Consider the following 72089-nt stretch of genomic DNA (forward strand, 5'->3'; position numbering starts at 1 on the left):
TTGTATATTTGCTGAACAAAATGATAATAAGGAATTACTAATACATTCCAGTATGCATTATGCAGCGTGTCTTAGTCGTGTTTTAGCATAGCTTCAGAGGTCGCATACACAGCACTCGTTCTCTTGAGTCAGAAAATAGTCAGTAAAAACCGATCTTAAATAGTGACTTAGGAAAATGTAGTGCGACAGAAAATATCGCAGTACAATAATGCATTTGTTTAAAGATGCCCTGTCACATGTATTTCATTACTTTTGTGGTAATGTCTGAAGTTTACCATGGACTCTGTAACCTTTTTTGTGGAAAAATGCCTTGGTTACCTTGTTTGTTTCAAGCCATTCTAGGCTGGTATAGAAAGACTGCAGGAAAACTCAGCTCGATTTGCGTCAGTTCTCATGAATATTCAATGAGCTATGCTGCTTGGCTCCGATTGGCTAACCGTTAGGATATGAGAGCATGACTATTCATTCACTCAGCGCAATAAGTATCCTAGGACAGAAGAACTTTGTTTACAATCTCCTGGAATTGTCAGGTATATTGACGTTCAGCCATCCTTGCTGTATAGGAAACTCACTGAGCTACGAATTCTGGGGGCGTGGTCTCAAGTGGGAGAGCTCATGAATAGTAATGAGCTCGATCATTTCTACGTCACACTGAGCAGCTTTTCTAACTGACCTGATTTCTCCGCGTATTTCTTTTAAGTGGCTAGAGCTGACCAGGGAGGTAGCAGTTCATTTTCACATTCCCGACACAACACAAACATATATGGACCTAACACATATCAAAAAATACAAGTAAAAACGGTTTTGTGTGGAAGGGCACCTTTAAGCATTCGGTAGGTGGATTTGCTGTACACTAGGGCAGGTTAGAGTTTAATTGGAAAATGTATAAATATAAAATAGAGTTAAAATATTAATAAAAGTAGTCAATACTGAAATATATCAAAACACACTCTTTATTTTCACCAAAGTGGAGAATCTCTCAGGCAATTGTGTGAAAGCAAACTCACACACACACACACACACACACACAACATAACATATGTATATATCATGTGTTTAACATGAACGTCAATGTTTATACACTACAACCATAACATTGTTTTTTTTACCTAATGTTTATCAGGGGCGTAGTGGTTAGGACGTTCGCCTCACACCTCCAGGGTTGGGGGTTCGATTCCCGCCTCCGCCTTGTGTGCGTGGAGTTTGCATGTTCTCCCCGTGCCTTGGGAGTACAAAGACATGCATGGTAGGTGCATGTGAGTGAATAAGAGTGTGTGTGTGCCCTGCGATGGGTTGGCACTTCGTCCAGGGTGTATCCTGCCTTGATGCCCGATGGCGCCTGAGATAGGCACAGGCTCCCCGTGCTCTCGTATGTGGATATATTTTAAGTCCTGGTTTGAATAAACATTATTCAGTACAGGTGTATTCCATTAACATTTAAGCAACTGTCATTTAATACATGTGCTAACCTACTGTGTTAACATTATTAAGAATTTATTATATGTTTGTGTAAAAGAATGTAGTAAATAATGTTAGTTGTTAGGGAACCTTAATGTATAGTGTTAATTAATACAGTCATTCATTCCTAATGCATGGAAAGGGAAAATCTATACTAGTTTCCAGTTTATAAAGGAGGAGCTGTCTTTGCACCTAACCTTAGTGGTTACTTTGCCACAGAATTCTATCACATAGGTGAGTTTGTACATAAAACATCTGAGTGTAGAAATTCCGGCTGAATTTAACCCGTTCATAAGCGAAAAGGAAGCACTATAGTACTACCAATGACCCAAATGTACCTTGTGGTGAATAATACTGAGCACAAAAGTGAGGTATTATTATAGGTATAAATATTTTTGTGTGTATTTCATGTGAGTCACTGCTGAGTTGAGAAACATTCCACCAAACAAAGTTCCTCATCCAGCCAAATTGTACGTGGAAAAAAAAGACGAGCAACAGTCTGCAACTACATCTACAAGGTGGACCAACAAGTCTTAAAAGTGGCCATTAAAATGATCCAGGGTGCCAAGTAGGGTTTAGTCGAGGAGGAGGCTTGACATGACTCATGTGTCGGTCTCTGACGAGACAGCTGGAGGTGTGTCTAATTTCTGAACAACAGAGCTGCTCTCTGCACTCAGGGTCAGAGTTTCAGCATCTCTGCTGGAAGGCCGAGCGCTCTTCTGCCGGGATATTTTACGCAGCAGTGGACGCAGTGAATGGCTGGATGCATGAGGAGCTTTGCTCTTCTCCACTGTTCTCTTGTTAACATGCTCGATAGAGAGACGGCAGCACAAAGCCTGCAGGAAAGCTGTGCGAAACTGGCGTGATGAGAGATTGTAGAGCATGGGGTTTAGCACAGAGCTCAGGTAGAAGAAGGTGTCAGCTATAGGGTGCAATTTCACATATGACAGCAAGTAAGTCTTATTCCATGATTTCTTGGGTATGGATGCCGTCATCATGCGCCGCACCTGGTTTGGCATCCAGCATACGAACAGCGCACACATGATCAGCACTAAGGGAAACCAACACAAAACACACAAGTAAATACACTTAAGGACATATTAAGAAAAGCACATGGAAGCACATATGAATATTCAGTACATATTTAAATAAAGCAAAAAAGACAGAAGGAGAGAGAAACATCATGCAAGATACACTAAATATATTGTACAGGACATTCTGATGGACATTATTTGATCTGTTCTCCTTGTTTCCAGGAAATTTGATGTTGATTGAATAAGTTGAATGAATGAATAAGTTTGAATAGCCTCATTATTTCTGGGTGAATAAAGGGTCCTCAGTTTGGTCACTTCCCATATCCCACCAGCAGCCAGCTCTCTACTACAGTACAACAACTCAGGGAGAATGAAGCCTAACACATCCCTCACGTAAGATGCACGAAGCCAGACAAATGCATCTTTTTTTTGCTGCTTGTGCTGTATCACAGTTACACACTCAAAGGAAAGCTCTGTCTTCTCTCTTGCACATACGTATATCACATACACAAAGATGTCTTGTTTTTGGTTTTAATCATCAACTGATTTGAAGAAGGCAGGTCATGACCAGGATTAGGAAATGTCCAGATAATGTTTGAAAAGGAAAATAAAATCTTTTTTTTCAGTGTTGATAACTTACCATATAGAATTCAAATTAGAATTCAAATGTAGTATTTTTCACATACAAAACTATATTATGAAAGATTTCTATCTTATTTATATTATATTTTCATTTGGAATAATTATAGACCATCTGTGAAAGACAAGACAACCCTAAGGGGGTGTGCAAACTTTTGCCCTCAACTGCAATAGTCTGTCCATTGTCTCTGTCAAATATATATATATATGGGAAAAGTGCTAAAGTTTCTCTACTGAACTCTCTGTACTGATTTAGATAATTAAATGCAGTTAATTGTGCAGTTTATTTCATGTAAAATCAGCAAACATTCACATTGTACATTTTTACAATGTGATAATAGCTTGTATTTCACCATAATTCCTTTAGCACCAGCAAGCTAGCTAACTGAGAAATATGTGTTATGGTGTCAAAAGAAAAGAAAAGAAAAGAATAATACATATGTACGAGTGAGCCTGGTGTCGTCTGGGTTTCCGATAGCAAAGCGTGTAAACATGACAAACTCGTAATTACTCGTGATTAAAATCTTCAGAAGAAGCCTCATATACACACACACACACACACACACACACACACACACACACACACACACACACACACACACACAAAATCTTCTACTCTTAATTTTTCATTTAACTCACGTTAGCCTTCACTATAAGACATTGAGCATAGTTACATATAGACTAAATGAGGTTTATAAACAGTAAATGCTTACTTTTATGTAACTAATGTGAATAATTGAACCAGGATGAATAATTGTATGTCATGTCAGTTTAAAATGTTATGATTGCTTATGAAACTAAATGCTTACTACATTTCTACTTCAGTCTTTTTATACTGTATTCAATTAAACTGTGTAAATGCAGTGAGTTACCTAAAAAAATGATGGTCTGCTTGCGTGAGGCTTTGACTCTGGCACTCTCATGTTTAGGCACGGTAGTGCCTGACGTGTCTGTAGTAATCATGGGGGCTTTGAGGACTACAATCATGCTCCTGCACATGAAAGCCACGCTGCCAAGGACCAGCAGGTAGAGGATGAAAGCGACAAAAACACTGGCACGATACATTCCCCAGTACTCATGCAGGTTGGTGCAGAAGGTCAGGTTCTGTGCCGGCGCTCCTCCTGGCTCCACTACATGACCTTGAGTTCCAGTTGTAATTAGCAGAGGCACAGCAATGAGGATGGAGGTAAGCCATGCAGCGAGGATGAGGTGAGCAGTGCGGGCATTTGCTAACGCTTTGTAGCGAAATGGGTGGCATATAGCCATGTAGCGTTCAAAGCTTAGCGTGGTCACATTGAGTATGGTGGCATAGCTGCACGCTTCGAACAGGAAGTTATAGATCTTGCAGGCAGCATTTCCAGAAGCAGAGCTAAAGGGGAACCAGATGGCACTATAGAGTTCCACGGGCATACCAATCAGCAATACCAGCAAATCAGAGCAGGCCAGGCTCACCATGTGATCAGTGACACACTTCTGCAAGTACCCTTTTCTCTGAAGCACCTGTGTGACGTGAATAGTGATACTGTTCCCTAGAATTCCTAGGATGAGAATGAAGCTGTAGAGTACTGTGAGGAAGACCTTCACTCCAAACTTCATCTCCAGGTTTCCCCAGTTCTGATCTTTTTCCTGTTCCATGTTCTCCTGCTCTGGCTCTCTGCTCTGATCCACCCTGTTGACTTTAGCCCAGATAGTCTTATCTTTCCAGGAACACTGCACCGATATCAGCACTATTAATCATCAAACTGCTGGAACCATGATAATGTTCCTATAAACAATAAAAAGCCAATTTTGAGTTTTATACCTTAAGGTGTATTAGCTTCTACCTTCTACATGAAGTCTAGTATAGTGTTCTCTTACCTGACTAGTCCAGCTCTCCTGAATCAGCTGAGCCAACTCACTGTGCAACTCACTCACTTATGGAGATAAGCCAGCTGATTTGTGGTGTCCTCCTTTTCTGGCTGGAATCTCTTCCTGGATATTTGTACGCAGGTTCAGCTTGGTTTTAAGCAGTGCTTCTCTTTTTTTCCCTTTGAAGCCAACTGAGTTAATGATTACAGTTAACGTCGAGGCTGAGGGAGTGTACATATATGTGTGTAGGGTGTGTGGGTGTGTGCTAATCAGCATGAGCTACGTAGATTGGCCCTCGCTTTACCACCTTTGGAAATTTGTGTGATGAGTCACATGTTTACCTTAGAATAACATCCGAAACATTTTGATCAGATAAGAAATTCTAGCAGATACGAAGTTCTTAAGAAGTTAAGGAAATTCTGACTTTCATATTACATATACTTTTTCCCATTTAGACTAAACATTGATTTCTCAAGTAACCATTTCAGTTGTGTAACAACAGATAGTAAAGCTCTCGTTAATCATGTAAAGTTTCCCAAACATGTCTTAAAGGCTCAGTGAAGCAGAATCTCATAGACCCTCCCACTTCAGGACAAACCTGATTTTTTTCAGCTCCACCACTCGCTCAAAAGTAAACAGGAGGAAAGCAGCTATGTGTCGAATAAGTTTAACCAAACTAAACTGGAATCAGGAAACACTTCGCTGTTTGTTTCAGAAAAACAAACCTTATTGACCTTTTGTTCATTTCTGAAGTGTAAGAAGAAATAAAAATAGTGCACATTGTCCACTTTCTTTCTTCAGTTTAAATCTTGACTCAAATTTACAGCCATCAGATTCAGAACATCTGCCTACAACAGGGATAAAGATCTCACACCTCATGTCTGAGAAGTCAGGTTCACAATCAGCCTTTTCTCTAAGTCATTCTTGTCGAGACATGTCAGTCAAGAATACGATCTGGGAAATGTAGCTTAAATCTAGAGCACCAAAGGGTTCCATCTACCCAAAGCTTGGAGAAGGGAGTGTCATGGCCATGGTGATTTTATTTTCAGATTTGTGGCGAGCTAGTTTCACCTACATGCACCAAATGTGGTAGGAACATGGGTCTCCTAAAGACACACAAATTTTCACATCACATCCATTATATATGCAGGAAGTTTAGGATCCTGTGAGTTTCAACTGATGCCAGACTTTTAAATACATCTCATACTTGCACAATCAGATTCAAACCATATTCAGTCAGGTTAATGGCAATATATTCAGGATGCTAAATGGTGATGTTGATATTTTGAATAGTGTTGCTACTGTAAAGGCGGTATTCACATTGCACAATTGATTAGCCTGAATAAATCCCCTGTTTCATACAATTTCTCAATTCACATGTTTGATCACGGAGGCATTATCCCATTCACATGCCAAAAGTGAATCATTGTAATAGTCATTGACTTTTTTTTTTTTTGTAACACTCAGTGGTAAAGTAGATAGTCTTCAGGATATAGGTCTTTGCTCATAGAGGTATTGTTGTTTTATGAACTGTAAAAAAAGACGGGCTGGTGAGGGAATCGCTGTTTAAACAGTGAGAACAGGAACTAAATTGTTGACCGACATTCCTCAATATTGTAAATGTTGTAAATGTTGTCAAATTGCTGTGGTACAAAATGAATAAAACACTGTGGATTTAGTTTTTGATTATTTTCCCATAACAGCACCAACATTTATAATGCACCTCTGAGATATCCACATGCCGGTACTGGCTGATAATACAGACACTGATGAATGCTCGGTGCTTGGCCCAGCCTATTGCTCCATGCAGCTATCTTTTTTGGAGTGTCATTTTTGGCATAGAGAATCTGTTCTTCAAAACAAAACAAAATTAACTAAACTAAACTAAACAAAAAAAAAAAAAATAAAGAAAAGAAATCTATGTCCACCAACCAGGGGTATCATTTTGTATTTTTGTATTTGTATGTCCATGTACAGTATATATCATTAGGCCATTCTTAAACATCCTTTGCAGTAACAGTTAAAAAAAAAGGTCGGTAGATAGGTCTATATATATATATTTTTTCGAGTTTCAATGTAAGAAAAAGTACAATTTTGGTGATGGTGATTACGTAGGTATGACTTTAAACAAATTAGCATATCGTGATGTCACTGACTGGGTCTTCAACCCGTGCCTTCGGGCGCATCATTGCAAACCTTATTTTGATGCTGGACACAGTTTTTCCCAGAACTTTGTGCCAAGTTAAAGCGGTGTCGAGCTGTTTTAATGATTTTTTTTAGATGTATTATGATGCCCGAACCCGTTAATATTATTTTATTGCTTTTGTATTAGTTGTTGAAAAATTGAGTCGGTCCTAAATTGACAGGGTAGGTCGGGTTACGGCAAACAAGAATATTTTTAAGGATGGCCTTAGCCTATGCTAATATATTACAGATATAATACAGTTTCTGAAAGGTTATTGTTTGGTTATGGGGGTGTATGCCCTATAGTACTATATATTGCAATGCCGTAACATGTATACCACATGTACAGATAATATATTGTTTAAACACAAACATGTCAAGCATCTAGCATGTTTCTGTGCTGTGTATAAAATATGAGCTTTCAGAACACCAATGATGAGTTCATCCAGTAAATGGACAGGGAAAGAAAAGATCCTGGAACCTATAGAAACAGAATGCTCAGGGCTAATAGTCAAGGTATAACCATCATTCCATGAATGAGCAAAGATGTGCCTTCAACCAAACATTTAGCTCACAATACTGGTCTTAGAAAAGCACATGATGTCCATTAGATAACAAACCATGAAGAAAACAACATGAATACTCTTATCAACAATAAATCCAAACATAATGGCTTGTCTAATCATTCAAATGGCTTTACATTAGAAACCTAAAAACACACAGGGTTGAAGTTTTTGACTGATCGTCCTGAATATTTGAAGGGTAATAAATGAAGGGTAATAAATGAATAAAAGTACCTGCCATACTGTTATAAACAACTCAGTAAGTAAACAGCTCTGAAAGCCATCTACAATTAATGTCTGCTAGAATGAGGGCTCAGTGTTCAACACTAAGTCATGTATATAAAAGTGCTATAAAAGCAGAGATAAGCCACTGCACAGGATGTACTGAAACACTGTGGGCCAGTGTCTGTCAGAATCCGTAGCAAAGCGATGAAGCTTCGTCTCAGTCTTCGATTTGTTCCCTGCATTAAAGGCTTCCCGGACCACCTCCCAGAAGCCGTGTCAGCAGTAGGATCCAGGATTTCTGTTATTTTTCCTCCCTAAAGAACCATTTTTTAATGAGATTTATTCAATTCTGTACAATCCCTTCTAAGCCCTTCTACAGGGCATATCCCATTTTATTTGTTGTCAGTGATTTAGTACATGTTAAGACCAATAAATTAGCATACAAGTTGACAGGATAATTCATTTAAATAACTCATTTGTCACTGATTTCCATTATTTTCAGTGCCAGACTATTTTTTCAGTTCTATTATTGTGCAACTCCTACAAATTATTTGATAAATACAGTACAGCTGTTAGGAAAAGGTATGTGGTCATAGGCCAGGAAATATAAGGGTTTAATAATTCAATAAAATCCATTTTTTCATGTCTTTTCTTCTGAAATGTGATTCTTGATATCTTACATGGTTTATTGGTTTTCACTCTACATTCCTGAATGTGAACTCTACTGATTTTCAACCTAATCTCCATCTATCACATGTCTATTATATACATTTCAAGAATGTTAAGGTCTTTCCCTCCAATGGGAGAAAAAAGTTTAAAGGCAGTGGCTGGGGTTACATTAAATATTTAATGTTCACCAAATATTTTTATACAATGCTTTCATTTTTTTTTACTTAAATTAAATGTACATATTTATAAATTAATCTTTAATTTTGTACAATTTGTCTTTTTGTGGATGGATCCTCCAACTATGCATGGTTAACACAAATATTTGGAGAACGTGTAAATACAAGAATTACTTTTTAACTGCAGCACTCAAGCACTGGAAAGCTATAAATTAGAGGAATTGTGAAGAGCTTTAAGGTCTGTTTCATTTTTTAAGAGCATCACTGTTAGTGTAATGTCTATATCTTTGAATTTGTTTTGTATTTTTACTATTTCTGGCTGCTGGCTATAGACTTTCATTATAAATGCTTTTCAATTATATGTATTTACTGTGCTTTCTTTGCTTCTGGCTACAGTCACATTACAAGTTCTCCATTAAAAGAAACAGTTCAGATCTGTTTCTTTTAATGGATCATATTTCTAACTGCAAGTATCCCATATCAGTCTTTAATGTGATTGCACCTGTCTCCTGAAATGCCCCATATCGGCACAAAGTCTTCTTGGCAACAGTACAGATAACTGATTGCACAAATATTAGCTTAATAACCAATATCCCCATCATTCCACTGGATCTAGACTGTGGGACATGATTGTCATTCCTGTCCTCCATTTTTCTGCACTGGCTACAAATATATTTACATGCTTATTATAGCCACATGAATTAATAAAATAATTAATAAATGTGGCTCAGGACTGACTTTAAAAAAAGATCAGCATTATGTGTCCACATTTTGAAAAAAGCTGAAGTTTTCCTTTAAAATGGAGACCTGGTGAGTTAATAGCAGACCAATACCTACACCACTTACCAGTGAGCCAATCTGAAATTGGCTAAAGTACTGAAGCTGTGTTGTATCATGATCTATGTGGGCTGTATAGATTTACAACACAACATGTTCTCATAGAGAAGGAATGAGATATGTTTTATACTTGTGCCAAAGAAAAAAAAAAATCAGGAGAAAACACAGGACATATGTGCTCAATAGTGTTTACTTGGATGTAGATGGGATTGAATTTGGTAATTCATACCAAACACACACAAACTTTTAATTACATGGTAATGGCAATACATACACAAAATATTAATTACCATGTTACATGATTTTAGTGTCTTGTTTCAATGGTGAAATACATCATGCAAGATTGACTAGACCGTGACACTATAGACACTATCTACATTACAAAGATTAAAAAGATAATAGGCTACTTGTAATTTATGGGAAAAATGGTGATTTGAATCCAGCAAATCTGCATGTACACACACACACACACACACACACACACACACACACACACACACACACACACACAAACACACACAGAACATGTATTACACCTGTTTGTGTATTGCAATATACGAAAGTCCTTGTAGGCACATTTGTTAATGCAAGATCTCAGACTCCGCTGATCGCAATTCCATTTTGCGTGGCAAAGGCTCGGTTTTGATACTCTGATTGGAAAGTCAGTCAGTGTGCCTGGATCATCCATCATGACCAGTGAAAGCTGCTTGCCTGGATTCTGGCCCTGAGATATCACAGCCAACAAAATGAGGATTAAAAATGGTCAATCACAGGGTCTTCAGAACATGTGAGGAGGAGGAGTAGGAGTAGGAGGAAGAAGTAATACAAGGCACAAAGGCAGGTTTCGGATTGTCATTTGCACTCCTTGGTTCCTGTATGAAGAGGTTTTAACTTTAGTTATATTTCTTGGATAAACAATCAAAGTGAAGCAATGACATTAAAACGCTGGTTCAAATATTACTAGCTGCACATTGAGAAGAGCAGGATGATATCACTGTGCGTACATGTGTCTAGGTGGGTGGTAATACAGGCTGAGGCATGTTTCTCATATTTTCTTTCTGAGACTTTAGTATACAAATGCACACACATGCCTGAAAACGTTACCCCACACATACACACTGACACACACACTGACACACACAGAATATATGCGGTTTGCCTCACTCATCTGGTTATTGCGGTTGATTTGTTTTTAAAATAAAATGAACATGGGGTGGGTTTATTCAGGAGTACTGTGCTACCAAAGCCACACAATTGCACTGGATTCCTTGGGAATTACATAAAGCCAAACTAAACAGTCTCCAGCCCTCCGACATCTGTGTTCAGCAAAGTCTTCCTTAGCTCTTGTTTATGCATGTGTCTTAGGATGTATAGCAGATGGCAAGGAGACATCCTCCAACCCAAAGAATGAATTTCATAAAATCGCTTCAAAAGCAATACAGTCCCATCTGCACACTTGTTATATCATTATTAAGGAAAACAACACATTTGAAAATCTGATCATGAAATGTTAGCATTGTTTATTGAGTCCAATAAGCCTTTATGTTGTCATCTTGAATAATAATTCTTTTCTTGGGTATTGTTTCTGGGGCAATCGAGGCAAACATCGTCTACATAAAGTGAAACGCAATGAATCGCTTGGACTCTTCGTAGCGCATGTCTGTACAAAAGGTTGTAGCTTACCTTTTAAAATGTTAATCAAGAGCAAAAATCTCTGTTTTCGGGGGCAGAGCTCTGTAAGGGAATGAGACTCTCACACTGCTCACTGTCCTCTGCTAATCTACAAAACACCCACACAGTACAACACACATTACACATATATAAACTTTACTGAACACAGTGTCGAAAATTCCACCATGTTTAGGCTCAGTGTTCTAGATTTATAAGACACACGGGTCACTTATCTTTAAATACACCTGAATTTAAATGTGTAATGTTAATCTGGATGTTAAACATGTTTGTAAGGTTAATCGAACAACTAACATTTTATGAAATGTACAAAATTAAAATATAAACTCATTTTATTAAGATTAACATCACCATAAAATAATGACTCACTGTAATGAATTATAGTTGTTCATCACAAAACGGTTTTCAGATTCAGAAATAGTTAGGCTCAGTTATTCCCTCCAGTGGTGTAAGGATACTACTTCACCACACTACTTCACCTTCCATCAAGCACAACTGGTGCACCTTTACCTTGCTTATAGTAATTCATTTACAGTAAATAATTAGAAATTACACACAAAAAAAACCCCACATCTTAGCAAGTTAAAATATCTTGATTCAAATGTATCTATTGTTTCTTATTACAATAAACCAAATAAAAGCTTATTAAGCCTATTTCTAAACATATATGACTACTTTTAACCTTTAACTTTCATTGTTCTTGTTTCCATGTTATTATGCTATTTTTATTATGCTGTAAAAATTTAATGTCTAGAAAGAAGCAAAAGTATCTGCCAACATTTAAAGCTTACGTACGTACGGACAGATAGATACTTCTTTAAAAATAATCTGCCTAGATTTGCTTAAAAATTGGTTATATTTGGTTTATTTAAATCTTATAATGAGAAACAGCAGATAAATTTTATTAGATTGAAGATATTTCAACTTACTAAGATGTCAAGTGGTGGTTTGGGCGCTTAAGGCTCTGGATTGTTGATTGGAGGATCAGGGCTCAAGCGCCTGCACTGTCAAGCCACCACTTTGGGTCCTTAAACAAGGCCCTTAACCCTCTCTGCTCCAGGAGTGCTGTAATATGGCTGACTATTGGGGTCTGTCACAAACTTTCAAAGTTGCGATATGTAAAGAAAAGATTTTCACTGTGCTGTAAAGTATATGTGACAAAATAAAGGATTCTATTCTATTTTTTGTAGAGTATAGAAGATCAGTGGCTTGCAAACCCTTTTCCCCCTTACAAAAGCATTCAATGCTAAGAATACAACAACTTCCGGCTATATACCAGAAAATACCAACATTGCACAGCAACACGAGTAATAAATCAAGGCATACCTTTTAGTTACAATCAGTTTAAATGAGATTTATTAGTAATATGGTGAGACACAGCAAGGCCTGCATTCCAAGGCTTTTAAACAGTCTCTGCCATAATCAGTCTCTTACTCCTAATCCTGCTGTCACCTTGGGTTATATTCTGATTCAACATACTGTATTCAGTTTCACTCTCATAGTACAAACACACTGGAGCTATGTAGGATTGTAAAGAAAAGAGAAGGGAATATGCCACTCAAACACAATATATGTCTGAAAGGTAGGTAGGAGCTGTCAAAGCATGATGACTAGGAGAAAACATGAACAAACAAAATACAACAAAGCCTGAAAACAAAATCCTCCAAAAGCACAATGGACCAGGATTTTTTGAAATAAGATGCTGTCATGTTTAGACTGACTGTGAAATAAACAAGCTTGAACGTGAACTTAATTAGCCATGTAAAGGTCTTCGACTAGAATACAGTCTTCTGTTAAAATATACATGATCGATTATTTAGTCAGTTTGCTACAGTAGTATGCAAAGGTTTGGCCATCTCTGTCCAAATTACCCCTATCCAAAATCTACTTAAAGAAACGCAAACTGAAGTTTTTGGAATGGTCCTTATAGACCACCAACTTAAGCATCATGGACAATCAGTTGGTGTGTCTTAAACATGCTGTGCATAGCCCAAGGATACTTCAAAACTAGGAACATGCTAGAAACAGTGGTTGACATTGCTGGCTACAAAAAGCTGTGCAATCTGTCCAATTTTATGTAGACAGATGTGCAGCAATTATGTATTGTTTTTTTTTAGATATTAAGTTTTAAGTTTTTTGATATTAACTTTGCGTTAACAAAATAAGTGTTCATTTTTTAGAAAGTTTGCTGCAGAGGTTGTATCCCCCCCCCCCTTCTAAAAATGTTTTGTGACAACCTCCATTGTTAAACAGAGAAGCAGAAGTTACACCAAATAGTATTTTAAAAGTCAAGGTCTAGTAATTAAACAAGTGGAATAAGTTGTGGCTTCTGCCTAATTAGGATAAATACCAGCAGCCACCCAAGTTTTGGTGCCCCAATCTATAAATAAAACCTTTATGTTTACTTCTTCATAGAAATAGATCTAAACCTTTAAACTTTCAGTGAGGTTTCCCCACCTGTGAATCCTGTGCTTGCGGCAGATAAAGGAGAAAACTCTCCGCAGTGCCACCATTGCCGGGTCCCAGTTATTGTAGTGGCTCAGGAGTGCTGTCAGGAAGAAGGAGAGAAAAACTGGAACTGCCCCGACAAAGAATAACCAGGAGAAACTCGTCTGGGAATACACACACACAGACAGACACACACACAGACACACACACAGACACACACACAGACACACACACAGACAGACACACACAGACAGACACACACACAGACAGACACACACACAGACAGACACACACACAGACACACACACAGGCAGACACACAGACAGACACACAGGCAGACACACAGACAGACACACACACAGACACACAGACACACACACAGACACACACAGAGACACAAGGTTACACTGTATGTTGAGAATATATGGTGCAGTCAGCAATTTTTGTTTTTGAACTCTAGTCATTGAAATAAAAATAGCCACAATTCCTATACAGATTTCCCAATATAAATGCAAATGCCCTCAAATTAAAGCTGACACCCTGCATTTTAACCTCTTTGCATGCTGTTTCATTTTAAATCCAATTTTCTGCAAAACAAAGCTAACATAAAATCCCAACAACTACATAACTATTTACGGATGAAACTGGACCTGCATTTGCACATCATACATACAAACTTTAGAGCATTTTATAAAAACATCTCACCTTCTGCAAGCACATATCAGTCAGGATGGACAGTGGAATTGTCAAACTTAGAGCCAGTGTCCCAATTAGAGATGAAGTGAGAAAACAGCCCCTGATAAACACACAAACGTACATTCAGTATGCTCGTTTAATGTTGCTATTCAAGACCTATATTTTTATATAAGCTCTGGTTTGCATCTGATATTTCTTTATGTAAACACAAATTGATAATCATATGAATATATACATATATACATGCCAGTGCCCTTTTCTATTCTTTGTTGTGCTGGGGAGGAAGCTGAAAAAAGAGAGATGCGGCACAGACAGGTGAGGAGGGCAGGCTCTGTGGTTAGAACAGACCTGGACTCACTGGTGACAGTAGCAGAAAGAAGCATCTTAGACAGACTGCTTTCCATCTTGGACAACACCCACCACCTTCTGTACAGCATATTCACCAGGCAGAGGAGTGTGTTCAGTGGCAGACTGCTGTCTTTGTCATGCTCCACTACAAGACTAAGGAACTCTTTTGCTCCCCTGGCCATTAGACTGTAAAACACCTCTTAGGTATTGCAGAGTGGAAACATACAAACTGAAGAGTGACAGGATTTTCATCTGTATTTACTTATCTGCGTGCTGCCACTGGACATTTTACATCATATATATTTTAAAAACTGTACCTCATTTACACACTGACTGAGTAATTGGACCTCGATGCCCGATGACGCCTGAGATAGGGCACAGGCTCCCCGTGACCCATGAAGTTCGGATAAGCGGTAGAAAATGAATGAATGAATGAGTAATTGTGGAGGTGTTTTGAATGATTATCAGTATTTAATCAAATTATCTTATTTCTCTATATATTGCTACTGGATGCTTTAATTTCCTCCGGAATCAATCAATTATGTATGTATGTATGTACGTATGTATGGTCAGATACATACGTACATACATACATACATACGTACGGTCAGATACATACATACATACGTACGTACGTACGTACTAATACTGCAGTGTTTCACGTACGTACGTATCTGACCAGAACTTTTTGTGCACCTGATAACAAAATCCAAATGTGGATCCAAAACAGTTTCCACAAACACACAAATGTCTAGGACTGAGGTTTCAACACATCGCTCACGAGCTACCCACTTCTGAGTAGATCGCCTATAAAGTACAATCCTAAACCTTGGTTTAACTTTCTTATTTGTATTTTGCAACAACTATGATTGGATAAACATTGTAAGTGACGTTTAAATATTGACCTCTCTCAAACGTTTGCATCAGTGAGAAAAAACTTTGGCACATAAACCATCCAATTTTGTTATTTTGCTAAGCAACTAGCCACAGCATTCTAATACTGCAGTGTTTCACACTTACACATTTGGTACTGCAACACAGGGTTAACACCACTAATGCAGCCCTGACCCTGCTTCTGAGCAGGGTTTTATACCCCTGGATTAAACACAGTATAAAAAGCTCCATTGTGTTTCATGAACAGTTATATACAAGCAAGAACGCTGAATAATGGCTGTGCTGATATTCAGTACAGCAGCATGATTATTACAACAAAGTGATATTCATTTTCTATAAACATGATATCAAGAATCTGACATTTCAGACACAATTTGTACAAATACAGTATGTTTGGAAAACTGTTCCCAGTGAAATGGACCCGTACGTTTGTACTACATATCTTTGTACAGATCAGTGTCTCTTTTGACACTCTATGAATGAAACTCCAATGAAATTAGTGGACCAAAACTACGTAACTGTTGTACAATATTTCCATGTGTGCAACTCGTCATTGCTCTAGGCTTTTTTTCATATCTGTAAAAAGGATTTATTCCACAGTTCCCCAAAAATTGTTCCTTCAGCATTAGTGCCTCCCTTCATATGTGACGACATGTAATCCGTTTGACTTGTACATATTCCTCCACACCTTCTTAAGACAAGTGCAGCCACTATAAAACCACTGTAAAATACACTCACTTACAAATGCCACATTACGTACCATAACCAGAGGAACTCTGAGAGCACAGTCCCGATCAGGCCGTTGATGAGGATGTAGCTGATTACAATGCGATTGGGCATCTCGAACAGCTCCAACCTAGAGTAGTGCAGCAGCACAAAGCCAGGCCATAACAGCAGCAGGCTAAACAACCCCACAAAGCCTACACACACACACACACACACACACACACACACACCATAGACGTTATGAATACTAAGAGTGTGAGCTAAGAGTGTGAGTCTGTGTTAGAGTTTTCTAATCTACTCACCAAAGAACATTGGGATATCCAACTTCTCCTCTCGATCAACTTTTCTTTTTAGCATAACGATGTAGACAGCGTATAACATCGCACCCAGCAGTGACCAGAGAGAACCTACACAAAAACAACAGCGTCACAAAAACTGTCAGCTTCTGATCTACCAGGTTTTGACATTTAAAATTCTCAAGTTTGTCAAAATTTGATTCAAATTCTGTAATAACATCTCTGATAGTAGTATTTTTAAAGTAGGCTTTAATGCAGATCATGGGTTTATATTACTGCACAATTCGCAATGGCTCTCCGTCTGATCCAATAATAAATGGCTAATAAACAATTATAAATGTGTAATTGATATCGAGAACCTTATTGTAAGGAGACATCTAGTCAACATTTCTAGGTTGAACTTTGGAAAAATTTTATCTCCGAGAGAGAGAAAAGGCTGGCAAGGGTATAGTTATATTTTGTTAAGTGATAACATGAACTAACTTCACAGAGGGTCCGCAACATTAAACGTAACTACAGAATGATAAAAAAGTATTTGTTGTTCTTTGATTAATGAAACTGTGATATAAGAAGACATCATGTTTAAAAAGTGATATGCTTAAACATTTCAATATGTCTGGTTATAGAAAAATATCAGCTTTGGGATAGCTTTGCATTCCACCATCTTGTCACAAAAATAACTTTATGCATTCTTATTTATTAATAATAGGCCAAATGTTTTTATGCATAAAGTTCAGAAATGTACGTTATTTTGTGAGATTATTTATTTGGTGCTTCACATATTACAAAATATATAAAAAGGAGTATTAACATCATCATAAACATTTATGCAACAATATACAGCCTTTATGTTAGGAATATAAAAAAATATCATTATTAAATCATTAGAGGAAATACTGCTGCAAGCTGCACTTCAAAGCCTAAATGTTTTATTGTGGTTTAGCCAAACTTTTCACAGTCTCAAACATCATGCATCATGGATTGATCTATCAATAATATATTTTTACCAGGGAGATCTTTAATCCCTTAAAGCTTTGTACTCTTTTAAACCACTTTGCAAGTAATCAGAGCTGGTTTAATGGTTACCAATAATGCCTTTTCCACCAGAACTGTCCATCCCCGAAAAACTGACCACAGCCACTCCCACCATACTTACAAAAGAAGGAAAAAAAACCACAAATTATCCCATTAATAAAGATACAAATAAAGTAATTCACATTAATGTTAATTGAGTAATTCAGATTAATATTGAACTGACCTGAGAATAACAGCAAGCAGTTTGGAAAGTGTGAAGCGATCGCTGCTATTGCTTGGAAAGATGGAGGCCAAGATTAAAGTGAAAAGGCCTGAAAACAACAAATACCACATCATGCATGTGTTCCAGTGATTTCAATGGACTTCAGCAGTCATTCTCGGTTCTTCAAAAAGCACTATTTACAATTACATTTACAAATAAATTATTACATGCTGTGGAAGCTCAGAGTCACCTCTAGGCATTTAGACTTTCTAGCGTTTAGTTCTTTTAGTGTAAATTGCTCACCTGAGGTGGAGGACACAATGTTTACGATTGCCACCTGTGTGTCTGTTAGAGCCTCCTGATAGGCCAGATTTGCCAGAAACCACTGAGAGAGAGAGAAAGAGAGAGAGCAATATATTGAAAGAGAGAGAGAGAGAAAGAGAGAGAGAGTGAGAGAGAGATAGAGAGAGAGAGTGAGATAGAGAGAGAGTGAGATAGAGAGAGAGATATTTGTCTGAATGTACCACTCAGCTTTCACACAATTATAAAAACATAAAATCAAGCATAAAATCAATCTGCCGTTACTTTCTCCTTTACTTTCGCCGTTACTTTCTCCTTTAATTATTGAAATGATTTTCAAATGTCAAACTGTACAAATGTTTCTGCTCATGTTTTTCTCTATTATTACATTCTGTATGAGGATCTGAAACCACATTGTATGACAAACATACAAATCAGCATCAGTGTAAAAACTCTGTAGATGTAATATAGTAAGAAAAGCACACAGAAAAGTTTAGAAAAGCTATGCAATAAAGCATGTGTGTGTGTGTGGGGGGGAAATAGAGAGAAAGAGAGAGAGAAGACAAAGAAAATGCACATTGTAGTGTGTGTGTGGTGTGTGTGTGTGTGCGAGAGAGAGATCTCACCACAAAACAGAAGAAGAAGCTGATTTTTGCCACAGCACTGACACTACGTTTTCCCATAATCCTGAGTGAGGTGGCAGCATGAGACATGCGAGACAGTTTGGCTTCCAACGCCTGTGAGTGAGGAAGTTCACGTACTTCCATCACATTACTGAACCTCACACGCTGCTTCCTCACAGCTACACACACCACCATAACACCACATACAGGTGGAAAATGAGAAAGAAAGATGACACACACAATGAGAAAATTAATATCAGTTTTAAGACCCATCATAAGTCATCATATACTTACATATATAATCATAATGTATACAACACACACATATAAATCAATTACATAACCAGGTTACATGTTTGTGAACAGCTGACCATTACACTTTTTAAAGTGTACTTTTTAAAACACCCCATTTCTGTTGCTGTTATAAAAACCTATTTCCTGGGAAAGTTTCCCCACTACATTTTGGAGCATGGATGTGGGGATTTGCCCATTCAGCCACAAGAACATTGTGAGGTCAGACACCAGTGTTGATCTTAAGGGTGTTCTGTGGAGTTGAGGTCAGGACTCACTCCAGTTCACTCCAGTTTTTCCACTCCAACCTTGGCAAACCTCGCAGGAGCATTGTCATGCTGGAACCCTTTATTCTACTGAAAGGAATTTGTAATGCTACAGTGTAAAAAAAACAACAAAAAAAAAACATCTGGGACAATTGTGTGCTTCCAACTTTGCAGCAACAGTTTGGGAAAGAACAACATGTAATGGTCAGCTGTCGAGATACTTTAAGGCATATATTGAACTGATAAGGTTGAACATAAACGTCAATATTCTAAATATTAAAAATATATATGAAATATATTTAATACAAAAGGTTGAATACACTATATTTATCAACAATATTTAATTGACTTCACTGTAGAGGTCTTCTCGAGTCTAAAGAAATGTACCCGAACCGAAGTGACCCGAATCACTTTTTACCCGAACCCGACAAGCATAATTTATTATTATTTTTTTTTTATAAGAAAGACCAAACCAGAGACAAACCCGAAAAAAATTGACCCAAGTCCGACCCAACCCGATTGACTGACAAGTCAGTTTCAGCGAAAATTAGCTTACCGCCAGCAACACGATGTTGCAAGCGGTCTTGGCAAACAGAGGAGAGGCCTCAAGAAAAGGACTCAAGTAAATGCACACACGCGAGATACAGTGGTTTGGGTCTTCTCGGGTCCGTCTCGGTAAAAAAATTACCCGAGACCCGATGCCACTTTTATTATACCCGACCCGTGTCCGAGGCACACGTGAAACTTTTAGACCCGAACCCGCTCGGGTCTCGGGTCGGACCTTGGGTTTTCAAATCTAAGTGGACCCGTAAAGACCTCTACTTCACTGTATGAAGTGTTTCTAAAAATTTTGCATAAATACTTACGAGTCTTAGACTCTCGACTGACACCGTTATCAGCAACATCCTGAAACTTCACCGGCACATACAGAGGTTCACTCTAGAAAGCAGTGCCACACTGTTACTGCACTGACTACACAACAAAAACACTTTCTTTCTGTGTGAAGGGTTTGATTCTCTCTGTACAATGAACTAGATACATTCTAACAGTGGACAAGATTCATTAAAGAGTATAAAAGGCAGGGACTAAAGGATATAGAAGGCTACATAAGAATAAAGTCTTACTACTGCTTTTAAAAATGTAGCTGCTATGGAGAATCAAAAATTGTTTTAAAATAGAACATGTTTATACGGCAAAAATATTCTCATTTACACCTATGGTCAATTCCTAAATTCCTCATAAATACTTCTTACCCAAACCAGTGCTAATATAAAAGCAGGTTCTCTCAGTAAACAGGGGGCTGGCAGAGTGAGAGCCCAGAGATACAACAGTGTAGGGCTCAGAGTGTGTTATAAGGTATCTGAATAATAAACATTGTGGGTGTGTATTGTTCTGAGGGTATATACTCACTAGGCAATTATTGTAGCCGTTTTCAGTGCCACCAGCAGTTACATGTGAATCAGTATCAGAAATCTAAAAATGACATTAAACACAATCAGTCTAGCAAATTCATTCACATTTACATACATTGTCATGATGTGCTACGAATTTCAAGACTCGTAAGGATGGACAAGCAAGCCTTGTGGTGACCATGTTATATGCTGCTGAGCAGTTGAGGAGGATGAGGACTGATGACAGTTTGACTAGCAGCATGGAGATTTTAAGTAATGGCTTTAAAAGCTGTTTCTGTGGAATGTGTCACTCTGAAGCCAGACTCCTGGAGGTGAGATTGAGGGACAGTTGATTGTAGACATTTGAGGATTTCAGAAGGAAAAGAGAGTTGGAGTTTGCTGAGGTCTGAGGGAACAGAGTGGGTTTCAGAAAGGAAATAACCCTTGAATACAGTTGGTACATGACCAGAATTTAAGATGTCACCAATGCTACTGGTGATGTAAAGGAGAAGCTCTTGGTAGAGAGTCTGGAGCTTTGTGGAACGGATGGATCCCAGTGGGCAAGTGTGAGGATTGCAGAGCAAGAGGACTTGCAGGAGCTCTTTTGTTAATATAGGAGGAAAATCTGTAGTTTTAGTAACTCAGTAGTTAAGATGTTGGACTTCTACTAAGAAGGTTGTGAGCTAAAAATCTCCAAAGCAGCAAACTACCACTGCTGGGACAATAAGCCATAAATGCTCAGCTGGAAAAACGAGCTAAATGTAAGTCACTCTGGATAAAGGAATCTGCCAAATGCTGTAATGGAGTGAAAGTCTGGCAAATTTTATTAATCTATCCATCAAAACAGGTATTAAATTCATCAGCAGTCAGGGAGAATAGAGAAGAAGGAGCTGGGAGGTTAAGAAGTGATGAATAGAGGCTTTTCCTTGAAGAAAGTGCTCCTAGCAGAATTCACATCAGATAAGAATTTGAACATGTGGGCGTGGATGGAGACGAGAGCCTTTTCAAGTGATTTCCTCTACTTTCTCTCTGCTGCACTTAATTGTCTCAGATTGTTGAATGACACATCCAAGAGCCAAGCGGCAGGGCAAGAAAGCTTCCTGGGGTTAGAAGACAGAGGGCAGACGAAGTCCATGGATGAGGAAAGTGAAGAGAGGAGTGTTGGTGACGGAGAGAAATGTTGGTGACAAATATTATTTCATGAACTAACAGTGCATTAAAATGTGCAATAAGTTGTACCAATTCATTTGGATTCATACATATGTAATTCACTGATAATCCCAAAAAGAATGCGGCTTAGTGTTGGATATAAATGTGAGGACTGTTGAACCTTAACCCTTAACCGCTCAGCACTGTGCTTGAATTTGGTTGATTCCATTTTAGTCACTGTGAACCCACACAAGATTCTAAAAATCGTGAACCTACTTCTTTATTAAAATAATGTTACTATCTAAGACACCACTTACGTACACCACTCACGTTTTAAAATGGCCCTTATTGACTTTTAGTCTATCGGGTTCCATCATAGAGCTGTTAGCTGTTGAAAGCTAATTTAGATTAGAGAGTTTGCCACTATGTGACTAAATGTAATCTTTTTAGAAATTCATAGCCACCTTATTTACAGGACATGCAAAGCTTAGAGTTTTTGGTTAATGTGTTAACATCTGCTAACTGAAAGGCAAACTGTAACTAGATATTGCCTCGCTGTAAGATGCCCAGATAAGCGGTAGAAGATGGATGGATGGATGGATGTAAGATGTAAAGCTGTTGAAAGCCACATGGAGATGTAAAACTCACGGATATGCCATGTTGCTGCTGGGCTGCACACTGTTGTCTCCATGGTTTCCAGAACAGGAAGCCCAGCAGGTACAGTATGAACATGGAGGTCTTCACAAACGTGCTAAAAAAGGGCTTGCTGTACTGCTGCTGCACAAACACATACTGACATACACACACAAACATCTCAGTGACTCTGAAATACATTTACCATACTGTATTATTACACAAAACTGTAAAGACTGAGAGTGGCAACTAAAGAAATAAAACTTGACATGCTGTTATAGGAAAATAACCAAACAGGGTGATGTGATCCCGAAGTTGATTATTTTCCTATAACAGCATGCTGTGTCATTTTTTTTGGTGAAAAGTCCTCCAATACAGATGAACAGATAACATAGTAGAACTCTGCACATATCAGTGTCCACAATGCAAGTAAGTTACTATATAAACAATGACATATTAGACCGAGCTGATAATAAATGAATCAATCGCTTCAGACCCATGCAATACAGTGCTGTGGGATTATATTACGGAAAAGTCTAGTTAAATATCAATAGTGTGTTACATTGCAGATATGCCTGTGAAACAGTATTACAATCTAAATCAAGTTTATGTCTGTGTGTGCTGTACTTACTACAGTGAGTTCTGATGAAGCGACCCAGATTACATCCACAATCAAGAGGACAACGACACCCAGCACCAGCCTCCTCTTCTGGGCACAGCATAGTCCCCAACTCATCCTAGACACTCACAAACATGATGCAGCCTTACCATATGGATAACTTGTCTATACCTTATGGTGAACATGAGATACACAGTCTAACTGTTACACAAACTGGTGGTGTAAAGGAGCTTACCGTGCTGGGCGCATTAGTAATGGACACGCCTGTCTCTGCCAGCCTCTCTCTCCACGATGCAACACCAAGGCACATCACACGGTCGCTACATGCAGTCTATGCAGACGATTAGATGATGCAAATGCATACAGAAATCAGGGTGGGTTAAGAATGGTACTAAATAATGAATTAAGGTTCTGAAATTCATGGAATACCCTTGAAAGATGTGAATCTCAAGTTAATATGTTCCAGTTGTACAGTATGTACAGTTGTTCCACTGTTACTGCCATTTTTTTAAAACAATTTGGGAAGCATTGCATCATCACAAATGAACAGCAAATAACTAAATAAACAAACAAAACTCCTCTAGGTTCAGCTATACTTTCTGCACTGGTGCATATAATGCATGTCCAGTTGCTAATCAATTAATAAGCATAACCAGAGCTAAGCATAACCAGATGATCCACAATTATTTTGAGATTAGAGTAGAGGATATCCTGAACAACCATGACTGAAGTTGCTATAGCTATAAATTCATACAGTTCCAGACATCCATTAACATTTGGGCAAAGTGTGTGTCTCAAGCAGCTCCCTAGTACAGGGCACAGATTCAAAGAAGTCAGACATTTAGGCATTGATCAGGAAGTCAGGCTGTCTCGCTCACAAAATCCGTCCAGTAGAACATTTGACTTCTTTGGTCTGAAGTTACTTTAAAAGAAAGCACCAGGTCATCATCCATCTGCACTGAGAAGTCCTTCTGCTTTTGTCTGCGGTCACATCATTAATAGATGGGAACAGATCCTTTTAGCAGTGACGCACACCCACAAAACACCATAAGACAAATGAATATGATTCAGATCACGAGCAATTCTGTCATTTCTCCATATATTTCACTCCAACAAGGTCTTCCTCTTTTAAGGCTTATCAGTGGTTTACATATTGTAGTAAACCCTCTGTATTTACTCTGGTGAAGACTTCTCTTAATTCTCGAGCCTACTTTGAATTCACCATAATTGTTTTCTGATTGTGTTCTTCCAAGCATTGTGGTTTTCCTGAGCTCACCTGTGCTTTATTTCTATTTAACAATGTACCAAATATTTGATTTGGCCATATTAATAGTTAAAAGCAAACAAACTCCATACGCAAATGCCACACCTGACCTTTCATCTGCTTACATGTAAGTGGAATAATGAAGGCATTGAAATCATGGAAAGCTAAGCTGCAAATGTCCAATAACTTCTGTCCCCTCAAAAGGTGGATTTTAAGGACCACAAAAAGTACTGTAATTCCTTCAATGATAACTTAAACTGGATGTATATACCATCAAAATAAAGCTATTTTGTTCATTTCATTATACTCCATTACATGGACAAAGGTAACATAACTTTGTCAATGTCCAGATATTTATAAATATGACTGTATAACATATTAATGTTCCCATACAAAGGGGTAACATTTTTAGTGCAAAATGTCTTCCACAGTGGTTCAAGTGGTTAAAATGTCTTTGTTTTCAGATTAAATTAGATTAGAAAAAACTTTATTGTCATTGTGCAAGGTACATGTACAGAGCCAATGAAATGCAGTTAGCATCTAACCAGAAGTGCATAGATGGCTTATTTACAAGTGGCAGTGCAATAAATAAGGGTATGAGGTTACACAGAAGGTGTAGTAATATGTACATGTAACTGAATAAGGGTACATGATGCCTTTAACAAAGCAAGAAACGTATAGAAATAACATGCAACTACTTCTGCAATGCCAGATGTGTTAAGACAAAATCATCATTTGTTGATAAAGAAATTGCAATCATGTAGAGGATCGATATATTTATAAAAAAGTTACAATTGGCTGAAAAGTGTTAATTTCCCCATATGTTTGGAGACTTTCGGGACACACTGTACTTTATTATCCTCTGAATAGATTCAATCTAAAACTCTGAACTTAATAAAAAAACAACAAAAAATATCTCATTGAATCTAACTGCAATGTTTAGTAAAAATAAAAATATATATATATGAATTTATTATGAATACACTGCTTTGTATCCCAGGTGGAAAGTTCAAGAATAAAATCTTTTGCCTCAAACAAATCACACATCTGCTTATATACAATAATCACAACAGCAATGTAGCTTAATATTTCACTAATAATATGGTTGAGTTCCTGGTATCTGTCTGAAAAGCGTCTTTAAACAAAGCAGCAAAGTAAAGAATGTTAGCATTATTAAACACCTTGCATAGTGAACATAATTAGCAGGAACATTGCATAGTTTAGTGTGTAATTAAAGCTCTTTTTGAAAGGTGAAATAAAAAAAAAACCCTTAATAAAACTAGAGACAATCTGGTTTCATGTCACTACTTTGTAATATGAACATATGTCGATTTAACAGGCGCAGTTAAGTTTGTTTTTAGCTGATTGTGCTAACACATGGCTATACTGCTATTTAGCTCTCGCTAAAAACATTATCATGCTTTAAAAAGCGACTAAACCTGCAGGCAACACAGTACCCTCTCCTGAGCAAAGCTAATTTCACTACTTATAAACACGACAGTTCTGGCCATATTACCTGGTCCTGAATTCTTCATAAAATGAAGAAGAATAAATATGTGTTGTCAGTAAGAAAAGAGGATAACAGCTCAACTAGTGCTGTAAATATTTACATGACTTTTGGGTAGTCTTCTGCTGCTGCTGCTGCTGCTGATGACGTCAGTTATCAAATATTATGGGATGTGTAGTTTCAATACTGGTAGACCAATCACTATGTGTTAACGGTAGATATAGAAAACTACATTTCCCAGAATGCATCTAAACGAAGCCTTTTTTGTTGTTGTTATTTTTAGTCTATTTTTTTTATTTCCTTAAATACCGATTTAGTATAAAACATTTCCTGTTATCAGTTTTCTTGTTAATAAAGAACTAGATGAATTAAATCACTGATCTCCAGTTAAGTGTTTTCGCATGTTTACATGACGTGTAGATTATATTGGTCCTGCAAAAAAGTCTTTAAACGCAAAATGCAGTTGTCTCATTACACATACAGACAGGGTGTAGATGGTCATAAATGTTGTCAAATAAGGATCCCGAACCAGAACAGCTACTGTCTCCAAAAGACTATATGTACATATACTATAGTAAAGCTCTTATGTTTTCAGCGATTAAATAAACAAACAAACAAGCAAACAAACAAATAAATACTTAAAACTGTAAAGGTTTACCCAAACTTTTTAATCAAATATTTCTTCACCTGCTTTTCTCGATTTTTCTTTTCATTTCTTTTATTTTTTCTCTAGTATTTATTAACTTCTTGACCTACCTAAATATTAGTTTCTTTCTATAACAACAACAACAACAATAATATTAATAAAAATAACAATAACAACAATACTACTACTATTAATAATAATAATAATAAAAACAATAATAATAGTGATAACAACAACAATAATAATAATAATACAAATAATAACAATAATAATAAAACAATTGTAATAATAATAATAATAATAATATCTTTTGCATTTATTTTAAAAAAAAAAACCTTTGACACTTTTTCATTGTAACTTTGAACAAATGTTTTAAACTCATGGTACCTTAAGTATGTAACCTAGTGAGCCAGCATTAATGTATCTAATGTTAGAGATTTAAGCACTTATGTACGTCGCTCTGGATAAGGGCTTCTACAAAGCCAACATAATAATAATAATAATAATAATAATAATAATAATAATAATAATAATAATAATAATAATAATAATAATAATACCTCCCCTCTTCTCCTCCCACTCACCCCATCCTCCTCCCTCCCTGTGACCGGCGGCGGCCATTTTATCCCCGCCGTGCGCCTCTCAGCGAGTGCGGAAGTGACTGTAAACTTCACAGTGCGGGTGAAAGGGTTCCGCCTTACATTCATCCTGAATCCGACACTTCTATCATTGTTGGTTGTTTAGTAAGGTATCTTCGGTCGGTCTACAGGAGGAATGGCAGGGAGATTACCGGCGTGTGTTGTGGACTGCGGTACAGGGTAAAGTCTTTTATATTCCTGTGTGATGCCAATAGCAACAGCAGCTCTGTCAGCTCTGGGGTGTGTAGCGCTAGCGAGCTAAATCCTATCGCATTCAGCACATAACTAGGTTTAAAATCATCCTGTGTTCCTACACCTCTCGTCATGTAACTCTGAGCTTGATGAGCGTTCACATTACGGTGAGGTTTGTAAACAATACGAGTGATAATAGCGTTTGTGTGGACATTATGTGTTTAGCTAACTAGCTAGCTACAATGTATTTTGCCTTCATTTCTTGCTAGCTGGAAAAATATGTATCTGAACGACGAGACACACGTCTCAAAATATTCTACGTGTAACTACAGGGTGCACGCTTAGAAACACTGTTATCATTGGCACGTTTTAAAAATAAAAGTTAATCCGTAGTAAATTCTGCAAAAGTCATTCTAATGCTCGACGATCTGAGCATGCGCAGTAGGAACTTCCTAATTTTATTGACAGCGCTCGCCGCTTCCTGCTTCTCGTCTTTAAGTCCATATATGGTTGTGTTCGGCATTTCACACTGCATATAGTAGCGTTTATGTGTTATTACTCTGTATCTGATCCACTGTGTGTTAAATGGACTTTTTGTTTTTGTAGTCAGCTTGTGATGTTCGCTGGGAAACTGCAGCTGGGTCTCAGAACCAGAGGAAGAACGAACAGAGCGTTATACATTTACATGTTACATTTAGCAGACACAATTATCCAGTGTGTCACTTACATTTTTATACATCAAGGGCCCCTGAGCAAGGCCCTTAATAAAACCAGGGGCTCAGCAGTGACGGCTTGGTGGACCTGGGATTCGAGCTCGTAACCTTCTGATCAGTAATCCAACACCTTAACCGCTATTCTACTGCATCCCTTCTTTATATCCACCTTAACGCAGACAAATTGAAGTCTTTGTTTTATTTTTTCCTAGCACAGCAGTTTTGAAATGCTCGATGATAACGGGAAGTATTAGAGCTTTTTTTTCTGCCGTCAATTCCATTTATAGCTTTAATGCCATCCTTTTTTTTCCTTTTCTTTCTAGCATTCATAGCATTCACCTGCTTTCACACATTTCATCCAGTCTGACTTGGGCTGTCAGATTTCTTTTTAGTATGACACTGATCATTAGGTGTCCAATAATTATCTGATTATCTCAAACCCTATGTAAGGACTGAGATCATTCTTGTATCGTGTGCCTCTTTTACACCAGAAAGAACAGTGGTTCCACTGGCGAGCCTTTGAAATGGTTTGCCTTTCCATGGGCCATCACAGAGCCCGGTCTTGCGTCACTGTACAACGTTATACAGCAACGTTAGCGCAGCAGCAGCAAACACAGCATCAACAATGGCGGATGTTGTTTTACTGTTAATGCTTATGGTTTGCAAACCTACATTGGCATCTAAACGTGGCGAGCCCTGATTTAAAATGATTTCAAAAATGGCACTGACGACGTTCTCTTTTGTCTTGTTGTTCACAGTAACCGCAGCCCCTGACACAAGCGGTTCTTAAGTCAAGACCGGCAATGTTTTGGTGCTACGTAAGAACCACTTTTCCTGGTTCAGAGCCGGTGTCGAAAAAGAAAAAACTGATTTTAAATTAGGCTCTGGCTCTGAAAAGGGTGGAAAAGGGGCAATGGTAGTATACAGGTTCCAGACCCTGGCCCTGGACTATATCATGTCTCTGTTACATGTTGCCAACAAACGAACCAATTAATCAGATCCTTCCTTAGTTGAGTTGAGGTGGGTGTGTTTGAGCAGGAAAAGCACTAAAATGTTTTCCAGGGCCAGGGATGTGACAACCTGTCTCATAAAACAGTAGACAGAGTATTATGACAGTCAGCCATAAACAAAATAAATCATTCAGTGGACTGTATTAAGAAACAAAAGGTTAAATTAAGCGGTGATGCAGATACAAATACATACCAAAAAGTGACTCGTACCCGACGGTAATTTTTGTCATTGTATTAAAACAAATTTCATGGCATGCAAGAAAAGATATAGAATTTGAAAATGTTGCTTATGAGCTGTAGTAAAGGTTGGCTGGTTGTGTGCTACCTCAGTCAAATCATGTCTTTCTGTCAAAGCAGCCCATTCTTATCTGTGCTTCCTGACTCTATAGCCAAATCTGGAAGTTTGACAAAGGGCAAGATAGCTTTGTTTGTCTGGTAATATGCATAAATATTCTAATAATGCTATTTTGCATGACTTACACTATCCCTGTTCATCAGTGACACTGATTCAGTGTCTATCTAAAACTGATATCTAAATAAAACCTTCTGTATTATTGTGCCTTCCATCAAAGATTCACATGATGTGCTGGAAATATAGACGTATAATAAAGATGTTGCTGTGTGTGCTGGACCTGTGCTGGGTCTGTTTAAATCACAGTGGTTACGTGTTAACATGTAGAAACTTGAACATTCCATGGTGCATACCTTTCCCTCCTCCCCCTCTTCACTTTGAGCAAAGCAAAAGCATCTGTGTGGATGAGGAAGAGTGGGTCATTTCATAGCTTCAGATGTGCACAAGTGTGTGTGTGTGTGAGATGTGTGAAAGCCTCACATCCTCTTGCTTGCTGACCTGCACTTCTCCTCGGGTTTATTCTGCAAAACTGCTTTTTATAACTCTCGCCCCTAACGTAATGAAGTACGCTAACCCACATCATGTTGAAGCAAACTTCACTTCCCTTTACACCTCCTGTCCAAATGCTCTCCGAAGCAAAGTTTCTTTCTCTCTTTCTTTCTGTCTCTCTCTTTCTGTCTCTCTCTCTCCTTCTCTCTTAAAAACTCACCAACTTTAATAAACAAATCTGTTTTAATAACTCGCACCCAAACAGTGCTGTTCAAAGCACAGTCTAAGACCAGTCGTAAATCTCAGACCTGCATGAGTCATCTTGGGTTTGTTTTTTGTTTTTTTACCTCATCAGAAACCTGTTGATTTTTCATGAGCGTACGTCTGAATGGGACAACAGAAAAATGAATTTTCCTTGTCATTTGCATAGTGATACTTTTTTCAGTCAGTGTGGTGTTGTCAGTTTGGCAAGTGTGGTTGGCTATTTTAAGAATAACACACCGTTTTGTTATCCACAATTAGACACACCATTAAAATATAGTTTTTAACGGTAACTCTAACCAAATATGTTATTGCAAATATGTTATAGAGCTGTCGAGGATTTATGTATTTATACATTTTATTTTTATTTAGTTTTGTTTGTGTGTGTGTGTGTGTGTGGGGGGTGGCTTTCATTCATCAGTAGCTGTTGGTTTGTGTTGAACTTTTGTCAACTTGCATGGACTACAGCATCATCCTGTGGTCAGGGCATTTCTTTGCCAAAGTAGATGTGGCATTATGGTGAACTGATTTACATGCAAATTCACTTGCATGCTTTATTAAGCCCATCTCTTCTAGCCAAGATGTAGTTTTGTATGCTCACTTGTTTTGGGGAAGTTCATTTTGATGGTTATGGCTGAGCATTTTACTGAGGCTTTACGATGATATAAACTTGATATAGTGATTAATTATGTCACACATTTGCATATTAGATATTTTTTTCTAACAATTGCAAACTTGGTGAGATGATGTATTGAATCTTTTTTGTAATTGTAGAGTTTTCTGTGTTTAGTGAACCTATTCAGTACAGTTTTAATCAAAACTATCATTTAGGTTCTCATTTAGACTTTGCATAAGTACATTTATTTGTTTGGAAATCTAGGCTGCATGTATTGTGTATCATATGAATGTCTTCACATGTCATGATGTGATGATTTTTTTGTAACAGATGCACTGGAGACTGTCATCTGAAGCTCATAAACATATTCGCTCAGTGGAATTTACAAAGACAACACCCTTTGTGCATTTGTCAGATGCAGCAATGACACAACAACTCGATGCTGTTGCTCTGTGTCAAACATCATGACGGAAGATGTTGTAGTCTTGAAATTATGGCCTCGTGCATTGCCAGCTAGGTGTAAAGCAGCAGGGATGAGTGATGTAGACCACAAGGATAAGTAGATTCAGAAATGAATTTGAATGGATAGAAAATGAATTATGCCCCGTAAAAGGTTATAAATTAAATTAATTTATGCCGCTTATAATGGGCTTTCGGAATTAAATGAAACCTAGTCCATTTTACATCTCGTGTATGTACGTGTATGTGCGTACAGGCGAGCACTGTTCAACTCAATGCCTTTTGTCTCTCTGTTTCAGATATACTAAACTGGGATATGCAGGAAACACAGAACCTCAGTTCATCGTACCATCATGTGAGTACAACTGTATCACTTGCACTTAATACACATTAAAATGCTTGGGGTCATGATTTAATTTGAAATCTTTTAGAGTAGACATGAAATTAGCTCTTTCCTTAGTTAAGATCCCTGCAGCCATGTTTTCTTCCATCTATAATGGGTAAATGTGTCATTTTGGGAAGTCTGTAGTAGAACCCATTAACCAAACTAAATGAGTTTGCTATGACTCAGGTGATTAAACACAACTTGGGGCCGTTTTTAATGAGTAACACGACCGTAATCTAAATCTCGTACCAGTGAGAAACTACCGTGTCCAATATGTAGACACTTTTTCATTGATCTCGCGTAATTAGTGTTTGTTTCTACTAGCTTAACAGTAAACATTGTGTGACACCTAGACAAAGTTTCTTCAAATAGCAACAATTTATCACTAGGTGAACCTGAAATATTACTGCGTACGTAACCAGCATTACTGTGAAAGCTTATAAGATGACTTATTGAAGTGAGGAAGCAAGAAGTCGAGTAGTGGATCCTTGTGGAATTGCAAACCATCACAATATATGAAATATTATAGATAAGGTGTCTCTTGATTTTATGGCCACTTTAAAGTCCAGTTTCATTCTTTGACACCTTATATGTTCACAGCATGGGTTTTTATGTTACATAAATTTATTTGCAGATATTAAAACAGAAAAGAAATGAAATTGTTTGGCATTTACAGACTGTATTTAAAAGTTGTTGACATACAAGTCCTGGTATGTTTGATGATGAAACATTTCCCGGTCCCAGATAAAGACTGCTATCGAAAAGAAGTTGCTGGTAATATATCCCAATAACATGTTACTATATATTCATTCACAGGTAGAGGTTGAAGCAAAATCAGACTCTGTATTGATGTGAATAAATTAATGTTGTATGTTGTTCGTGTCGAATGCAGCCGTTTCATTATATCCCATCATCCTCTGCTGTCGCTTAGGCATTGCCATCAAAGAGTCGGCAAAGGTGGGTGACCAGGCCCAGAGAAGGATGATGAAAGGTGTCGATGACCTTGACTTCTTCATCGGAGACGAGGCAATCGACAAGCCCACTTACGCAACCAAGGTGATTAGCCGTAATTCTACACAAATCCACATTTCTGGATAATGTTAAGCATGACTGTTGTGCTGCTCTAGAAACAGACGCGCACTGTGAAGAAAATGTAAACAAATGTTTTAGCTTACATTCTACTCTGTCTTTACATTCAGTGGCCCATCAGACATGGTATCGTAGAGGATTGGGATCTAATGGAGAGATTCATGGAGCAGGTCATCTTTAAATATCTGAGGGCGGAGCCTGAGGACCACTACTTCCTGCTGGTTAGTTATGTACCACTGCTACAAAGAAGGAGGGATTGTTCCTGTTCTGTGTTGGTCGTTGTGTTTTATTTATTTGTTTGTTTATTCAAATAAATATGTAAATACATATTATAAACACTGACTTTGCCTTTGCTAACATAAAAGATATATAGTATATTTAGTAGTTGTGTGTGTGTGTGTGTGTGTGTGTGTGTGTGTGTGTGTGTGTGTGTATATATATATACACACACACACACCATATTTTCCTTTTCCTAATGGGTCATCTGCCAGACTTTACCCTAGACTTCATGATCTGAGATGATAGTGCAGAGAGCAAGGTTTTTGTTATTGCACTATGTTTTAGTAAATTCTTCTTCTTGCAGTAACAACTTGCACAGAGATATATGTGGCTTATGCTCCACACACACACACACACACACACACACACACACACACACACAAAGAGACAGAGAGAGAGCGAGAGAGTTTGTTTAGCTTTTATGGAAGAAGTCTCCAGTATCATCACTTTGTAGAAGTCAAAATGTACCAGCATGGGTATGCTGTTGTTTGGACACGCGTGCGCGCGCACACACACACACACACACATGCGCACGCACACAAACACACACACATGGATCTTGTAAAGTAATCAGTTTCCAAGAACAGTTAACACTCAAGTTTAATTCTTCACTTTACTTTGGGCCGCATCACATCAATGATTCTTATAACAGCTAATACAGTTGTGTTTATATTAAATAAATGTAGTTATGAATAATAATACTTTACATTTGACTTCTTACATTACACTGCATCAGTATAAAACAGTTTTTTTTATTAGTTATTTTTTGCTAGTTTAAAACCAGATAGTTGGTCCATTAGCTAGCAAGCTGATGATTTAAGAAAGTGATTTGACTATATGTAGTGTGATATTGGTGATATCTGAGTATTGCATGTGCAGACGTGTATATGTGAATGTGTGTGCATTGATGATTAATCTGTTACAGACTGAACCTCCTCTAAACACACCTGAGAACCGAGAATACACCGCAGAGATCATGTTCGAATCCTTCAATGTGCCGGGACTTTATATCGCTGTGCAGGTGCGAACAAACAGCTGCTGCTACTGTTGTTGTGGTTGTTATTAACATCATCATTATTTTGGTCTAGTTCTGTTTGGCAGAACACTCTGAAGTGAATCTATTGTACATTATACTGTCTTTCATTTTGTTGCACAGTGTTGGAGCAACATTTTCTTCCATCGTATACTTGTATATGGATGATATGGAGTTTCTGTGATCATGTTGTGTTTACATTTGAAAGTTGTGTTTTTGTTTCGTTATTTGTGTTTTCAGGCAGTCTTGGCTCTAGCGGCATCCTGGACCTCTCGGCAGGTTGGAGAGAGGACTCTAACCGGTACAGTGATTGACAGTGGAGATGGAGTCACTCACGTCATCCCTGTGGTCAGTCTCACACATCAACCCCCATTCATAATACTGTACATACTGTGCAAATCTACAAACATTGTATTACCTGTTCAGTCTTATTCACAGTACAGATTAGAAGGACTAACATGCCAGTTGTGGTACTGTAATTTCAAGCACTAGGGCCAGTTATTGCAAGCTAAGCATAAAATCTGTTGGAAAAGAATGTGGTGGGGGTTTTGTAGCTGATTTTGCTTTGTTTTTCTGTATTTTAGGCAGAAGGCTATGTGATCGGCAGCTGCATAAAGCACATCCCCATTGCAGGTCGTGACATTACCTACTTCACACAGCAACTGTTGAGGGAGAGAGAGGTGGGAATTCCACCTGAGCAGTCCCTCGAGACTGCTAAAGCCGTAAAGGTAAGCATCTGCTTGTGTGAGTGAGTCACAAATCAAGACTTGATTCATTACATTGTATTTTTTAAAGGCTCATTGGACTATCAAGAGCGCCACTCGATTGTCCAACTGAAACCTTCATTTTAATTTGATGTTAAAAATGAATTTTCAGTCTCTTCTGATTTGGTTTAGAGAGTGTGGGACAGACTGAAAGTCCTATAACCTCATTAAGAATGCTGTGGAAGATTTTCAAAAAGAACTCTCCATGTAAATCTCTAAAATGCTTTAGGGCAACTCCAACGTTATGCAGGTCACAGTGGAACTCGTATTGACTTGCAAAGTGGCTCATTGCCTGCACAGAGCTTAGCACCAGTAAGAACGTTTGCATATCGTCTCATGTACCATTTCAGAGAGAACATCGAGCAGTATTCAAAACTTTATTTACATATCACAGATTTTTATAGCAGGTTTGTCAGCATTGCACATTTGACATTACATTACACATACTGTTTGGACTCGAACTCTTCAGCAAACACTGTGGATTTTACAGAGCTATGCTAAATAACACAGAACATATAGAAGAAAGCAGGCTTATATATTATAACATTGTTTTGCATTAATTAGTATGAAATGACTAGAAATCCATTGGCTGCCTACATAAGAAACCCTTGTATGTGAACATTTAAATAGCTTCTTATAGACCTTTTTTATTAAAACCTTTAAGTCTAGCTTTACTATTTGAATTAAATTTTAATGTGCCATTCTCTCAAGACAGCGCATTTAGCTACTAAAAGCAATATGCCTTGTGTGAGAGCATCTCTAAAGGTTTAGAGTTCAGTGATGCAATTACCTTAAAAAAACAGCATTAGGAAATTAACTATAGACCTAAATGGGCAGTTTGTGGTTTTCCTTCTATATTCACAAAGCTATTAACATCAACATATGCTTTGAATTACGGTTGAGTTTAAATGTTTGATATTTTTCAGGCTGAAGTGTTGATTTGTTATTTATTCTGTACTGAATTGCAGGGTGTTTTATTTTCCTTCTGTGCATGCAGTTAGAAGATTGTGTGGGAGCTTAACTTGGATGAGCTTCGCTTAGTTTCGTATAATGAAGCTGTTCCCCCAGGCATCCAGTCATTACTCTGACATGAGCCATTAGTTCTGACGCGGCCTTTCACTGGCGAACAGCGGGAAAATATATTTCAGGAGTTACACCCAAAATACTAAACAATACAAACGTGTGTGTGTTCTTTCTGTAGGAGCGCTTCAGTTACGTGTGTCCTGACCTGGTGAAGGAGTTTAATAAGTACGACACAGACGGCTCTAAATGGATAAAGCAGTACACCGGCATTAATGCCATCAGCAAGAAAGAGTTTACTATTGATGTGGGATATGAGCGCTTCCTTGGCCCAGAGATCTTCTTCCACCCTGAGGTCTGTACAACGCACACATACACACACACACACACACACACACGCGGGGTGCTACTCATTTCTTAAATTGCATTTCCATGTTTCCTCGCCTTGCTTCTTATCTTCTCTTCTGAGGACGTGAGGAAGGACAGGAATAATCGAGGGCAAATATATCTACCAAAAATGACCTCCTTGCACATGTTACTCTAAAATGATTTTACGTATTGATTATATGATTCACAGAGCGTTTGCATACACCAAACATTTTCATTACATAATGAATACATGCCAGTCAAACTATTACATCAAACAACAAAATCTATACGCTTTTCAGAATATATAAATTCATTGAAATGTAGGAACATTTATACCGTACACTTCCCATAGGAAGTACCTGTGTACCCATGATCTACATAAGATGAATCTCCTCGCTCCTTTAATCCCTCTGAGTGCATTTAAGGAATTGATACATGTTTAAATATGGCTGTAATTGATTTCTGGTCACAGACTAAAGAATGTAGGAATCAAGGACACATCAATTAGATTACTGAGGTGTATCCAGAGAGTGCTCAGTGTAAAAAAAAAAAGAAAAATGCATGTGTTGAAAACAGCACTACATTATAGACCTCACTATTCTACTCTTGTGTTTGACAGTTTGCCAATCCGGATTTTACTCAGCCAATCTCAGAAGTGGTTGATGAGGTTATCCAGAACTGTCCCATTGATGTGCGTCGTCCCCTCTATAAAGTAAGTGTAGATGAGAAGCAGTTGTTTGCTGCAATGCATTTACATTCATTATCCTGTATTCCACTGAGGTGCCATTAATTTCTTCAGGAACTAGAACCAATCTTTCCTGGATTTTTTTTTCTGCTTCATATTTTGGCTACATTTGCAACAGTCTGTGGGTGTCTCCAGTATTTTATTTCTTTAATATTTTTTTTATTTACTTAATTACCACCCTGTTATTACAGTAGTGGAAATCACACTGCACTGTTGTCAAAGCTATTATCAGTGTATGTGTTGCTATTAGCCTGCTTCTTAACTGGGTAATTGGATTGTTTTATGGTTTTAATCTAAACCTCTAACGAGCAGGACTATAAATATTATCAAATTTAAACCGCTATGTTCTATTGAGGTAAAGTTCAGGAATAGAATGGCTCCATGACCCCAATATCAGGCCAGAACATTACTGTATACATTTAACTAGCCTCATATTTGAATAGGTTATAATGGTCATAAAATAAATCTGTGAATCTGATGTTTTGGGGGTTTGAGAACCTTCTTGAGAACCAGCCCTCATTCCACAAGTCCAGTTTCACTAACGGTTGTTTTTCGGTCTGTCTTCTCTGTAGAACATTGTTCTGTCAGGAGGCTCTACTATGTTCCGTGATTTTGGTCGGCGCCTGCAGAGGGACCTGAAGAGAACCGTGGATGCTCGTCTCAAAATGAGTGAAGAACTCAGCGGTGGCAAATTGAAGGTCTGACAGCAATCCAGTATTAGAATAAAGACAATAAGTTGTGAAGAAATGTTGCACTTTGATCATGATGTGTGTGTTTCTCTTGCAGCCCAAACCTATCGATGTGCAGGTCATCACTCACCACATGCAGCGCTATGCTGTGTGGTTTGGAGGATCCATGCTGGCCTCAACAGTGAGTTACACACACCGATTAACCCAAACCGACTACACAATAGGAATGTATTACTTAGAATGAAGTGATATTCAACACTGATACAAACACGGGTAGAACTGGAGGTTGTAATACTGGAGCTCCAAGCTTTACACTGTCCTTAGTAACTGCCTGTCCCAGGCTGTGGTGGTTCATATTTTAGAAATGAACTAAATTCATTCGAGCTTCTGGTAGACTGCTGCAGCATTTCTACCTGTGGGCTTTTTATTCCAGGGTTTAACCTTGCACTTTAGGCCAAGCCCATTATAGATACGACTATCTAGAACAGTAAATAGCTACAGATTTTTTTTGTTCATTGCATGGCACTACTACTACTGTAAAGTCTTTTAACCTGCCTTTATAACATATTCTTTGTTTGTGTGTGTTTTTCCTGTCATCTAGCCTGAGTTCTACCAGGTGTGTCACACCAAGAAGGATTATGAGGAAATTGGCCCCAGCATCTGTCGCCACAACCCTGTGTTTGGTGTCATGTCCTAAAGAGTCCATAGATCTACACACACGCGCATACACATATACACAAAGGGATTGGGGTTGGGGTGGTCAGGGCTGGGGAGAACAAAGAGCAGGCCACTGGAGAGAGAGCTCATTTCGGTTAACACCAAACCTGTCTGCTGGATCCAGATGATGAATGTTGTGTGTATTTGTTTGTTCGTTTGTTCATGTTATTCCCAGTACAAGGGGAAAAATACGATTACTAGACCAAAATGACTCCAGCTCTTCTCTGCCTCTGCTCAGTAATCTATGGGTGTCTAATAAACAAAAAATATCCCCCGTCGAGTAAAATATGAGTTAACATTAATATTGACATTCATTATTGTAGTGATGCAGAAGACAGCTGGTGTTATTAATGTTTAAAGCAAAAAGCGATTTATTCCTAAAAAAGTTGGCCATGCCAGTCTTCTTCCCCCGTTCCCAAACTGCATCATACTCAAGGTGCTTCATCTTCTTTAGCAGGCAAAGCAGGGGGGAAACTCCAGACCAGATTAAAAAAAAAAAGAGAGACTTTGATCCACCGCTTTGATTCTTCTTGCGCTTTCATCAATTTAAAAAAAAAAAAATTTCTTTTTTCTTGCATTTTCATCAAATTAGTTTTAAATACGTGACTGCTTTTACCTCCAATCATATCATATATATTTACATTTTCTTCCCTAACCGGACGGAAATGCGTTTATCAATAACGATAGGATTATAATGAGCTTGAACAGGAATGACTATCGGACCAGTATTGCTAACTTCGTGGACTTTTATATTTCATTGAACACCAAATTACAGCAGGTTTGGATTTGTAAATGCAAATGCCTAAAACATTCCAATAAAGGCTTAAAAATGTTTCTACAAAATTGTTCTCGTGGTTTTTTTTTCTTTGGTCTTCAGGATCCAAACATTCATTTCAAGTTATTATAGGATGCAAATTGTTCTATGAAAATATTATTGGTGACTATTCGATGTTTATATTATTAATGGCAGATTATAAAAATGGCGGATGTGTTTAAGGGTAAGGAACTTTGTATGCTTTCTGCCTGACCTTGCAGAGACCTGTAAGAGCAAGCTCAATATCGATGAAACAAGCTTTATCCTGGAAACACTTGTGGGCAATTTTCCATCATTATCTGGTATTTCTACTTTGCTAGCTTTCATGAACTTAGCAACACATCCCAGTGTGTGTATCAATCACAACATTTTACATTTCATATTAGTTAAACAGTTAACCAAGTAAAAAATATTTTCTATTGGTTAAAATAGAACCATTAGAAACATTATATACTTTACAAAGCATTCTTATAGATTTTTATTCAGCCATGTCTTTTGATCAAACCATTTTTGAGAATATTTTTTTTTAAAAATAATTAAGTTTGCATGCCATTGTTTGAAGTAAAAAATAATCATTGCATTGCATACATGAAAATCCAGGCTAATAAGTGGGCATTTTATATTTCTGCACTGCTTAAGCTGTCAACAAGAGGGCACTCTTATACTGTACACCCTAATAAATGTCTTTGAACAAATGATTGCAGGCATTATTCACCCGCAGTGTGGTGAAAACCTACTGGACCATGACTCATATCCTTTTATTTACAATAAATAAATAAATAAATAAAAAATTACACAGTGCCTATGAAAAGTATATGCTTCATTATTCTCTTTTGACACATAATCTTAGTCTTGGCTTCTGTAGGCTACTTCATCCATCTGCAGTGGAATTAGGTTTGTGTGTGGATGATCCACCACATGGCATTACAGCTCTTGATTTGATCCATGCACCATGCTGACATGAGGAAATAGTTAGAATTCTAATGAATTAATAGAGACTGCTTCAAATGCTGTTTTAAACATCCAACTCATACTCCACCGTTAAAAAAAAGCTATATAAGGTTTCTAACAAATAAAATCATCCAGAAATAGGTTTAATGAGCACATATTTGGTTTATAGTAATCTTTAAAAGGAAATGGTAGATATGTCTTAAAACCTAGATATGTTCAGTAGCTAAGATAAAAAATTTTTGCTGTGACATTTGCATTATGTAAAAATAAGACACAATTGGGGTGTGATGCTGTTACCACCCTTGTGTTATGCAGATTATTTTCCTATGAATGTACCTCTTTTTTTTTGTTTCTATTTGGGGACAACACATTAATTAATTGATGCACATATTTATGAATTGGCACCGGTATTAAACTGGATATCCTTCCTGACACAATTCACCAGCACTGAGAGTGCACTGGCTTGGCCAGGGTTAGTTCCCTGCTTCCTGGACTTGAATCCAGGTCACAGCAGTGAATACGTGGAATCCTAGACCACCAGGGGACTGTATTATTCCTCTTACGCTGTAGCAATTTGCTGTAACAGTTGCATTAAAAATAAAATAAAAAATAAAGCATTAAACACATGTTCAATGATTTTCAAGTTGCATTTTGTGTTGTGGAAAGTCATCAGAAAATTATAACATCTATGATTTCAACACCCCATCCAACTGTTGCTATGACATAAGTGTATATATGTTTGCAAGAACCCTTTGGTTTACAACCCTCTATTTTTGCACAATGTCTAAAACCACAATGTGCACAATGTCATGTACAATATACAGTATGCACAATGATCAGCGCTATTTTCTGTATCTGTCCTGTAGTGTTGTGTATTGTCTGTTTGCACTGTCTGTTGTCTCATACTGTTTGCACTAGGTTGCACATGATGCACATTATATGGCTAGGACAACTTACTTTACTCCATATCTCTGTGTTTTATGTAGCGCAATGGTCCTGGAGAAACACTGTTTTATTTTACTGAATCATCTACTGTACATATGGTTGAAATTACAATAAAAGCTTTTTGACTTTACTTGATTTGAATTTGCAATTTCTTCAAATTCCTGTCTTTATTCCTTATTAATAAAAAAAAAATAGAATGATGTAAAAGTGGAATGATGTATGTCTCTTTGTGTTCATGTAGAATTCTGAACTGTTTGTATAGTGCAGTGTATGGTACACAAAATTTCGTCACTAAGTGTGCGCAACCTATTTACTAATCTGCAAATATTTTTTTCATAGTACAACAATAACATAATGAAACCATACTAAACCTAATCCTTCACAGATTTGTTCATTTTCATTTTTATATCATTTAAAGAGTGTCAATACAGACTTACAGGCCAATAAACATTATCAACACATCTGTTATAGTTGTAAATACCATTAAACTAAACGTAATTTTTCAGAATAGTTTTATGATTATGTTTATGGTTTACTTTAAAATCCAATATGCTACAATATTTACCATATACCATATATACTGTATTTGGTATTGAAACATTGAGAATTCTCTCAAATCCTGCACTGCATGTGTTCCACTTGCCCCAACTTTTCAGTTCTGCACCGGCTTTGTGGTGATGGCATTAATATTCACACCATTACCTGTTGTAAAACTGCATCAGGCTGTCTGTCATTTAAACAAGTGCTGAACGATGGATTCAATTAAGCCGTAAGGACTGCGGCTGCTAAAAGATTGATGAGACGCTGCATAAAGTGTGGGTGTAATAGATGCTACTGAGCTAACTAAGAAATCTTGTTTGTTACAGACATGGGTGGTGTTTTTAAGTAAATAAAGGAACGGGAGAAACGCTTGAATAAAAGGCGTGAAAGTAGAAGACACTCAATCAACCATTACAATGACACCGTTGGGATTTTACTGCTCTCTATATATTCATATTAGAGTTATCATTGTTTGAATGCAACACTTCTGATGGAGTGTGTTCGGATTAATTATTCTTAATCCAAAGACCTTCTGTTATTACTATTAATACCACAACTATGATAATGACTGCTTCTACTACTACTACTACTACTACTACTACTACTACTACTACTACTACTATTACTACTACATTTTTTATAGAGAATTATACTTATACACTACTTTCCCCAAGAATATTTCATGGAATTACCTAAGACCAAGTGAAGCAAGAATGCTCTAAGTTTATTCTGGATATGGTGACATTGTATGAATTGTGACTTGTGAATGTTCTCAAGCCCATCATCAATACTGATGCAAAATTTGGAAACCTTGGAATTTACTGTACCTACAAATTTCAAGTTATCATTGGTATTTACACAGGCCACCAAACAAGAAATCTATAATATTGAGCTGCCTAAAAAATTTGTAGATAAAGTACCATATCTGATTTCCACCAGCATATAAATACTCCAAATATAAGTATTGTCCAAGGGGTGCAAAATAATTATTTTGTCATAGCAAATTAATGACCTGATCTGTTGGATCCTCCATCAGTAAGACAGTTTCACAGTAGGTAAAAATAAATAAATAAATAAATACAGTTTAAATAATCAAGTCAAATCAAGACTGCATTCTTTTTTCTCTCAGTGTGGACAGCTGGGGTGGTATTCGTGTGTTAATTCATCTATTATTTGTTGCATGTGTCTACAAGTTCACATGCAACAAATAATGCTGATTATTATAATAATCTAGCTGATATTTGATTAATTAATCATCAATCAAATCAAAGCAGGTACAACCTTCTTAGTTATCAAAAACCTTTTTTGGTCCACATTTATTCATAAGGTGTATATTCAATGGAATGTAAACAATACTGTATACTGGTTATATTAATTAATTCTGCCACATAGGAATTCTAACATCTCAGTCTGTTCATTTGCAGTGTGCAGTTTTTACAACATCTGTTAGCCATGTGACTACATCACTTGCATAATCACTATGTATAATCTGTAAATATAAAAGACATATACATTATTATGCAACGGTTGATTGCCTTGAATCATTTCCTATCTTGGAAAATGTTGGTGGTGAGTGAATAGGGCCAGGAATGATTTTGCATGCTTGTCTTCTGATCCCAAACAGCTACAGGTTTTGGAGGGCATGCAGTTCACGGTTAATTATGTACTTTGCTGATTGGATGATGTGCTGTAGCCTGGCCTTGTCCTGTGTTGTGGATGAGCTGAACCAGACTGTTATGGAGGAGGTGAGAATGTACTCAGTGAAGGCCGTGAAGCACTGAACCAACACGGACTGAGGAAGATTGCACATTTTTAAATCTGCTGCTGAACGGTATTGGCAATGGAGTTGATCTTAGACTGCCCTTTAAGGACCTGGGAGATTGCAACAGGGTAACAGGACTGGAATTCCAAAAACATTAAGAAAAACCTAAAAACTTTAAGAAAACTCATTGTGTATCAGTCCAATTACTGCTGTGTCATCTATCAACTTTAGTTGATTAAACTGAGTTCATTGAGTTGTAGTAGCTTCACTTAACATAATAATTGATGACAAATAGTGAGCCAACTGAGGAACTGCAACAAGACCAATTACATTTACACCCTGCTGCAGCTAAAATGATTCAAGCAGATCTAAGGCTTCTTAATCCTAAGATCTAAGACCCAAGATCCAACCAACCTACTGTAGCCTCTACCTGATTAAGCACAATCCATCTTGAATGAATTCAATCTTGAATGTGTTAAAATGTCACACTGCCGAAGAACTAAACTACCAATTATTTCATTCATTCAAATTCAAAATCTCTCTTATGAATGTGCATACTTTTGGACATAATTCAGATGCAATCGTTAAATGTTTATTTGCATTTTATTTTGCACAGCAATGTATAATGTTTAAAAAAATGTAAAGGCAAATCCACTTGTAACTGTATTTTTAATGTCGACACTGGTCTGATTTTTCTGTGTTAAAAAGTGACAGCAATCCTTCCATTTGCGAATGCACTTCATCATCCTTACACTACACAGCTAAATATAAAATGCCTTTGCAATTCGGTTTGCATTTGCATTTTTACTTTTAACAAGGTAGGCTTGTCAATCAAACACTGTGGTTGGGGGTTTGGGTGGGACATTTTTGCTGCACAGTGCATTTCAGAGGAAGTGATGAAATATGTGTATTTTTGTGGTTGGGACAGATTTTTTTGTAATACTAAAATAGGGCGAGGATATTCTAATGTTTATTGCTTCGTTTTCTTCTCCTTCTTATCTGAAAATTTGAAAGAATTTCAATTTGTTTCTATTGTTTGTTTCTATAGTCCAGAAAACACTGCTATGGATGACTTTTTTTTATTATCTAACATCATAATAATTTCATGTTGATGAAGAGCTCTTGAGCTTTTTTAAACACTTGAAGTGAATTGTGTATCCTAAGGCTAATTTATCATAGAGAGGACTGATAAAATCTTACAAAAGTATAAACTAAAAAGCTTTTGGCTGCCTGTATGATAAATTATTTCATCTTAGTTTATTTAATCTAAGAGCTTTTTCATTTGAGTTACTGTATTTGGAACGTCCCTAAAGCTGTCTGCCTCTGGTGTGTTTTATGTGTTTTAAGTGTCGGTTGGGAAATCATTCAGGAGCATATAAAAAAAATATATAACATTCAGCTTTTGGTAAACAATCCTGCCTTTGCACATAGCCTTTGCATGGTGGTGTTACTTAAAAGATTGTAAGATTTTTAACTGTTTTTTTTGCATTTGGGTTTTATTTTTATTTGTTGGTGTTGCATTATGAATTTTTGTTTAGGTTGTTTTTGATTTATAGTAGTAATATGCTCCTGTGTGTGGGGGTGTAATTGAGAAGACTTGCTTTATGAATTAAGGCCTAAGTTAAGCTCTGAGCTTTAGCTGTTTAAAAGGTCTTCTACCTGCCATAATATTGTGTTTTGTTATAGTTTTTTCTTTTTTCTTTCTTCCAATTTGCAATTTCTATGTTTTGCAATTTCCTGTGAGATTTAGATTCTGTGTTTCCTCTCTAAGTTCTCTGATAGCCAGAGGGATACATCTAAAATATGTAAAAAGCCTAACAGAGAAAGCACAGATTCCATTAATATACTGAAACCAGAACTGCTGGATAAATTTAATTGATTTATTCTGACATGCTTCTTGGTCTAGAGAAAAGTGTGGACAAGGTTGGAAAACAATTTGACTTATTGTAGTAACTGGCATAAAGGAGGATAGGGTTTATAAGATATTGCATGTATTTGTAAAATAAGGATACTGTTACCAAATGCATTTGTCTACAGCAAGTAAAATTCTACTATGAACTCCGTGAGGGTTGGTGAGAATCAGCAGGAAAGCTTCAATTGTGTATGCACACACGCCAAGGCCTTCAAACAAAGTCAACAAGTGATGTACTATGATGCTATATTTGTAATGAGTGCAAATAAAATACTGCTGTCATACAGCCCTCTTTTCTTCTGCATTAAGGCGTGCTTATTGGGTTGGATGAGGATTCATTGTGATTATCCAGGATTCTTTAAACCACAGTTACATATGTAAACTGTTTTATATCTCACACCTCTTAACCACCAGGTCTGACAAGAATTTCCTTTATAACATAAGCCACAATAATACAAAGAACCAGACATACCTTAGATCTAACTGAATTAAAAGGATTCTGGAGATGACTGCCTCTGTCACTCTACTGGGAAGGGTGATGATAATCATGTAGCTGGAGAAGGAGAATGATGATGAACAGGTAGTAGCACATACAGCATTGGTGTCCAATCTTATCTGGAAGTGACCAGTGTGGGTGCAGGTTTATATGGCAAATATACTGAAAAGCAAAATCAACTGATTAAACAAGCTGATGTGAATCCTGCTTGGTTAGAATGAAAACCTGCACCTATGCCAGCCCTTTGCAGATAAAATTGGACACCCTTGTCATACAGCATATATGCTTAGGGATTAAGCCACCAGGATAATCCAAAAGGCATTGGAAACCAAGGTAATGATGGCTATCTTGGGACCAAAATTAGGACTGTTGCCAAATTCTGTGTAGGGTGCATGGTGAAGCCATTCATGGTCCAGTGCATTCTGTCCAAGCTGGCTGTCTAGACTCACCAGGGAGTGCCACATCCATTAGTTGTTGACTTGGCTAACATATGGGAGGTCCTCCTGCAGCTTGCCCAATATCTCCTTTTACACAGCATAGTAGAGACACCAATATTCCAGGGGTATGTCCTGTTTCGACCACAATGCTTATAAACCAGTAAGGGACTAGTTTGCAATCCTATTGTCTACACTCTGGGAAAACACTCCATATCCAGCAAAACATAGCCTCTGACCCATGACAAGGACACAATACCGCACATTATGGCATCCTGCCTGAAACTCACTGGCAAGCATTATAATGTGTGCCACTTCATGGCATGACAGGGAGGCATTTCTGTAAATCAATCTTCATGTAGATGTATTGTACTGTCTATTTAGAAGTAGAGTTTCTACTTTTTTTTACTTTACTCGGAAACAATCTTCACTACAATTAGTGCAAGGATGCTGCAAGTGCAGGAACCAGTCATCCAAGTCTCAAAAGTATCCTGATGCCTCTGGCTATTAACACAAGGCCATTTACATACTGTACATTTTGATTGTTGCCTAAGGATAGAAATTTCAACTGGAATACCTCGTCTACATAACCTTACCAAAATAAGTGTTGCATGAGCACCAGTATGAAAAAGTCAAGGATGATGCCATCTTTCTTCTAAGCATAGTGTTTTGAACCTTAGGGTCTACCTTTTCCTAGGGAGAAGAAACATCTTGGGTCAGAGCCAACTTTAGAAAACAGGTTACCTGTATCTCTGACAGTAATCACAAACTACAAAGCACTTAGCTCTATATGGTGTACATTGTGACAGACATGTGTACAGGGCAAGTAATATTAAGAGAAAATATAGCTGTATGAAAGCAGTATTTATTGCAAATACTGTTCCCTATGTCACTTTGTGATGTTAGTGGAATGTCTAGGCATGTACTGTATGAACACATACACAAGAAGGTATCAAAGTGATTCTTATTGCCCCTTGTGGTTTGGAGGAGTGAAACACAAACAGAATTCATCATCAGTATAGTTCAAGAGGGCCAAGGTAAAATATTTATTTATTTATTTATTTATTTATTTATTATATGGGTTTGATGGCACCAAGTGTACTGTTTATAAAATGGACCATAACAGTTAAAGGAAGAGTCTGAGTCTGAGATGAGTCTGCTGCTAAATAAACATGTGCAATATAACTTATATATAACATAGCCATGAACCTTGAAAGACACAAAATCACAAAGAGGCCAAAGGTAAACTATTAACTACTTGGTTGAAAAATATATTACTTTAAAATTGCAAAATTGGGATCACCCACATGAGATATGGGATTGAGAAGCATCACTGTGCTAAATCATGATGGACAGCAGTATTTTCAGTACACTATAAATGAAAGACACTGATTCCAACAAAGAAACATGTTTCACAGCATCACTGTGTAATAAAGAGAGACAGATGCTTAACAACCAAATACACATGAAAGATTTTTGAGTGTGCATTGGGAACAAATTCGAAAACCTAAAGCACACACTCTAAGAAAAACTACAAATGTGCTTTTACTTTGTTCGTCTATATAAAACCCTACATGCTTAGGACTCCACATGTTAGATCACCAGTGCAATTAAGATCAACAACATCTATTTATCGTTCTATTTGTCATGTGAAAGGAGGGTCTCTGGTTTTACTATGGACTCAACAGGCAGTCCAAAGATCTTCAGGAATGTGCCAGCTAAAATTAATCCTAACTTTATACTAATGTGTAAAAAGAAATCTGTTGTTTCTACCTACATAATGTATATGAATAAGATAGAAGCTATACAAATTGCATGACTTTCAATTTAAAAGTAAAAAAGTTACAAAAAACTGACATATTCTTATGTGACAGATTAAACAACTGCATAACGATACATATTTTAAAACAAGGATTTGCTGTTACTTCACATGTAAGTTAAAAGTATATCAGTGCTAATACTTTTTACACTTTTTAATATCAGACTCCTGTTTGTCAATCCTTGTTGCCTACATTCTCATGCTGTTACTCTTTTTAATAAGACTTTGATGTCTAGAGCTATGATGTGATATTAGATTTATCTAAGCTGCCAATTATACACAGGCAGTCAAAAGTTGGCCTAAATGTCAAGAAATGTGCTGAAAACATTTTTGGTTGTACAAAAATCTAGCTCTGACTGGAAATGGCTGGCCTGCTTGACTCTAATAAAACATTTATACCAGACAAAATATATTTCTCTTAAGCCGCTTAGACCAGCGATTATGTTGGACTTTTTAATTGCTTGTCAGTTTGTTTGAAATGACCCCAATAAAATCTCGCCCAAATCCTAGAACGCTATAATTCCATGATATTGTGTTCTCAATGTCAGATTATATAATGAATATCCTCTAACATGCAATCAAAGAAAACTACTAGAGGGTCACATAGACAAGAACAGACTGGAGCTTAATGTAAAAATATATTTTAAGTTATGTCTTGCCATGACTACTACCTTTTTGGTAGCAGTTGCATGTACTAAATATGCTAGCTTTGGATCATTTTTTTTTCATTCCACCACTCAGGCATTAATTAATGTTAATGATATAACATTAATTAAACTGAACATTAAACTTTATCTCTGACTTGGTTTTTATATGCTTATTTGTAAGCCGTTTTGCTCTTAGGGTTTACTATAGGTTTGCATCATGTGTGAAACTTCGGAGGTTAAAATTCTATGTGAAAATCATACTTTCTGCTACTTTTTAAATGTGTTCTGCCTATTGGTGATGCAGTACATACTAATATTTTCAGGATTCTTAAAATATAACAAAAGTTTTGAATATGTTTAATATTTAGGCTAAATCTACAGCATCGCTGACAGATTCCAAATTTTCTCACTCTCAGGATGGCAGTGGCTTTTATTTGCCCATTTTTTGGAACAGAAACATACTCCAGATGAGTCTGCTGCTAGAATTAAGTCATTCCCTAGCTCATGAATTCAAAGGGCTTGAATATAACCATAGTCCACACATTACAGATATAAATTCTCAAATGGACATGCTATACTATTTAGTCGTTAAAGTCGTTTACTTTATCTTAAAGGCAATTTGCTATAATAGGGAGCCAAAAAGAGAAAGAATTGCACTTGCCCCATGACCTATAGTCTAACTAGTCCAAGAATCATACAACGTACAGAAAGAAGATACTGCAATTCTATATTCTTCCTGCTTTAATAAAATAATTCCTATCACTAAAAATGAGCAAATGAAATTTACATAGACTGTGGGGTGTAGTGCATTAATCTCATAGCAGTGCTAGTTTTATTTGCAGTAATTTTAAAAACCTTCTAGGCTACAGTGATTCGTGAGTAGAGATTAAACTTGCTTGTATCGTTTTAGCTAAGACTCTATTATGGCTGAATGCTGACAGCTGTCCAGTGAAGCAACATAAAGAGAAAGATTACTCAGAGACCCTGCAGACTACATGGCAATTTATACTGAAGACCAAAAGATCTTTCAAATGCATGACACCTGTATCGCACAAAGTCACATGTGAAGCTGCCCATCCACTCCACAGACAAATGGTTGTGTGTGAAGGTTCTTTGAAAGGTATCAGTATAGAACTAGACAGACTAGAGATACCAGGGATAGAATGAGAGAGAGTGATGGAGAAGTAAACTTTGGTGTAATGGAAGGAGACAGGATTCTCGAAAGAGTTATCAGCCAGGCAAAGATAAGGAGGAGGACAGGCAGAAGAACGAGACAGAAACAGAACGATAGAGAGACAGACAGAGAAGGTGAATTTATATTGGAGTTTCTTTCTCTGCTCTGCTCTTTTGTTTTGTTGTGTCAAAGGTTTTGGAATCTCCATGCTGAATGTGTGAGACAGTGTTGATGAAAAAAAAATGTATTTTACATTTCAGCTTCACTGTACTCGGGAATTCAGTTAAACAATTCCACACCTGGCCACCCACTCAGACAGACAGACAGACAGACAGACAGACAGACAGACAGACAGACAGACAGACAGACAGACAGACAGACAGACACACACACACACACACACACACACACACACACACACACACACACACACACACACACACACACACACACACACACACACACACACACACACACACACACACACACACACACACACACACAGACTTATCTCTAAATTCTATTCAATCTCTCAGCTCATCTGTCTCAATAACTGTCACATACATACACTCTCAATCAGCCTTTACTTTACAGTTTCCCTCCTCCACACACACTTCTGGAATGAGCCTGTCTCTCTCTTTCTCTGCATCATCTCTCCTGTAGGCTCTGTGAGCAACTGAACAGGAACGGAGGACAAAGGGCTCATTATCAAAGCGTCAGCAGTGGACGGCTCTGCAGCTGATTCTGGGAACACTAAGAATGAGTTTTATTGGAAATCCTCGTTTCTGGACCCTGTCACAGTGCTGCACAAAGCCAGGATTTCCCTTCAACTGAGGCAGATATTCTCAGTGCTTTTACACCACTGACAACACAAAAATAGTTTAGGATTTTATTCTGGTTAAAATTAACATTTTGTATTCATATAGTGACAGCAACAGCTTGATTGAAAATAAATATTGTTCAGACAGAACATCTGTAGACCCTGTCATTCATGCAATTATCCAATCATGCGGTAGCAGTGCAATGCATTAAATCACAAAGATACGGGTCATGGGCTTTAGTTAATGTTCACATTGCATGTGCAGAATTGGTAAAAAATATTAGATCTCAGTGATTTTGACAGTAGCAGACAGGTTGGTTTGAGTATTTAATATATGTTCATACATATCAGTCTCTAAAGCAGGGGTGTTCAAACTTATTTAAAAAAAGGCCAATGTGGGTGCAGTTTTTTCTTCTAACCAAGCAGAAAGCCAAGATCAACTGATTAAACAGGTGGAATCAGGTGTGATTCCTGCTTGATGAGAACAAAAATCTTTATCGACACGGGGCCTTAGTGGATAAGACCGGACACTCCTGCTCTAGAGTTACACGGAAAGAGGTGAAAAACAAAAAACATCCAGCAAGAGGCACTTCTGCAGCCAGCAACACCTTGTCGATGAGATTGGTTAGACAAGAAGAGTCAAGAACAAGATCTCGATGCTACAATGCGCACAGACTTCACAAAACTGAAATAATAAAGAGTGGAAAATGTCCAGAACATTCACCTCAAGGTTCAATGTGTTATGAATTCTAAGCTATTTTCTGCTCATTGTTGTAAAAAAAAAATGGTTCTGTTTGTTGACATAACCTTCCTATTTGCTGAAACCCTTCTGGCCTTTTTCCTTTCTTAACAACAAAGTGTTTCCTTCACAGAAGTGCCACTCACTGCATGTTTTTTTGCTTGTTTGCACTTTCTGAAATACTCAAACCAACCCTGTCACCAACAAACATGTCACAATGTCACTGAGATACATTTTTCCCTGTCTGCTGTTTGATGTGAACATTAACTAATATTCTGGATGTGCTGCGTTTACATGATTGGCTGAACAGATAATTGCATGAATGAGTAAGTGTACAGGTGTTCCTAAAATAGCAAATGATTTGTGTATATAAATTAAATGCAAACTAACTTTATTTTCTCCCCTGTAGGATCTCAGATGTTACCTCTTCCCTGTTTTTATTCAGCTGTAAATATAAAGCTGCACACATGTAAAATCCATCTGTTGGATGTAGCGCAAGTTAAAGATCCTTCAACACAAAATAGACAGATGGTCGTCGACCTGCACAAATCAGGTAATTTATACAAAGATAGACTAGTTAAAATACCATTAAAGACAATTAAAGCCAGAATAAAAAAAGGTTTCCATGACTGAAACAGCTGGAAATATTCCAGGAATTGGACTCATGAGCACACACAGTCTACACATGTCCACCCACACACATTGTGGAGGATTGTGAATAAAAGGAAAAACATCACAGTTTAAAATGATACCGTTTTTTTGGCTCTTGTGGTTGTCAAGTTTTAAAATCGGCTCTTAAAGACCATTTTTGTAACAACAAACTCTTTGGAGGTGTTGCAAGATTGAAGCCCTTTCCTAAAGCATGAATACAGCATCTGAACTTCACCGAACATCATTTTAAGTACAACTGCCATTGTTTGTCATAGTCAGAAGAGATGAAAATAATTTTTGCTCATACACAACATCAGTGTATGTTTGGAAACTGAATGCAAGCCAACTATAGTATAAGGATGTGGGTCACTGATGCTTTTGTGCTGTTTCGTAGCAGGTTAGTTTAGTGGCTATTGTGAAGACTGAACATGAATTTTTGTATGTAGCAGGTTGCCTCTGCCTGGGGGTGCAGAATTGAGCATAAAGCTTTCGACAAAAGGATGAGCCATATATACTTACGAATCAACAGAGACATGATTAAAGAAACGCAAAATCAATATTTTCCAATGATCACTCTACTGAAAAGCTAAGGGCTGAATTGAAGAGGAAGTCCACATGCACAAACCTAAGAAAATAACAAAGGTTGAAGGTTTTTGCATGAAGGAGAGCACCATCATCCTTGTACAACTATCTTTAAATTTGTTAGACATTATATGAAGTGACCAAGTGTTGTTATTGTCTCTAGTTATTAGGGAGTTGATTATTTTCAAGCCAGTGTTTTGTAGAAGAAAATATATAAAGATTTGTCTAGATCGATGTGTCTTCCCCAGAGAAACATTCCCACTGGCTTTTCCATCATGTAACAACAGGGGAAGAGAGAAAACCTGCCATCTTTCCCTCCTGGTGAGATTGCAAAGACTGAGCCATTTGGCACAAGGCACAACCGAGTTTCATTTCTTAATCATAGCTGAAGTGTACAGCTCTGCACTGTTAAGCCAGGCTTTTACTAGATATGCCCTCAGGGAGATGAAGAGCTGCTCTTGATGTCAAAGCAGAACACAAACAGAGAGCCGTTCACTGTGGCTGAATTATTTTTTGTTAACATAGCCACGGCTTTTCACATAGGGATAAACTGCGTGTGGGTGTGAGTAGGTGAATGCTGTATGTATACAGTATATGTGTGTCGAATAAATATATTTTGAACTCTGTTGATAGCATCAGAGCTATGGAGTCTTTCAAAGCATCGGAATTGCACTAATGGAAGAAAGGCAAATTAGTTTTCTAAACACCGTGTTAATGGTATATCTGAGCACTCAGTGTGGGTGGAAGTGGGAGTGTGTGCGGTGTTTCTGAACTGTAAAGCACAAGTGTGTTTTCATGTGTTACTGAAACACGTTGATCATCGCTCCATATTCTTATTCATATTCACAGCATGTCTGGTCTTTTGCAGGCAGTGAAGCAGATGAAAAGAAGAGAGGAGGAGGAGAAGGAGGAGAGAGCAATAATAGTGGGAGAAGAAGGAGTGAGGAAACACTGTAGAAGTAGCACTGGGGGTAGGATGGGGGCGTCTGTAAGAGCTACGACCTATAATCTAAGTCTAAGGCAGCAGGTGAAAACATGCTGGCTTCATTTTATGTCAGACGAGTATACGGTCATTTTGAAGCAGGAGGAGTTGGATGAGTCGATTTAGTAGGTGTAGTTATCAAATGAAGGCTAGCTATGGGGTAAAGCAGACATAAAATACAAGAGGATCCACAACAAATTGTTATTACAATAAGGGAAACAACATTGCAGGTTCCTGGGGTTGTTTAAAAGAGTATATTTACCTGTGGTTTGTAATGCATTCCTCACACGCTGAGATATCATCGGTACATACAAGCATCACTCATACACACCTGGACTGTGGCTGTATACCATTTCTTTAATTACTGTATACATTAGTTGGTTAACAAAACCTATGGCTCTGTTCACGTGAACTATTTTTTCCCTTAACCATCAGCAAATATTTTATACACAATCTAAACTAATGGAAATTTTTCAAGTATCATTCTTCCTGTAAGAGCAATAATGCTTTCAAGAAGTAAAGAAGATTTTAACAACAGCACTAAATGATGTCAACCACGTGCTGGCGGTTAAATCAATTTACCTTCTCTTGATTTGTTTCTCTCCTCAGAGAACGCTAAGGAAAGCAGCCTCCTGATTTACAATATAATAACAAATCCCAGTCTAGTTGCTTATCTAAGCTACCTAGTTATCCAGTAAAATCACATACAAGGCAGAAGTAAAGATCAAAGCAGTTTTATGATTACAATAACACATGACGTTCTAGAGAATGCTTTCCCACCACAATATGTATAAGAATTGTCTTTATTTTGGTAACAACATACAGTATGTAGTCAGAATGATGTATAATAATGGAGGATATGGGCATTTCATTTAAAATGGAATAAAATCAAAATCATGATTCATCACTGTTTCAGCTTCCCAGGGCTAGTATTACTGAAGAAAATACTCTAGAAACAGTTCTTCCTGACTTTTGATGTATCTGAGCCACACTGCTTATTTTAAAAAAATTGCTGTAAATGCTGTGAAAAATGGTATTTCAAAACATACAAGTTGAAAGGGAAGTTTTTGATCATACATGGCAATTCAGGTAATGGACAGTGAATGCCTGTTATTTCTTTGGGTAAAGAAAAAAATTGGGAAATTTCATCATCATCATCATCATCATCATCATCATCATCATCATCATTTTCTTCACTTTCTTCTCTCACAACTAAGAAAGGTATGGTACCATGTGAATTTAGTGGAGCGTGAACTTATTTTAGGTGCAGCCTGAGGACTCACTAAAGTCAGCTGAATGAGTTTATCTTGGCTCCCACTAAAGATTGCTTTTGATTAAAGTGTTTAGCTAACTATCTAATGAATCAAGCACTGCAGTGCACCCCCGTGGGCTTGGAAGGGAATATTTATGCGTTGTGGTGCCTTAAATGTTTTCTCAGTGGCAAAATCTAAGATGACTCACATTGTCATACACATAACAAATGAAGAGACTGTGCATTTGATTATTCAGACTACTTAAACCTTTCAAACTAATATGTTTTTCTGTACTCGCAGTTTACAGTTATAGTGTTCATACATGCTTATTTGTGCATGTGTGTGTAAAGATTTGAAGGGCAAATGTTCCGTTTAAAAAACTTAGGTGTTGGTATTTATGTGGATGTTAGTTTGACATGATCCACCTACCTAAACATTGTTGCAGACCACGTTCTCTCCTTCATGGCAGTAGTGCACCCTAATGACTGTAGTCTCTTTCAGCAGGAAAATGCTTTCTTCTACACTGCAGAATATGTTCAGGAATGGTTTGTTGAACATGAAAGAGTTCATCAAACAAGAGTTTGATGTATAGACTTGGCCTACTGATTCCCCAGATCTCAATCCAATCAGGATGTGGTGGACTAATAAGTCCAACCCACAGAGGCCACACCTCACAACTCACAAGACTTAAAGGATCTGCTGCTATCACAGCACCAGATCCCACAGCACACCTTCAGAGGTCTTGTGGATTCATTGCCTCGAGTCAGAGCTGTTTGGGCACAAGGGAGACTTATACAATATTAGGGAGGTGGTTATAAGGTTATATGTGATCAGTGTATAGTTTCCTGGGATTAAGGGTTAGATTTAAATGTAGGTATTGTATTAGTTAACTGCATTAATAATTCTTTCAAGGGAAGGTTCTTACAGAAATAGCAAGAGAAACACATGTGTGTGTGTGTGTGTGTGTGTGTGTGTGTGTGTGTGTGTGTGTGTGTGTGTGTGTGTGTGTGTGTGTGTGTGTGTGTGTGTGTGTGTGTGTGTGCAAAATGTGTATACTGGGTGATAATAGGAGTTGTGAACTGGCTCTTCAGCTTAATTGCTTATTTTGCTTCTGTTAGAAGGCATTTAAATATAAAAGATCTCTTGTAGGTAGCCATTTTGTTTATCAGAGGAGAACAGATATTGACCACAGAAAAACCCCACACAAAGAAGCGGGTAATATGTTAATTAAACATTAGGATCAAATATGTATATGGGATATGATAATGACAAGCTCATTTAAAAGCCAATATGAGGCCTAACCAACTGTATATTATGGAACCATTCTACCTCTAACATGCTCTAAGAATTTTAAAAACTGAACCCAAAACTAAATTTTATTAAACTCTGGGTAGTGTAGGAATGTCAATAATAAATAGGACAGTATTAGTAGAGGATGGTTATGTGATACACAATCCTGAGGAAGAAAATTATTTTTCAAATAAAATGTCTGCAATTTCAAATGTCTCTTTCTTTGAAAGGCACCACTGAGTATTACTGTAGATGTATTGTGAAGCCAGAACATTCATTCATTCATTTTCTACCGCTTATCTGAACTTCTTGGGTCTCGGGGAGCCTGTGCCTATATCAGGCGTCATCGGGCATCAAGGTAGGATACACCCTGGACGAAGTGCCAACCCATCGCAGGGCACACACACACTCTCATTCACTCACACACTACGAACAATTTTCCAGAGATGCCAATCAACCTACCATGCATGATTTTGGACCGGGGGAGGAAACCGGAGAACCCGGAGGAAACCCCGAGGCACGGGGAGAACATGCAAACTCCACACACACAAGGCAGAGGTGGGAATCGAACCCCCAACCCTGGAGGTGTGAGGCGGACGTGCTAACCACTAAGCCACCGTGCCCCCCAAGCACAAACGTATTCTATTAAATCTTAATAAATAGACCACACATTTATTCTAATTCAGGACAGTATTAGTTTCACGTGAATTATGACTTGGTAGGACAGAAATTGCATCATGTATGGTACAAACATGAACAAGCAGCAAGGATGTCAGGGCACATGCGGCTGATGCATACAGGATACAAACATGAGAAGGCAGAAGGAGAACTGAGTAACAAAAGTTATAAAATAATGAAAAGGAACAGGACCTGGGTGGAAAGACAGTAGAGTCAGAATGCATGCTGCCACAGAGGCAGAGGGAAGCAGGCAGGAGACATGTAGACAGGGACATACTGTACAAAAGCATGATCAATTTGACAGGTAGAAATGAAATCTCTCTGGGAGCTTGTGGAATGACCAAAAAGAGAACATGTACCGCACTGATTCGAAGCCAGCATTAGAACTAATCTAATAAGAGGGCATTAGGCTTCTCGCAGGGGGCATAGACTGCCATTTTGACAAATTAATCAGTTAAGGTAAAATTGCATTAAGAAATAAGCTTTCTGTACTTGTGATAAACAAACAGACCAATGTACCAAACCAAGCCACTTTAATGTACAGAATAATATTTCTGCCATTTATTATTGAATATATATTTTTTATGGCAAACTTTCATTATATTGCTAGATATGTATAGCTCAGTGTGTACCACTCAACAGAAAATTGCACATGTAAACACATAATGAGATTTTCCAACATGTTCACAAAGTGAACAGGGATGTAATATTTGCCATAAATGCTGCTGTCCTACAGCAATAATTCACCAGAAGCTGCCACGGTATTTTGACCAGTGGAAGTAACTGTTGGAACCAAAGTTTTGCCTGCTGTCTTGGAGTCACAAGTTTGACTCAGTTGACTACTTGCCTGGGCTAAAACCTCTGAATGCATTTATAACTCTTTCTGACATATACATTGTCATGAGGGTGGCAGACAAGTTGCTCACACATGCACTTACATGATATTCTGTGCAAGGTGGAGCTTGCTACCTGATTTCATGCCACACAGATGCTTGATTACTACATTGTTTGTATTAGCATCCGAGTATGTAATGTCATCTGTGAATCAGCCATGTGGATTCTTTTAGCTTTAGTCTGTGCTGTTCTCTACTTTATACCTGAAGGCCCACTCACACCCAGTACCCCTGTGGTAAAACCACCCCCAAGTCTTTATTTTAGACATTTGTGGTGATTCTGTCTCTTTCTGTCTCTCTCTCTCTCTCTGGCACTGGACCTCTTCCAATCAGACTAAAGTATATGCTTTTACTGAAGAAAGATTCAATCTGTGGACTTTAAGATTTGATTTCTGAACTCTTTTGGAATCCCTATATTTTTAGCAAATCAAATGGGATCACTGATTTGGCTCAAATATCAGCAAAGGCATCCTCAGCATAGCCAATACTTAGCGGCCTAGCTTAATCTGATTGACAAGCATAATTATAATATACACCACACTCTGGAATGATGGTGAAACTAGAACACTCAATGAATCTAGTTTGATTCTGATATACATATGCCCTGGTGTTAAGGAGCTCTTATCTAAGTTTTAGCTTTAGTGTGATTTTAAAGAGAAGAGTGGATTTATAATAGCCTCTCTATAATAGCCTCTATCTTACTCAGGACACATTGTTAGCCAGAGCCTGCACCATGTGGCATACCTTATTCCCCAAGTAAGCTATCATATATCTTTACACTTTAGTTTGGCACTCTGTGCTGTCACGGGGCAATTCTAAAGAGTAAAACATCCAACCATACTTTCTACAATCTTCAGGTTGGCTATGACAGATGACAGCTTGCTTTGAGCCTGCCATGAGTCTTGGCATACACCACTCTCTATAGGCTTCTGAGACTAGTTGAAAGTGGTAGCTCAGTGGTAGGCCATTATCAGCCTGAAAGGACGTCCTGGGGTTAGTTGGAGATATAGCAACTATATATACTCATATGCTAAGAAGCAAGAAGGATGCATGGTCACTGAGCTATAAGGAAATATGCTGACCTCTGAATTACTCTCAATTCCTGTATCGTCAATCAGCTGAGCCATGTCTGCAGCCTAATAGTTCATTCATTTATACGGTAATTGAGTCTCCTGAGCATCCCTCTGTACTTGTTGGTCATTACTGGGTTTAAACGTTTATGGCCAACAAGCTCTTTAATCTGAGGAGATTCGGCTTTATTCAGTTTTATTTAGTATCCAAACCTGACAGTCAGAAATTTCTCACTATCCTAAAGATACAAACACTGACTGCCTGAGCAAAAATCCTGCAGCATATGTGCCTACCCACTTTATATAGAATAGAGTCTATCTATTGCATCTGTAGGAAAATTAATGTCTGTGTAGAGGCAATGCAAAAGGCCTGGAATCCAGCTGGAAAAAGCAGACTCAGCAATAACAATGCATAGCATGTTGAGGGACGAACCACTCTAGAATGCTAGCAAAGATGTTAACTAAGTGCTGCTAACCAACCGGTTAAGAATATGTGGAATATTCAAACAAGAAATCAGGAAACCATCCCAATGAGGAAAAACGCAAACAAACAAAAAACATCGAGAAATCTGAGCAGGAAAATGAAGGAAAAGCTTTTCCAGATTCCACACAGATGAACATCAGTAGGTTTTGTGAAATAGAACTTCAAACAATAAATTAATTTTGTGACAGTTTTCTGCTTTTCTAACTAACTAACTGTTGTTATTGTATACTAACAACAAATGCTAAAACATCTCTAACACTAGTTAATTCAGGATGCTACAGAAAAATCTGATTTCTTACATCCAAAGCCTGAAAGATCATTAAAACCTTTTCTTTTCCAAACCTCATTTTTTTCCAAAAATGATCATAAGCTATAATAATAATTTAAATATTACTACACATAGATACTACACATTGTATTAAATGTTATATTAAATAACTTTATGATGTACATCTCCGGTTGCTTGTTCAAGCTCAGTAGTAACTGTATTATACAAAAATATACACAGGCTACAGAATATAGCCGGAAGCTCAAAGTCCCCCAGCTCTATATCTTGAAAACTTTAGTTAGCATCCCAGACATTTATCAGCGGTGATAAAAGGAAATGATTTAAACTACAGCTCATATAACAGAAATATTTGCTCTGCTACTGGCTTGATTTAATCGTTAGCTGTTTTTTTTTTCACTTCCAAAACTGTCTCTCCATTGATGTTAATTTAGAAAAAAGGTAAGGACTTCTGTTTTAAGTACAGACAGTGAGCCATTGTGCTTTATGCTGCATGCATTCACGTAGCCTCATAATGTTCACATGAAGAGTCAAAATGACTGCAGTGAAAGGTCACATCTTCAAGGCATTGTCAGAATATTGCATGCTTGGTATGCATAGGTATAGCATCCATTCTATACACAAGGATATGGAACTGGTAAAGCTGTATTTTATTGTGTCAAAAGATAGTATGCTGCTTTGAATTTTAGTACCAATAGCTATGCACAAATTCTATTCCATTTAAATAAATTATTTTGAAATGTAGACAAAAAATTAAACATATGTATTTGATCAAATAATAGAACCATGTTGCTCATATCAATTTCAATACACAACCTATAATATATTTTTATATTTTTAATAGGTTTTTGATACAATTTTCAATATAAATCATGATACATGTACAATTCAAAGATAATTATTACCCTAATCCATAAATTCTCCCATATGTGAGAAGTGACAGAACTTGTATATTGCAAAATATATATTTTTTATTTCATCTGTCTTCAATAACCACTTTATCCTTGTCAAGGTTGATGTAGATCCACCTGGAAACACTGAGTGTTAGGCAGGATTACACCCTGGATTGGAAATCAGACCATTGCGGAGCATCATGCACACACTTATTCACACCTAAGGCCATTTTGCTTACCAACATGTTTTTGGGAGGTAGGAGAAAGCTAGACAACCTGAGCACAGCTATTTCTTGGTGTCCAGCTGTACCCTGTTAGATTGATTGTTAAAAGTGTTAATAGCTCTGAATGTCTACTCTTGGATTGAGCCCTGGGTATGCCTGTGAACACTGCATTTGTTGTTGAAAAGGGGTATAACAAAAAAATTCATAGACAGCAGAGGAAAACAACAGCAGTTGGTGACAAATACAGTGTGAGAGCTGTAAACAATAACCCCAAAACAACAATCAGTAACAATAACAACTCTCAGTGCAGGGATGAAAATATCACAATCCACTGTTCAAATAAGAATTCAGGAGCTGAAATTTAAAGGCCATACAACAAGATGCAAACCACTCATCAGCCGTTAGAATTGGAAGACTATTCACAAAGACCGAGATTAACACTGAGATTAACCTTTACTAAAGTGATGAAAAGGCCATGGGACTGGAGGTTGCATCATGGCTTGGGCTTGCATGGCTGCTTCAGGAACATGTTCATTAATCATTATTAATGATGTAACTCATGATGGTAGCAGCAGAATAAATTCAGAGGTCCACAGAAACAGTCAGTCTGCCAATTTACAGAGAAATGCATCCAATAATTGGGAGGAACTTCATCAAGTAGAAGGACAATGCAATGATGTGTATAATGAATGTTATTTATTTTAATTTACTTTTCGACACTTTGCTCATGTTGAAATTGAGTGGTCTACCAGCAAATCGGCCATGTTTTAAGGTATATGTTCACATCAAGATGTATCTTGAAGTGAAAGCTGAAAAAATGATCTATAGTCTAATAATCATCATTTTGGTCTCAGAAACTAATGCCTTCAGTGTAGCAGAAACAGTGTACTTAGGGGACTCAGTAAATATACTGTCAACATGTTATACAGTCCAGTATCCTAGACTGTAATATATTGCCTCACATTTTTTTAATCACTTGCTCTGCATGATTATTCAGATTTAGCTACAGTATGTTTAGAGTTAGCCTGTCTCTCTGGCTAATATTCAGATGGTTTGTTTTTCTGGCTCTGTGTTCAGATAACATGTGTTTCTTTGGCTGAATGTTCATAGTTAGTGTTTCTCTCTGGCTGAATGTTCAGAGTTAGTGTATCTCTCTGGCTGTATGTTCAGAATTAGTGTTTCAGGGTTAGTATGTGTCTCTAGCTGAATATTCAGAGCTGGTTTGTTTTTCTGGCTGTGTTCAGAGAATGTTTCTTTCTTTGGCTGAATGTTCAAAGTTAGTGTGTCTCTCTGGCTAAATATTCAGAGTTGGTGTGTTTTCTTGGCTGTGTCAGAGAATGTGTGTTTCTTTGGATGAATGTTCAAAGTGTGTGTGCTTCTCTGGCTGATTGTTCTGAGTTGGACTTGATCCACTGCTCAAAGCCACCCACTGTATAGAGCATTATAATGTGTGGCTTCTGTACATTGCTATCATCTCTCAAATCCCTTTGGTCCCCATTAGCATTGCTGTATAGCAGCAACTCAGAACTGCAGCATGTTTCATTTCAACAGCAAGTACAGAGCTGTCTCTGGCGTTAAAATTATCTCGTAACATGTGTACAGCAAAGCCCCTCTGTTGTATTAACTCCTTTAGTGTTCATTTGGTTCACTTCAGTAAACAGTGTGGGTGTTCTTCTACAGGACTAGTGATTTTGCAGTGTGACAACATAGACGGTGAGTGTGTGCATCTGTGTTTACAGAATCTGCATAAACAGACCTCAGCTTGATGGGGTTCCTGGACTGGTCATTGCCAGTAGGAAAGCTGGTTTATCGGGAAGAGTTTGTTTATCTCAGAAAGACTCAGGTGATAGAAGTGTGACTGACAGTTGATTACCATTGATTTAAATGTGCACCCTGTTGCAAATCAGTTAGTCATTAAACATTAATGTTTAATTTACATGCTTACTACATTGTTAATGCAAACTTAAACACCTTTATGCTTATGTAAACCTTGTGTTGCTGGGCTGTGCCCTACAGGTGCGCATATATATCACAGAGGGGGAGATAGCAGGCAGAGTGGAGCAGAGAGATCCAGCTGAGCACATTACGCATCTGATTCCCCACGCACTACTGTCGGATCGCAAAAAAAAAAAAACACCGAGGATAGGCTGCTTGCTGGTGCACATGCTTTATTTGCTGCTACTTGTGGACAAAGTGGATTAGTGAATTTCGAGTCGCTGAAAGTCCGGCTCAGACTGCGTCTTTTGGGTCGGGTTGCGACCGAGCTTTGAATGCAAACATGAACCAAACAGCCACCGTTTCCCAAGTGAAGTGTCAATCCTCTAAATCCATAAAGGTAAGACTATTTACCAGTCTTCTGTTTCTGCATCACTGATTTCGGGCTGATTTGTCAGTCGTGGCTGTTGTGTGTTCCGGTGATGGGAGATGAAGTTTGGCGACTCACCGCTCCAAAGTTGGCAGATGATGATGATGAGGATGATGATGAGAGTGATGATGAATAGTTTTGCGCAGAGGATCTCCGCCACCGCGCCTTTTGCCTGTTCCACACGGCTGAAAATCCAGCCGTTATTCTTTGCGTATTTGTGTTCATTTGTGGTTACTTTCCTTTAAAGCAAATTTATACTGTATTCAGGGCGTTTTGACGAAATGTGCATTTGGAATGGCTATATTACAATGCATGTGTGTTGCTCTATTATATAAACACGTAAACACGATATAAAAACTGAATTATAAAAAGTGAATGCTGAGCAAGTGGAACAATGTTTGAGAAGCTCATTTGGTCCCCAAAACGCATGAAGATGTTGTAATTCAATACACGTCGAATGCCGCACTGAGGAGCGCATATATCACTCCCTTTGCAATGCGTAGTGTGTGTGTGTGTGTGTGTGTGTGTGTGTGTGTGTGTGTGTGTGTGTGTGTGTGTGTGTGTGTGTGTGTGTGTGTGTTAGGCGCGCTATTTCATATCTAAAGGATTAGTGAGGTGCATTAACATTGCGCAGAGCCTCTGCTGAGAACAATGCGAGTTTGCAACTTCACGCAGTCAGCCCTTATTTCAACAGCCGTCAATGAACTATTAGTCTTTCAGCAGCCACACGTTATATCGTATTCTCTCTTCCCACGTATGCCTACAGTCAGTAGTGGATTATGTAAAAATGGCAGTGTAGACAGAGCTGGTGGGGTTGCACTTGCAGCTGAGGTTTTCATCTGACAGTGAAAGATGAGAGAGTGTTATGAGCTCTGTACTGCATGTCAGTCAATACTCCGAGGGAGCAGCAGCGTGACTTTAAATCCTCATTGCAGTCTGTCATTAATTTGTGTTGAAATCCACAACGGCAAGCACAAGCCAAGCAGATTCATCAGCAAAGCTTGTTGAATGGAGAAGGTTTACTTTGCTTTATGTTAAGAGGTGTGTGTCGATTTTAAGTGTGTGCAATTGATGGAAATTATTAACATTTGGCTTGATGTTCATTCCGCCTCATTCATCCTCACTGTGCTCGATAGCAATATGATGGAACCCGAGACCCACATGATATCTTGGGATGTTTGACGGATGAGCTGATGTTCAGTCTGCCTGCTGCTCAAAGAGCTGAGTGCCTTCATCACCTGATGAGTTGTCTCCTGATTGCACCAGGCACACAGCATGGTCAGCTTTATTAGACCTGTTAGGTATTGTGCCTGCTGAACTGAGCGCTCGCGTAGGGTAAATGCAAAGGTCAGCTGTGACAGGGGGGTCAATCAATAAAGAGTTCAGTCCAATTATAGTGAGTAAAGGAGCTATCATCAACCTGCAACTAAGCATCCACACACACACACACACACACACACACACACACACACACACACACACACACACACACACACACACACACACACACACACACACACACAAAACCTGGCAAACTATTGAAGTATTTTCTGCATCTGACACTTCATGTGCTTTAAACAGAAATCAGGATAGGTAGAATTCACACTCACTGGCTAGTGGAAGCATGCACAAACACACTACATTTCACAAATCAAGTGCAGAATATTCTATGACTATACTGAACTGATGGAGTGGCAAAGAACGAGAAAAGAGAGAGAATAAACTGAAGTTGGCTCATTCATTTATTTAAACCTTTTAAAACAAGCTCTGAAAGTGAATACAGAACCACCAGCATCATTCATTCATTCATTTTCTACCGTTTATTCTAACTTCTCGGGTCACGGGGAGCCTGTGCCAATATCAGGCGTCATCAGGCATCGAGGCAGGATACACCCTGGACGGAGTGCCAACCCATCACAGGGCACACACACACACACACACTCATTCACTCACACACTCACACACTACGGAAAAATTTTCCAGAGATGCCAATCAACCTACCATGCATGTCTTTGGACCGGGGGAGGAAACCAGAGTACCTGGAGGAAACCCCCGAGGCACGGGGAGAACATGCAAACTCCACACACACAAGGCGGAGGCGGGAATCGAACTCCCAACCCTGGAGGTGTGAGGCAAACGTGCTAACCACTAAGCCACCGTGCCCCCACCACCAGCATCAATGTAACACAAAATTTTGTTGCCCAAGAACTGAGAAGTGTGAGAAAGTGTTCAATTGGCCTTCAATTATAGAGAAGATTGCATTACACCCATTAATCTGGGCTACACCACTATTGTTTACACGTTTCTGAAGCTACCAACGGCTCATTGAGAAGTGTAATAATACCACAATCTGGCAAAAGATAATCACAAAAAAGCTCATTTCTGAAGCAGCAAATAAGTTCCCGTAATAAATTGTACCATTAGTGTGTGATTCTCACTGAGGCCTTTTTGCTCAATAACATTTTTGTCTGCATGTACAAACATATATCTGTCCAAATTTATAAAGCATCAAACTATAACAAGTTCTTTATCACATATTTTCACATATTTTTCCCAGAAGAGTACATGACTATTAGTATTTGCGGTTTTTGGCTTCTGTCTGACTTTTTCTTCACACCATTCCACAATTTGATACAGCCTTCTGCTAATAATGTTTAGTCTTGGCTGGCATAAAGTTACACTCTGTGATTTCAGAAGAAGCAAGTGATCTTGTTTTTCAGCTTTGCTTGTAGATATTTAGATAACGATCTATGTTTATTACAGATCAGTATAGATTAGAAAGAACAGGTAGTAATTAGACCACATAAAAATATATCATTCAATTATAATTCATTTGAGTGCAAAGAAAATGATAATGATTTATTAATGATGGATCTCAAAGACAAAAATATCAAGAATAAGAATATACTTATATAATTGGTGCAAAAAAAGAATGCTAATTTCATTAAGGTTGGTAAGGAAAACATTTCAAATTAAACGACCTATTAGTGTATTCTGAAATAATGCTGAGATTGTATATATGAAATATTTTATGACAACAGAAGGTTTCTAAAAACACATATATACTTATATATGAAGGTGTAGTGAGCAAAAATTTATAGAGATCTGGAGACAGACCTACTCCTTCTGGAAATTATTTCCAGGCTCATTTTTAAAACCATGACTTGTTCACACCACGGCTAGCCCTGACTTAAAACCCAAAGTCCCAGGCTAATAACCCAGGAGTAACCACACAGCAGAGCTCTTGTTTATTAGAACAATCTGAAACACTAGGACCCAATCCACCAGGGAATCTTTAAACCATATTCTGGACTAAAATACAAGGATAACTGTATCATTAGAAATGGTTGCATTATAAAACAGCAGTACTGTATATTAATCATGAAGCGTCTCTGAGTGGTGCATTCGATCTTTCTAGAGTAGGAGTGAAACCCCACAAATCAGAGATTACTTACAGTTGTGGTGAATTAAGCATGCTATTTAAGACTGTCTGTCAGTTTGAAAAATCATTTATAAGAAAGAATCATTTGCTGTGAGCTCAGAGAAAAATAAAGTAAAATAAAATGAAGGAAGAGAATTCCCCATCTGCTGTACGCTTTTTGAAACCTAATGCAAAGTTCAGATGTTTATCTCTGTGCATGGCGCTATTGCCTCTCTCCAGGACGAGGTCAAATACAAACTTTACTTTCTGTTTGTTTATGTGCAGCCTGCCTCTTTTGTGCTTAGTGCCCAAGGTTTTGCTCTTATTAACTGAAAGGAATTGGGTGCTCTAGACAGGCAAGAATCCAATGTGCTCCCAGTGAATGTTAAAAAAAAAGTTTTTTGTTTTTGTTTTTTTGTTTGTTTATTTTTTTGGGGGGGGGGGATTTACTTTTCACCACCGTGAGATAAAAGGTTAGTATGGGCTGCAATGTGACAAATTTGTACTCCAAACTGTAACCATAAATCATGCTACACTCCACTGAGGTGCCTTCAACTGTACAATTTCCTTATGTTTATAGGAGACATGCAGTAATTTCCTGAGAGGATAAGGATGCAATGATTTGCATGGATTAAAACCAGTTGGAGCACTAGAGCAGGTATTTTGGTTGCTCTGGGGAGCTTCTCTGAACATCCCCTCACTCACTCAGATAAAAATCTGAGTGAGTGAGTGAGTATGAGAGGATTTATTGATAAGAGGGATCGTAAACAGACAACAAAAAAGTAAAATAGACCAGGACCTGATTAACAATTGTTGCAAGAAGATTACAAGCAGCATAGAAGTGTAATACATAGCAGAGTTGAAACACATCCATCCAGTTTCTTAGTTTCTTCAAATTGGTGCAGAATTACTAAAAGCATGATAAAAAGTTTCACAAATTCAGATATATTTTTAATTTGGGAGGATTAAATGTGTTAACGGATTTAGAAATGAATAGCCATAGATTTTAGAAATGAATAGCCAATTACTACAAATAAAGTACATTAAGCTCATAGCTAGAGAGGATATTTGCACGTTTCTCTCTATCTAGCTGCTTAATTCTGGCCTTTTGGAGTGTTTACTGGCCACATTTTAGTTAGCACTTATTTGCACAGCTTCACATTTGATTAATATGAACACTTGTTTTTTGATGCAGCAATCACATTACTAAAGTGAATGCTTTCTTTGCTGCTTGTTAGGTAATTATAGAAGATAATTACAGAGCTTTTAAATAACCCAAAGATGCTTTAGAACAGCTATATTACACTGAGACATACTAGTGAGAAGATGTAGAAAAACAACCGAGAATATGTTTTAATAGGGGGTCAGTGAGGGCTCAAGGTACTAAAGATTTACTGTAGATGGTGGAATACTGAGCGTGGTGGATTTAAGGGTGCAGATGGGCTGGTAATGAAACAGAAGACTAGAGACATAAAAAAAAAGCATGTGTATTACAAGATTTATAGAGTAACTAAAGAAAATATTTAAGAAGATTAAATATTTTGTTTTATCTGATAGCCAAGTCCTAAAGTATTGCTGTAAAATCGGACTGAGGTGGAAAATCTGTGAGAAGTTGAACACATAAATCTTTAAACCTTTGGTAAGAAACAGAACTGATAGCACTGTGGACAGAATTGCAACAATCCGACTGCATAGAGACAAACGCTTGACTGAAGGATGGAACAGCAAGTGGGAAAGACAAGCTCTGAGTTTGTCAATGTTCTCGAAATGAAAAAAGAGCTTTTTTCAATATAGAGCTTATACTGTATGGTAGTCAAAGGAGAGAGTATGGTCTAGAATGACTCAGAGGTTGTGAACAGAAAAGGTAGGAGAATACAGTAGGCATGGTATCAATATAAAGGTTTATATATTTATTTATTGCTAAGAACTGCTTTTGAGTCAAAGTTTTAGAAAATCGTGTTATCGTTTTTTGAAATTAAAATAGTCATTTGTCATCCAAATCGAATTCTCAATAGACAAGCAACAGTTTAGGCCAGTGGCAGGTATTGTGTGGGATTTATGTCTGAATGTCATCAGGGAAATATCAGGGAAAGTTATGATTAAAGCTTTATATGGTGTGGCGAAGAGATTGGAAGTATCTAAATTATAAAAGTCAATGGACCGAGAGCTGAGCCTTATGTAATAGTGGAGATTGTGGGGTCTCGCCAGAGAAGGTAATGAAATGTTTTTTATCCATCAGATAAAAAGCTAAACCAGTTCTCTGTGCTGTACTGGCAATACTCAATTTACAAAGCGTTTGGCAAAAGGATAGAGTGGCCCATAATATCAATGACTGTGTCTAAATCTAATGAAAAATATTCTTAGAAGTTTCTTAGAAGTTTCATTAGAAGTCATTGTACACTCTTTTCCTCTGTCTTCCATTCATGAAGTTCTTTCTTTTTATTGAATTCTGAGGTCTGCATATTTATGAGGTTGTTATTTTTAATGCAGTCTTTGCTGTTTTAAACTCCTTAGTCCAGAGGCTAGAATATAAAGAAAAATTAATTGCGAAAATAAATACAAAAGAATTATTCTAAAAATAATGCAAGTAATGATTGCCTGAAGCCTACCATCCGTTGACATCACCAGACTCTTCACTGCTGATGCACCCTTAGGCTTGTAGTCCCGCTTATTTATTATTATGATTTTCTTTGTACTTTTTGAAGGTCTTTTTGTCTTTAGCTTTGAATCCACAAAGTGAACAAAGCTCAGAATGTTTTAGGTCACGCAACTGGCTTGGCTACTTTGCCCTAAAAAACTTCATAGTTACTTTAGCAGTATATTTCAATCATTTTCCCCGCTACAAGCTGAAAAGCTGTCTAGTGAATTGCTTTTGTTCACTTCAAAATTTTATCCTGCTGGCATCAGCAACCACATTGTCAATAAAGACAAGTACTGCCAGCTCCACTTTCAGCTATGTTTGCATTATTCTGACTCGTCATCAGGGAACTTAACGTCTTGATTCCAGAAAAAACTTACCACATTACATACTGTAGGCTAAAAGTTTTGTAGTATTACCCTGCAAAAAAACTATAAAAAATATACAGCACATGGAAGATAAAGCTCTAGAGACAACGTACATTGAAATATTTATTATTCTTAGACTTAACAGACCACAGCCTACAGCATCTCACATTGACACCTTCACCTAATATTACATACAGCATGCCTGTGTTCAATCATCCACACACCCGATAAATAGAGACTTTGAACTTTCACGCATCGCTTAGCACTGTTCTGCAGCTGACACACCAAGCCTTCATGCTAGTGTTTATGCTTCCCTGGAATTTGTAATCTTTCTTTTGCCTGTTTTTGACTATATGAGTAAGCTAAGTGTGTTTTTGGGATCTGTTTGCTATTTGCCATCTTTAATAAACACATTACCTGCAACTGCAGCTGTCTATGATGTCTGACATTGACTAAATAACTGCTGCTATAGTGACCAATTATTCTGATTCAGATTTTGTTTTTTGCAGATTTTGTTTCTACATCCATCAAAAATATTCTCCATTAGCTTTATTGAGTCTTTGCCATACATTTAAATGCCCATTCAGGCCTTGTTAATTAAATCGATCAGAGGAATTAAGGTAGATAATATTAAGTTGTAAATATAAAAAAGCGATTCAGTGCAGAGGACTTTTTTCAATAAGTCTTTTTTTTTTTGTATTATTACGAGAGTCTGAAGACAATGCCAAGGCTGGAAAGTATCAGTACATGAGTACATGGCACACTGTTAATTATACTTTATGAGTGTACAGTAATTAAATCATAGCACATTTAATATTTAGTTTTGAGTTTTTAATAAAATGTAATATTGAACTAAATATTGAACTATAAAGTTTTGATCACCATTACAGAATAAAATAATATTTCACCCTGGATAAGGCAGTGCAAATTTAAATTTTAAATTCAATTTTCCTACTGTACAATGCTTCAAATGAGACAGGGTGAAAATGACCTGCAAATTATGTGAGCCAAAACTGGTGGATATATCAGCATTTCACATCCAACCTGTAGAACCATGTGCAATTTGCTTGAGTTGTCTTGACTAGGCAGATCTCTTGAGAGTCAGTTTTGATTTTCACAATCCATTGCCTGTTTGTTGTAAATCTACACAATATGACCAAATGTTTGTGGACACCCATATGTCAGCTTTTCCCTAAGTGTTGGCACAAAGTTGGAATCACAGTTTCCTAGGATCACTTTATATGTTACAGCAACACAATTTCCCTTCACTGGTATTAATGGGTCTAAAACCTGTTAATGGGTCTCACTGTTAAAGCATCACAGTGCCCCTGTGCACAAAGCAAGTTCCATAAAGACATGGTGTGCCAAGTTTGGTGAGGAAGAACTCGAGTGGCCTGCACAGAACACTGACCTTAAACCCACTGAACACATTTAGGATGAATTGGAATGTAGTGCCGGGCCTCCTCAATCGACAGATGTGCCTGACCAAACTAATACACTTGTGGTTGAATGAGCAAATCCCCACAGTCAAGCTCCAAAATCCAGTGGGAAGCCTTTCTTGAAGAATGGAGGTTATTATTACAGTAAAGGGGGACTAAATCTGGAAAAGGATTTTAAAAAAATCATATAACCTCGGCAAACCAAAAACTAAACACCACGGCAGCATTTGGAAAGTTAGCTAGCCAGCTAACATTTCTTTTCTTTATATACAGTTGATAATTGAGGTGATTTTCACTTCAGCATCGCTTACCTGGTTAGTAAACATAAGAGGAGAATAGAAAATAGATATTTTTGTATTAGTTGTTGTTAAAAAGTTGGAAAAGCTTCTTGACTTGATAATTGTACAAATATTAAAAAGCAGTTACAAGAGTTTGTAAATAGTTTTTCACCATGTGCCTTATTTACTCGATGATTAAATTTCTTGATGATTACTTTTACTTTAACTCAACAGGAAGTATTTTATATATATATAACAGAAGTAGTTTTATTATGAAATCGTTTAAACATTACTAAAACAGACTGTTTTAAAATAATCTTGGGTTAGAGTGATAGTCTATAATCATCTTGTGTTGAGTCCTTGTCAAATAGACTTACTTGGGAAATATTTCAAAGTGATGTAAATCATTTTAAGCAGGTGTACCTCCTTCATACCCTTGACATAAATACAGATTGAGCTTCAGTAGCCCATTTTGCAGATATCTCACCACTTTTCTGCGATTCACCTGTGAAGCTTTAGCCAAGATTTTGACCCCATTTTCATGATTTTATTTGCTTGTTTTCAGATTGTGCATCCTTTGGAAACTGTGATATTATAACTAATTGAATATTGAAATATGATTATTATAATGAATTTGGTTTAAACTCTAAACTGAGAAATCCTTGTTCCAAATCGAAGTGAGTTTACAGTAGTCATGACCATGATAAATGCAAATTGCAAGCACTGATTCAACCCATTAGAGACAGATCAAAGAGCTCATTATTC

At 37.6% G+C, this 72089-nt stretch overlaps 4 protein-coding genes across 10 annotated transcripts in view; 2 read left to right on the forward strand and 2 right to left on the reverse strand.

Moving 5' to 3' along the window:
• Window positions 1-935: 935 nt before the first annotated feature.
• gpr39 (G protein-coupled receptor 39) lies at window positions 936-5320 on the reverse strand. Its single transcript, XM_027164088.2, has 3 exons — window positions 4989-5320; window positions 4004-4896; window positions 936-2509 (listed from the first exon to the last, which is right to left on the reverse strand). Exons 2-3 carry the CDS (start codon window positions 4764-4766, stop codon window positions 2061-2063), a joined length of 1212 nt encoding a protein of 403 aa, XP_027019889.2. The 5' UTR covers window positions 4767-4896; window positions 4989-5320; the 3' UTR covers window positions 936-2060.
• Window positions 5321-9805: 4485 nt separating this feature from the next.
• Window positions 9806-26182, reverse strand: LOC113654251 (solute carrier family 35 member F5). Of its 6 annotated transcripts, none has more exons than XM_047815209.1 (16): window positions 26114-26182; window positions 23475-23570; window positions 23252-23357; window positions 22636-22779; window positions 20858-20920; window positions 20314-20386; window positions 18894-19093; window positions 18271-18352; window positions 17989-18076; window positions 17817-17881; window positions 16737-16841; window positions 16469-16628; window positions 14476-14566; window positions 13780-13934; window positions 11317-11413; window positions 9806-10505 (listed from the first exon to the last, which is right to left on the reverse strand). In XM_047815209.1, exons 2-15 carry the CDS (start codon window positions 23486-23488, stop codon window positions 11332-11334), a joined length of 1428 nt encoding a protein of 475 aa, XP_047671165.1. In that variant the 5' UTR covers window positions 23489-23570; window positions 26114-26182; the 3' UTR covers window positions 9806-10505; window positions 11317-11331. The 6 variants fall into 6 exon arrangements, with proteins under 6 accessions (XP_047671165.1, XP_027020082.1, XP_027020080.1 ...); XM_027164281.2 differs by having other exon boundaries at window positions 18894-19069; window positions 26114-26180; XM_027164279.2 differs by having other exon boundaries at window positions 18894-19069; window positions 26020-26175.
• A 1097-nt stretch (window positions 26183-27279) lies between these two features.
• On the forward strand, window positions 27280-39319 carry actr3 (actin related protein 3). Its single transcript, XM_027164283.2, has 12 exons — window positions 27280-27474; window positions 31686-31741; window positions 32703-32827; window positions 32971-33081; window positions 34065-34160; window positions 34413-34520; window positions 34757-34900; window positions 36138-36311; window positions 36945-37037; window positions 37643-37768; window positions 37857-37940; window positions 38361-39319. The coding sequence occupies exons 1-12, from the start codon at window positions 27431-27433 to the stop codon at window positions 38454-38456; spliced, it is 1257 nt and encodes a 418-aa protein (XP_027020084.1). The 5' UTR covers window positions 27280-27430; the 3' UTR covers window positions 38457-39319.
• Window positions 39320-62352: 23033 nt separating this feature from the next.
• The window catches only part of LOC113654482 (inactive dipeptidyl peptidase 10), an 83143-nt gene continuing 73406 nt past the window's right edge, over window positions 62353-72089 (forward strand). Inside the window, exons 1-2 of one of the 2 annotated variants that reach the window (XM_027164665.2) lie at window positions 62353-62528; window positions 62832-63150. In XM_027164665.2, coding sequence (XP_027020466.1) covers window positions 63094-63150 — 57 coding nt within the window. In that variant the 5' untranslated portion in view covers window positions 62353-62528; window positions 62832-63093. The remainder of the gene's footprint in view (window positions 62529-62831; window positions 63151-72089) is intronic. The other variant, XM_027164669.2, reaches the window with a different exon arrangement.

The sequence above is a fragment of the Tachysurus fulvidraco genome, chromosome 6 (assembly GCF_022655615.1).
Source record: "Tachysurus fulvidraco isolate hzauxx_2018 chromosome 6, HZAU_PFXX_2.0, whole genome shotgun sequence".
NCBI lineage: Eukaryota > Metazoa > Chordata > Actinopteri > Siluriformes > Bagridae > Tachysurus > Tachysurus fulvidraco.

Excerpts from the sequence above, each read along its gene's own strand:
- gpr39 (XM_027164088.2), bottom strand. The coding sequence starts at position 4,766 with ATGGAACAGGAAAAAGATCAGAACTGGGGAAACCTGGAGATGAAGTTT. Across the intron at positions 2,510-4,003 it reads GCAGACCATCATTTTTTTAG|TGCTGATCATGTGTGCGCTG; the intron begins GTAACTCACTGC and ends GGTTTCCCTTAG.
- LOC113654251 (XM_047815209.1), bottom strand. Across the intron at positions 19,094-20,313 it reads CAGTCGAGAGTCTAAGACTC|GTGGTGTTATGGTGGTGTGT; the intron begins GTAAGTATTTAT and ends TTCCACCTGTAT. Across the intron at positions 16,842-17,816 it reads TGGTGGAAAAGGCATTATTG|GTTCTCTCTGGTCACTGCTG; the intron begins GTAACCATTAAA and ends GTTTTTGTGTAG.
- actr3 (XM_027164283.2), top strand. The coding sequence starts at position 27,431 with ATGGCAGGGAGATTACCGGCGTGTGTTGTGGACTGCGGTACAGG. Across the intron at positions 34,901-36,137 it reads AGACTGCTAAAGCCGTAAAG|GAGCGCTTCAGTTACGTGTG; the intron begins GTAAGCATCTGC and ends TTCTTTCTGTAG. Across the intron at positions 36,312-36,944 it reads AGATCTTCTTCCACCCTGAG|TTTGCCAATCCGGATTTTAC; the intron begins GTCTGTACAACG and ends TGTGTTTGACAG.